The 72,089-nt window shown below is 40.7% G+C and overlaps 3 protein-coding genes across 3 annotated transcripts; all 3 read right to left on the bottom strand.

Moving 5' to 3' along the window:
• Nucleotides 1-14,435: 14,435 nt before the first annotated feature.
• On the bottom strand, nucleotides 14,436-21,236 carry LOC310830824 (vomeronasal type-2 receptor 26-like; the record flags this gene model as incomplete). The annotated part of the gene is made up of 6 exons (XM_083710659.1): nucleotides 14,436-15,334; nucleotides 15,551-15,677; nucleotides 16,135-16,362; nucleotides 16,632-17,489; nucleotides 19,003-19,294; nucleotides 21,022-21,236. 6 exons carry the CDS (start codon nucleotides 21,234-21,236, stop codon nucleotides 14,436-14,438), a joined length of 2,619 nt encoding a protein of 872 aa, XP_083566785.1.
• A 14,706-nt stretch (nucleotides 21,237-35,942) lies between these two features.
• Nucleotides 35,943-45,029, bottom strand: LOC310830825 (vomeronasal type-2 receptor 26-like; the record flags this gene model as incomplete). Its single annotated transcript, XM_083710660.1, has 5 exons — nucleotides 35,943-36,841; nucleotides 37,189-37,315; nucleotides 38,073-38,300; nucleotides 42,252-42,993; nucleotides 44,674-45,029. 5 exons carry the CDS (start codon nucleotides 45,027-45,029, stop codon nucleotides 35,943-35,945), a joined length of 2,352 nt encoding a protein of 783 aa, XP_083566786.1.
• Nucleotides 45,030-50,393: 5,364 nt separating this feature from the next.
• LOC310830826 (vomeronasal type-2 receptor 26-like) lies at nucleotides 50,394-60,141 on the bottom strand (the record flags this gene model as incomplete). The annotated part of the gene is made up of 7 exons (XM_083710661.1): nucleotides 50,394-51,295; nucleotides 53,691-53,817; nucleotides 55,108-55,335; nucleotides 57,800-58,517; nucleotides 59,174-59,449; nucleotides 59,843-59,956; nucleotides 60,134-60,141. The coding sequence occupies 7 exons, from the start codon at nucleotides 60,139-60,141 to the stop codon at nucleotides 50,394-50,396; spliced, it is 2,373 nt and encodes a 790-aa protein (XP_083566787.1).
• Nucleotides 60,142-72,089: the final 11,948 nt, after the last annotated feature.

Below are 72,089 nucleotides of genomic sequence, written 5' to 3' on the forward strand. Positions count from 1 at the left end.
GAGCAGCTGATTAAACAATTTGAATCTATAGCCCTGTAGTGATTAAATATCACGTAAACTCCCTCGTATTTCTAAACACATTATTGCTTACCCTTCTGGTCTGAAATCTTCCCTTCTGGACAGGGGATGCAATCATAGCAACAAAATGGCTCCCCTTCTTTTGCTTTCTTGCTTGAACCAGGACTGCACTGCTCACTGCATAGAGAAATAGGCCTTGCCTAATCCATGAAGGAAAAAGGAGAATATAGATCTTGGAGTCATTATGGGGATGGCTAATTTTAAATTATCTTATTTCAAACTGAACCTTTAGGCACCACATAAAAGTGGTGATACAGGCTGACCTTGTCTAGAATGCACTCATTGTGAGGAAGGAACCATGTGCCCTTCCTCAAAGTGGGACAGTGAGGAGGATGAGGTGAGGGTGGACATTTAATGCTGAAGGCTGTTTTCATAAACAGAAGGCTGGTCATTTATATTAGCTGCATTGTAGGAAATAACAGTTTACGGCTCCCCTGTATCCAGCAGCTGAAACAATGTTCTAATTGTGCCTTATGATAGCAGCAATGCCACAGTCAAGGAGTGTGGTCATGTCCATTTTGTTCCATTTGAATTATTTAACTCCGGTCTCATTGCCAGTATTCAATATTCAATCAATATTCAATCAATTATAGGAATAAATATTTTTAAAGAAACATGCTATTGTGATGGTATGGTGTCAGGATGCTGTCGTCAGCTCCCAAATGGTTACCCAGGAAAGTATAAAGACAAGGAAAGGTTTCTTACAGTCCTTTCTTTATTTCACACTTTTCAGAGAGAGGCTATAGAACCCAGCCTCTTGGAGAACGGTGTTGTCCCGAGTGAATCTCCACCCTCACTTTTTCTCTTTCCAACTTCCCCATCCATCAACATAATCACCTCCTCTACAGGTGCTCCTATGTGCCCTCTGTCTTTGAGTTCCTTGCTGTCATACTTTTAAGGCTCACCAGGTTCTGGGAGATGGAGGGTCTGATATGATTTCTAATGACAAGGTGTCAGCCAAGTGTTGGTCCAGCTCTCCCATGATTTCCCAACTATCCCCCTCATCTGTCTCTGAGCTGTGACCTTCCTCAAATGCCTGTTGTAAATACAGTATATGCCATCTACCTCTTCTTCCTCCCTAGAAGAGCCAGGATGGGAAGATGGATTCCACCATTCCTCCTTTGCCCATTACCTGACACTATAGCCTCCCCTCATCAGTCAAAGTCCCCAAAATAGTGAGGTTACTGGATCAGTGAATTACAAAGTCTTAAGGGCTGTTTTGTTACAGGCAAGCAGGAAATAAAGTTTCCCACTTGTTGAGAGGGAATAGGACTCCTGTCTGGTGATGCTAGCTAGATTGCTCACTTCCCTGACTCTCGCTCTGCAGACTTCAAGCAGCTGACAGAAATCATTGCATAAAGAAAATGGTGCAGTATTCTGAGCGTACTCACTGAAATTAGTGTGCGTGTTTGCATTCCCATGTGCATGATATCTGAGGCCAGGTGAGGGGTAAATTAGTCATAATATACAGGGCGTGGGTATTAGGTTGAACTAGCCCCCCCCCCCGTCCCTGGGATCATGTCACAGCCATGCTGGGAACCAAATGCCGCTTCCTTGAATACCAAATAAGTGCAGACTAACTATTTATTTCAATCAATAATGAATATTTTACACATATTCAATGCAAAAAAGCATATTCTTTGTTCACCCAACAACTTAACAATACATAAAATCAAAGACCTCCTGAAGACGAATTTCATGAAGTGTACTTTGTATAATCAGTTCCCAAATTGTCCATAAATTCCATACTCAACACTGAGCAGAGAAACTGTTAAAATCAGGACTAAAATAGCTACAATCTGATTGTACCTGGTTAAACCACTTGTGCCAAGTTATAGCATCCTCATGGATGGTGAACATTTTCCCTGAAGAAGTCTGGGGATCCATTCTCCCAACTTCAACTTTATGAAAGGATTGGTTTTGTGAAGCAATCCAGTTAATAACATCAAGCCCAGCTTCCAACTCCCCCTTTTGGTTGAAGGAAACTGTGTCTCCCGCACTATTATTAAATGACACTCCTCTGAGGAAATGATGAAACTAGATTTTGAAAAGAGAGAAAAGAGAGGTTCATGTCAGTTTTACAGATGAAGACAATGCTAACTCTATCCCACAAGGACCAGAACCATCAGAGAGATAGTTTACTGCACTATTTTAACATCAATTTATGGCAAACAGCGAAATGAGCGCCACAACCCCAGAGTCGGTCAACACTGGACCTAAAGGTCAGGGGTCCCTTTACCTTTACCTTTATGGCACTCAGTCTCAAGGGAAATCTGGCTACATTACCTGCCACAGCTGATAAACCTGAGATGTCAGCTTCATATTGTCTTCCAGTAATCTTGAATTGAGTCTGGATGAGAACATGGCATGGACAGCATGTGCCATGGTATAAACAGCATTGTATATACAGTAGCTATGGCCCGTCATTCTCATTTCAAAAAAAGGTGTAGGAAGCATTTCCAGGTTCTCCTCTCCAGTGCAAATATTCTGATCCATAACATCTGTGACTGTACTAGGGAAGACACAAGCAAAGGCCTGTTGCCAGAAGTCCTTGATGAAATAATCACCATTTGTGGTGGAGGGACTTATGTGTTCAAGAAATTTGTGAAATTCTGGTAGAGCATTAGAGTGAATTGTGAAAGACAGAGCCCCATGGATTATTTCTGTATCCCAAGTCCTTTGATAAACTGCAGAAGTCAGCTCCATCTGGGCTGTCATTATCCACACTTTACCTCTTGCATCCTCCCCCATCTCTTCTTCTTCTGATAAATATGGAAACCATCTAAGAAATATCATTGAGTAAGATTCTCCATAGACGACTATCACATTGGCATTGCTACCCATTACTTTATCATGTATTTTTGCACCCTCTTGTACCAAGTCTTTAGCTTCGGTGATGAAAGATACTTTGGGGATTCTTTCTATGAAGGCAAAACAGATACCACTGGAGGAAAACATTGGAACCACTCTCTGCACAAATTGTTCTGCATTCTCAAGTTCCATCATAAGGAGCCCAATCCATGTCCACCTGAAATGCAGAAGTAAGGAGAGAATCCCCTCATACTGAAGCGCTTCCTGGGGGACCATTTGGTAGAAGGAGAGGCCTGGAGTTTTATCATGCATGATGGGAGCAGGACCATATGTGAGCTTCGTGGAAGAGGGTGCAGAAATGGAACAGAATGAATAGGTATTCTTTAATGGAGATATTCAGTCAGTTTTTCTTCAATGTTTTTAAATGTACACCAGCACAGTCATCCAAAATGCAGAACTATGAGAACTACCTTACCCTACAAGTGCTTACTTGACGGCTATGATTGGCATACTTGGCACTCCCACTGGTGCTTCATAATATATTTTCTGCATTTATAAGACGAACTTGATTGGTTAGTTTGGTAGTCTCTACACTTTGTAACTCCCTGCTTGTTTAAATCAAATGGTTGGCTTCACTATCGTCTTTATAATTGCTGGTTTTTTTGTTTAGATTAGCCCACTCAGATACTTAGAAAGCTGAGGTAATTTTAATTTGCTGCTGTATTTTAACTTTTATATGTTTTAAGCTATGGTGGAGATTCTTTTCTTGATTTTTTTAATTTTCTCTTCTCTTAACTGTTTTTATGATATTCTTTACCATCAAGTGTTTTTTTAAAAATAATAAATAAATTATCATGGCTCATGGAGTTGGGCTCCTATGGTTCAATTAACAAATGAAAAATATTCTTTTAAAAAATGAAACATGTTTCTTGTGTTCTACTTTGTTATGAATGGATGTCCTCAAATTGAAATTGAGCCGGAGCAGTGTAAATATGAGTATTGATAATGGAGATGAAAGAGGATGTCATGTTTCAGAAAAACAGTCTCACTGTGTTTCAACCCCGACATCCTACTTTCCTGTGTCATTATTATTTTTTCATTTTCCAGATTTTGTTATAACATCTGCTTGTATTTGCAGAAGTGTTAATGCCATTTGGGATGTTTATCACTGCCCAAATGGCATTAACAGTTTTTTTTCTGGATCAGGGAGATTCATGCAGGATCTATGCGGATCCTTTTCTATTGCACCTCAAATCCTTTAAATATATGCATTCCCTTCATATAGGCACCCTCCTGCCTGCATCTCTGCAAAGACAATGGAGAGAACATCAAATTTAAGTGGTGCAAACTAGTAGGCATGCAATGCTACTTGTTTGATAATTTTAGCATAGTCTCCCTAATTATTAATAAAATGTTCCTTAGATGGGGTCAATGCTCCATAACTTTCCACTCCCCTTCTGAGAAGTGCACTCCAAGATCTGCCTCCCATACCATTTTCAATTCTCACCTGACCTCCATCATAAAATCAACCATATTATAAGTTTCTGAGGCAATGACCTTTGTGTCCCTGGTGTCTTTCATATATATCTGCCCAAAGATTTGTGGCTGATTTAATATATTTCTCAATAATTATCTTCTATGAAGATTAACAAAGCTGGAACTCTGTTAAATCACCTTATTCTCTGCTCTGAGTTAATGCATCTAAACTTCTCTTGGGGAGTGACTGGCTTCATTCAAGCTGATCCTGAATTCTCTATAAGCTCAGATAACGAAACACATAAAGGTAAGAAAAGGTAAAAGAACATCATGCATGTTTGTGTGTGAGAGAATGTTATTTTGTTTTTTCTTTTTTTGTATAAACAGATTCAGGATTTTTTATTTAAGGTTATGCTTTTCTTCACAACACCACTTTCCATATTTTAACCTTTAAGCCACAAAGTGAAATATGGTTGGCCATACAAACATTAAGGGAAAACCCCCTTAAACCCATTGTACTCAGCACAGAGACTGATATACCTGTGGAATTTTGTAGATATCCAAGACTGTTGCTGCATGAAGAGAGGTTAGGGGGTCAAGTCCCCCAATGACACCTATCAAATCATTCTGAGTGTCACATTTGTAGTTCGGGACGAATCTGTCTGGGTTGGACGTAAGGAGCAGTGTGGCATGATAAGTCCCCCTTGCAATGAAATAGCTGTCAAAGATGTGGAAGCCCAAGGTTGTATTGGATAAGATCTGAGGGTTGCCATTGATCTCTTTTACTGCAAATGCCAAGGCAAGGATGTGCTGGTAATTCTTAGTTACTACGCTGGAATGAGAATTGCAATATGCATCAGAAAGATATCCTACATTGTGTAAATTATAATTACAGATTTTTCACCAATGCAGTAGTAGTAGTAATAATATTTGCCCATCTGACTGGGTTGCCCCTTGCACTCTGGTGGCTTATCCTTTGCCAATTACCAATTTGATGCAGAAGGTACCGTAGTTTCAAATTACTCATGACCCAGAAAATTTTCACATAATAATCAGAGGCGTTCTGTTAAAGGTACAACAACATAGCTTTACTCAATGTGATACAAAGTCTACGTCTGGCCTCAAATAAGCTTTTAAACCTACAGTCACACATCTGGGAATAAGTCTTATTTTACTCAATTTCACTGTTGGATTGTGCTGTAAACCATTATTTGTAATGTAGTGCACAAGGGCAGGAGATAGCATTATTACATTCGAGTCCATATTTGCAAATTGTTTTTCCAAAATTGTGGTTATTGTCAGGGAACTGCCATCGGAGCCAGAGGCGGAGGGAAGGCTCCAGAGCGATGCCAGAGAGGGTCTTAGAGTGTCTATAGCTTCAAAAGCTAATATGTATGTTCATTCAGTCTGTAAAGAGGCATGCTGCCCTGAATAATAAATATTGCTGGTGGAAAGCAGTAGTTCTAAACTCTCATTGTTATATTTAGTAAATGGCATCTTTCAATTTCTTTCTTATTCAAATTCCACAGGGAGTTTGAGAGGCAGCAGAATTAATTATTGTCATTTTTTGATGTCAGGTTTTCACTGTGGAATAGCAGAAGGGAGCTTGTTTGTCACGTCTGAACATATCTCCCCTAATCAGTTGAGTATTGAAATAAGAGCAAATAATCAGATGTACAACACCATGTTTTGGAGTTAGAAAACACATAGTCAGAGACGAAACACAGCTTTCAGAGGCTGAGCACGCTGAGAGCCAAGGAGCGGAGATAAGCCTGGAATGTGAAAAGGGGGAAAGGGCAGCCAAGCTGCAGTAGAAAACTAATCCCTGAGTACAAAGAGCAGGAGGGGGGGGGGAATCCAAGGGGAAAACACAAACTGTCAGTTCAAATTTGGGCTCAGAAGCAGGGGCACCGGAAATAGCCTGTCCAAAAACGCGTAGGCTCGCGAGAATATGCGAGAAGCGGGGAAAAGAAAGAAAATGAAAGTGGGGGTTTCGTTGCTGGGGGAGGAAGAGGCGGAGCTCAGACATGCCAACGGCAAACTTGGGAGAAGATGCTGAGGACTGAGCTCTGCAGTGATTTACGTGTTTAAGCAATAAATCTGAGATAACTACTTCCGGAGTTGTCTTGCTTCTGTGGGAGAGACCGAAGCCATTACACACATGAACATGTCTTAGGAGGACCACACTGAATATTCATACTGAACTTCATTAACTCATTCTGGGAGATATCAAATGTCCTCTCATTGATTACAAATGGGGACAAACCATTGGTGGGAGGAATTATCAGTCAGGGTGGGGTGTAGGGAAGCTTCACTTACCTATAACAAATACATGTCTATCCTCCAATCAGCAACTCAGTTGCCTTCAAAAACCCAACTGCTGAGTCTTTTGAAACTAGACTCAAATGCTTCTGGGAAAGACATTTCCTTAGTATGTTACTAGGGCTGTGTCCATGCTACATAGAATAAGAAGCTTATATGCTGCGGAATACAGAAATAGTGTTTTGTTTTGTGTGTGTTTTTTAAAAAATGTGAATAAGTTTAGTTTGAACTTGCAGGACCTTCAATCAGCAAGTGGAAAATGTCTGGCTTGATCTCACAAACATGACATTAACCAAGCCCTTTCTTCTCATAGAAATATTAGTTGCAGTATGGTGATTGTGGAGATTTCTAGGGCTGCACATCAAAGTCAGCAGAAGACTGAATACAATCAGACCTATTCAGGGGAATCTGAGCTTCCCATGAGTCCCTTGAAGATAGCTCCTTATTTCCCTTGGGTGGGTCGCACAGAGTGATCTGGCACTATCAGTGTACTGTGTGTTGAATGGGAAGTCTACAATGGTATGTCCCCTAAAGGGAACACAGTAGTGAAGAAGTTCCGAGCAGGATTGAATCCACTACTCACAGCAGGGCAGATTATTGTGAAGCAGTACCCTGCAGGATTCAATCCTCTTGCTCTTGGCTTGGAGAGGGGAAGAAAACATAAATTCTCTTTACACCTCATGACTTTTAAATTAGAGTTTTGAAAGGACTATTGGTTGATTATATTTCCATCCTGCATGTTTCCCCAACTGAGCCCCAATTAAACCTTAGCTCTGCATTATTACAGCTGTTGGTAATTAAGTAGGGGCTGTGTTGACCTTGGACTACTAGTATCCACAAGAAAGTATTCAAGAAAAATTAAAATTACTGTATTTTAAACATCTTTTCCATGAATTTATATTTCAGTATTTCATACCACATTTGTGGTACTACTCTAAGGCAGTGGTTTTCAACCAGTGTGCCATGGCACCTTGGGGTACCTTGAATGATGGTCAGGGAGGGTTCCCTCCCTTCTTTGATGCCCTCATGCATCTGCCTCCCAATGGCTTGTGTGGCTGTTTGTTGCTTCAGCCATGGCTACAAGCTCCTCAGGCGAATGGTGCCTCTGGGGCTGGCCAGGAGGTGATGTTTGCCTAGAGGTGAGGCGGCCTTGGAGTAGAAAAGCAAATGGTTGAGGGATCCCAGCCAGCCAGTCTGCTAGCCCTTGCTGTTGGGAAGGGACAGACAAGTGGGAGGCTGGGCAGGCATGCACCACACTGGCTTTTCTTGTGTTTGCTGTGTGAAAGGCCTATCTGGCAGTTGAAGGGGAACCCTTCCACCATGCAGGCTCAGTGGCATCTGCTGTTGTCACTGCTGCCTCCCAAGGTGAGTAAGCTGCTGTCCTCATGTTCACCTTTGACCAGTCTCTGTCGGTCCACTAAGGCTGGGGGCATCTTCTTCCAAGGCCCCTGTGGGATGTTAGGAGGAGTCACCTCTCTTGGGGGGTGGCTCATGGACCAGGGCTAGTTGCAGCTGCTCCCTGAAGGACTCTCAAGGAGAGATGAGGAGCCTGAGGGAACACTCCACAAGAGAGGGTGTTCAGAATTGGGTGGTGGCCTGCCAGCTCTGCAGCTTTTGAGGCTTGGAGCGTGTTCTCCCACAGGAGAGCCACGGAAATTATGTAGTTGATCATGGAAGCCATGGACTCAAAAAGATTGAAAACCTCTCATCTAAGATGCCTTATTTTTTAAAAAAGAAACAATTAAGCAATACATTACATTACAGTTAACCAATGTAGTACATAAAGTAATTTCAGGTTACTCATGACCTGGAGCATTATTCAGCGTATGAGCAAAAACATTCTGTTAAGGTGTATCAATATAGAATCCCTCAAAACTGTACAAAGTCTGGGCTTCAAGAAGGTGGCATTACCTTAGTCACTCAGTTTGGGAGTAAGCCTTATTGAACTCAATGGCAGTGTTGGATTATGCTTTAAGTGATTACATAAATATTTGAAAAGTAGCACATCAAACCAGAATATTTCATTATGAGATTAAAGTCCAAACTTCATATATTACTTTTCTAAAGTTGTGTTGTGATTTTTTTAATATAATTTTTTTTAAATGTTGTAACCCACCCTGGGACCTTACAGTGAATGCTAGGTAATGAAATACATGATGATATATTGATGATGATGATGATGTAACCATCTCTGCTCAGTTTACTGACCCAAAGGCCAAATTTTGCATATTGCTTTTCTAAAGTTGAAAGCACCATCCCTGTATTGGCCAAAAGAAAGGTAAACAAAAATGCTTGACATACGGTATTTCCTAGAGGGGTGAATGGATTTAGCTCAGATACCCATTTTTTGGCCAAAAGAAAATTCAACAAAATTGCTTGACCTAAAAAAAAGAAAAGAAAAGCGAGAAATTGATATCAATTTAAAACTGAGATTCTGAGGGTTTTCATTGATCTCTTTCACGGCAAATGCCAAAGCCATGATGTGATGGTAATTATTAATTATTACACTAGAACAAGAGTTGCATTCCACATCACACACATTTCCCATGTTTTGTAAAATGATCACCAATGCATCATTATATATATATATATATATATATATATACATATATATATATATATATATTGCAGTATTGCCAATTTTTCCATAACCCTTAGCCTAAATTCCTAAATTGCCCTAAGCAGAAAGGAAGTATATTTGTACTTAATAATAGGTACTGTGCTTCTCAGTATGGTAGGGTATATGGGCTGATAAGGGAGTGGTAAGACCTCTGGTGGGGAACAGGTCATGCTGCTTCAGGGATAGTTTGTCCACCTTTAGCTCCCACCCTGCCCTCAGTTCACCATGCCAACCTGACCACATCCCAGGAAATCTCTTTGCAGCTAAACCAGGTGAGTGTAGTCAATGGGTCTCAAACCCTCAGCAGCTTCCCACTGAGATGATACTGAAATTGGAGATTTAAATTAGTTACCATGTGTGCAAAACTACAACACTCACCTGCATAGATAGCAGCTGCCTAGTTGGAATAAGGCATCTCTAGCATATCTACCTAGGTCCACAGAGTCATAATGCTTTGTCCATGCTCTAGAGAACAGGGAACCTCCTCCCTGGTCCTGGCACACCCTTCCCCATACCTTTATTTCCCTGAAGCTTTCTTCAATAGTCAAACCCCAAAGCCACCATTATGAGGATGCCGGTATTAGACTGTTCACAAAAAGTAGGTAAATCCCTTACATAAGTTCTTCAAACAATGCTGGTGGAGGTTCTTCAGTGAAGGATAATTGTTTGGAGATTATGAAGATCTGGGAAGCTAGGCCACCAAGGATGAGGTCTCCTGACTGGTGATACTTGTGAAGCGGAGGGTGTGGATCATGGACATGACACTTCACAATGTGAGTCTTGCATGTCATTTCAGGAAGCAGTGCCAGCAGCAACACCACAAATGCCACCATCCTGAGTGTATGGAGAAATCTCCACAAGACTTATTATATTGTGTTACCACTGACACCTCCCTTAATAGTTTCAAAGGCAGGTATTGAATACTTGTCAGTCTGAAATAAACCTTAAACCTGAAGAATAAGATTTTGTTAGTCCTGAGCCATATTTTGAACATGGCACTTATATAAAATACTTCACTGTCTCCACTACAAAAAATTGTAGGTGGTTTTGCATGTGGCAGAATTAATTACAGTCTACTTTATAATAACAAAGGAAAATAATTGCAAAGTCAAGGTTGGAGTTTCCCCTGAGGAACTGTAGAAGCTTTCAAAAAATTATGTTTGTCACACCTGGACATGAGTTTTCCTTTGCTTCATTTTCTGCCTAGTAATTTTGATCTGATGTGCAGCTCAGAGCTTAGCTTTCCATTAGTTTCTTGCCCTTCCTGAATGGTCCAATTGAGTTTTGGTCTTTATTTATTTCTCTCTTTTTTACTTTACAAAGTTGTTATTGTACTTCACCAGACCCTAACCTATTATACAGTATTTGTAAGAATGGATTCCAAATATAATTGAGTTTGTCTGTGGCAAGTCTGTGTTTATATGCAAGTTGTTCACATGTTTTGAGTTTGTAAAAGTCTTCCATCCAATTGTATGGATTTTTATTTTTCCAATTCATCAGTATCAGTCTTTTTGCTGTGGTAAGAGCATGGAGAGTCCACTCATATTGTCCTTTTGTAAGGTTTCATATGCTGGGTATATAATTCAAAAGGATATTTTGCTCTGTAAATGTAAGGTTGTTCCGTACGGTTCTGTTGATAGTTTCAGTTACCTTCTGCCAACAATCTCTCAGTATAAAGGTAAAGGTAAAGGTACCCCTGCCCGTACGGACCAGTCTTGACAGACTCTGGGGTTGTGCGCCCATCTCACTCAAGAGGCCAGGGGCCAGCGCTGTCCGGAGACACTTCCGGGTCACTTGGCCAGCGTGACATCGCTGCTCTGGCGAGCCAGAGCCGCACACGGAAACGCCGTTTACCTTCCCGCTGGTAAGCGGTCCCTATTTATCTACATCTCATTTATTTATTTATTTATCTCTCATTTATTTATTTATTTATCTCTCAGTATAGGACAATGAAAAAACGTATGTTTTAGAGAAGCATTATCCCTATTGCATCTTCAACAGTTAGATACCCTAGATAGCCCTTTTTTAGACAAACATAATAGTTCCAGTATATTCTAAATGTTATTTTTTGTTGTATGAGCCTCAATTTAAGGTCCCAAGATGCCCTTGTTATAGCACATAAAACAGTTTCCCACTGTGTGGTCCAAACAGAGATCTCTAATTCTTTATTCCATTCCTCCCTCAATACCTGTATATCAAATTGGTTTGCTAGTAACAAAGATTTATATATGTTGATGGTTGGGGTTTTTTTGTTGCACAAGAATTAATCAGCTACTTCAATATCTCTGTGGTCTCTGAGGCTGTAGAAGCTGCTGATCCATAGATGGTGGTTGGCAAGTGTTTTATCTGGAGATATTGGCGGTGAGCATTTGCGTGCCAAGACCCCATGCCCCTCAATTGCCTATTGATTAATAAACACAGAGATGCAAATATTTAGGTTAATAGGCTAAAACAGGCCACAACTTTATTGGTTACAGATGGGAGTGGTTGGGCTTAGGGTGAAGCCAGGCAGTATCTTGACTCCCACCTGTCTGCAGGGAGTCCAGCTACGGGTAAGCTACTAATAGAGGGAGCCCAATGACTTACACCAAATAGGGACACCACAAGGGATCCCGGTTGGGGTCATGGCATGGCCGTAGCCCATGCCTGGGCTTCAGACAAGATCCTATTAACAGATTGCCCTTATAGAGGTGGGGCAGGCGGAGGATACAACCTCTCCTCCATTAAACAAAGGCTTACTCAATGCCTAACCTTACAAAGTTGTGGTAGGCGAAAACCAAATGGCAGCTGCTAATTCGCTAAGTGGAAGAATTCCTTCCGGCCCCAACAATAAGGTGGCCGACATTTGTCCATAGCTTAAAAAAAGGACGGGTGGGTTGGGAGATCCAATGAGGAGGTGAGAGAGGGAAGCCCCCTGGCAGTGCTGCAGTTTAAAACACCCATGGCCATGCCCTTCTCCAGCATTGATTGGCCAGGTGGGTGTGACGTGGCCGGGGGTTGACATGAGGGGGCATCATTCCCCTGCCCCTGAGCCAGATCACCACAAGTGCCCTGATGCCCAGCCGTAACACCACCCACCGTGAAAGTTGAGTGGTCTTGCATGCCAAGGGCCTATGCCCTGCAGTTCCCTATTGTCTCTAAACTCACACTGACATGAGTATTTAGGTTAATGAGCTAAAACAGACCACAATTTAATTGGTTACAGATGTAAGTGGTTTGACTACTTCAATATCTCTGGGGTCTCTGAGGCTGTAAAAGCTGCTGGTCCATAGATGGTGGTTAGTAAGTGTTTTATCTGGAGATATTTAGAGAAGGAATCAGCTCAACACTATTCAACCATGCTTATATTACTATTATTCCAAACAACAACAATATTTATTACGGCCATAGGCCCATACAGGTAAAAACAACACATAAATAGCAGCTTGTGCACATGGGGGAAAAAAAACAGTCGCTAAAACACCACAGTAACAATAAAATACTATAAAATGGAATGGCATACTACGCCTTAGTTAGCTTGTAGTGCTCCTTGGCGTCACTTTTGGGTAAGGACAGCGACCAGGAACCTAGCCACATTCAGGGTCGTATGGGTATCCTTATCCTGCAAAATTTGAGCAAGGTGGAATTTTGGTGGGGTACCCTCTAGTTTCTGTATGATTGATCCCAACAAATTTGCCCGTGGCACATTGAACAGGGGGCAAGTGAACATGATGTGCTGGAGCGACTCCGGCGTCTCCTTATCACATTCGCACGTGGCGGGGGCTTGGCCCTTTGAGAATCTATGTCTCAGGACGTTGGAGGAAAAAACGTTGAACCTCGCTTTGGTGAAGGCCAGTCTATGGGCAACAGTCGAGAGGGAGGAGAGGTATGATGGAACGCAGTAAGTTAAAGTGATACCAATGTTCTGGGGCGAACAAACACCTCCCCCCAGCATATAATTTCGCTGTAGATCGATGTCATCCAGTCTTTGGCGGATCAGTCTTTGAGCAGTAATTTGGTCTAATTTTAGGGAATCTGAAGGAGAGATTCCATAGCTCAGGAGTTTGGCATGAATTCTACTAGTCCAAAGGCTAGCGAATTCATCTCGCCATAAGCACTGGACAAGGTAGTGGTTTGGTAATCTATGCCACAATGATAACCAATAATTGAAGACTTGCTTCCACAGGCAAGTTTCTAAGGATGCGATCTTCAGTTCTAGTCACATGGCTGCGTTGCTTATGCACAGGGGGAGCACTAGGAGCCGTCGCAGGAATTGATTTTGCAGTGTCTCAAGAGGAGCAAGATCTGTCATCACGGCCCAAAGCGGGGCAGCATAAGCTAGCACGGCAACCACTTTTGCCTTGAACACCTTTAGGGCCGAGGGAACATGCAAAGCTCCATCCGAAAAAAAGAATCGGAGGAGCGCATATGACAAAGTTTTGGCCTTGTTAAGTAGGTGTTGAATTTGAGCTTTCCACCCCAAGTTGTGTTGAAAAATAACTCCTAGGTATTGAAATTTTAGGACTTGCTCTATTTTTGCTCCACCAAGCTATTATTCCAAAGCCCAGCAAGGAGTTTTGGTCTTTCTTTAAATATTTTTTTTTAAAAAAATGTGCATATGTATATTAAAAATGCTATTCTGTGCGCATTTTAAAAATCAAAATAATGTGAAAACAGGACAGAACGAATGCATGGAGTGTATTTCCATCCATAAAAAATGAAAAAGACCCCAGGAATACAAAACCATGGTCTTCAGCATGAAAAGAAACAGACCTTTCAAATCCTATTTAGTCGGAAAATGTGGGATACTGACCTCCAGGAGAAAAGATGGCTGGCTTGTTCTCGATTGCCAACTCTTCGTTGGCAGATTATTATGAGGTGATTAATGATAGCAAAGATGTAAGTTTTGCTTATTATGGTCTTCCTTGAAGATAGGGAGATCAAGAGATTAACCTCAAATATTCTGGGGGGAAAACTTTTCTTCTCAGTGGAAACAAGAAGTTTTGGGATGTGCAGAACATCTTAGTGCAAGCAACCACCATCATGCTAGACACGGGAATTATAAAACTATGACGAAGAGCTATGTAGGAGAACAGTTCCAAATATGCAGCACACAAACTATAGCCAAACATGCAGATACTTAAATGCTTCAATAACCTCTTTTTATTAGTTGTTCCCTCTTGTTCAGCTCAGGCCTCAACAAAAGAATGTAACATTTTGGGGAAAATATGCAACCCAACAAACCAGCACTGGAGGCTAAAATAGAAAAACTCTCCACAGCAACCATGTATTTTCCCTTCGAGCTCAGATAAGCTGGAATAAATGACACCCAAACACTGCAGAAGACCAACATGCTGAAAGTGATGAACTTGGCTTCATTGAAACTGTCAGGTAACTTCCTGGCAAGGAAAGCTACAGTGAAACTGATAGTGGCCAGCAAGCCCATGTAGCCCAAGACACAATAAAACATAGGTACAGATCCTTCGTTACATTCTAGTACAATTTCTTCAGTAAGTGATTTTGTGTCAATGTCTGGGAAAGGGGGAGTAGTAGCCAGCCACACAGTACAAATGGCTGCTTGAATAAAGGAGCAGGAGAAAACAATGGTGCTGGCCAACTTCTTCCCCACCCACTTCTGCATCCTTGATCCTGGTTTGTTGGCCATGAAAGCCAGAACCACAGTGGTGGTTTTTGCCAGCACACAAGAAACAGCCACTGAGAAGATGATGCCAAAAGCAATCTGTCGAAGACACACCACCTTCTTAGGCTGTCCAATGAATAGCAAAACACAAAGGAAGCAGAGCAGAAGGGAGGTGAGGAGAGTGTAGGTGAGGTCCCTATTATTTGCTTTGACAATGGGAGTGTTATGGTGCTTCATAAATGTCCCTAGCACCAGAGCGGTGGTGAAAGCAAAGGAAAGAGCGCAACAGGCCAAGCCTATCCCCAAAGGTTCTTCATAAGACAAGAAGATGTCAATCTTGTGAAGACAGAAATTCTGTTCTTTGTTTGGATAGCTTTGCTCCATGCATTTGTAGCAATCTCTCATGTCTGAAACGAAAGTTATTGACTTCCTCTCACAAAATCTGAACAGTACATATTGCCAAGGAAGGAAGGATGCAAGAATTGGGGGTGAAGTGAGGCACCCGTGGGAGCAGCTACCTAATATTTTGTGGCAAACTCCCTCTCAGTACTGGCTCATGTAGACCAGTCTATCATTGCCCACTACTCCGCTGGGAAAATACTGCTGAGTCATTCATTTCTTACCTTTCTGGTCTGAAATCTTCCCTTGAGGACATGGGATGCAGTCATAGCAACAAAATGACTTCCCCTCCTTCACTTTCTTGCTAGAGCCAGGATTGCAGCTTTCACTGCACACAGAAATAGGCCTCACCTAATTCATGAAGGATACAGTACAAGAAATATTTTGTGCTGAATCCATAAATCAAAAAGAACAGAGTGAGAATGAGGAGCTTGGAATCCTTATACTGGGGCCTTTTTTAATGTTACTATAGTGATGTTTTCCGACATTTTTCTACACCATCATATTGGTAATGGTTGACTTGTTTCTTGTTTTCTTTTAAATTATCCACTGTTGTTATTTTTTCACAGCAAGGCAGAATTGATTGAAATTCCTCAGTCAATAATATCAAAAGGGCAGAACCTTTGGAAGATAATTTAATATAGTATTTTATATATTTCTGTGGGTTTTTTTAACCTTCTCAATTAACACACTCTATTTTAGAGCAGTCATTCATTGTCCACTAAAAATCATTTTACATATCAGAACATAGTGTCAGTGCTCATTCAAACCTGGAAGTCAATCTAAATTCCATACAATTATATTCTACCTGGTTAAACCAGTTATGCCATGTCACAGCATCTTCATTGATATTGAATAGTTGGTCGGAAGAAGCCTGGGGATCCACTGTCCCAACCTTCATCCCCTGAAAGGATTGGTTGGAGAAAATAATCCAGTTGATAATATCAAATCCAGCAACAAGCACCCCATTCTTGTCAAAAGAAATCATGTCCCCAGCACTGTTGTTAAATGAAATGCTTCTCAGAAAATGATGCAGCTAGAATGGAAAGAAAAGAAAAGGCAAGAGTTTAGAACATTCTTTAGTGGTATCATTCAGACTAAATTCAATACCATCAGTTCAATGATGGCATGGGTGGGGTTTGAGTGGAGGAAGATAGATCAACAAAATTGCATCAGTCTTCACAGATAAAGGCAGAAAAAACTATTTTCCATTTCATGGTAAGAGGAAGGGAGATGTAAATGCCAAGATGAAAAAGGTTATCTGGGGTCTTTCTTAACACACAGGATAAAATATCAACCCATTACCTGCCACAAATCTTGAATCTGAACTGTCCAACTTCCTCTATCCACCATTGCCCTCTTTTTAAGTCGAGATGAAGACACAGTTTGTAGAGCATGTGCCATGACATATACAGCATTATAGATACTGTAGCTGTGGCCAGTCATGCCCATTTCAAAATAAGTGCCAGGAAGGCTCTCCAGCTTTTCATCCCCTGTGCAAATGTTCCCTTGCACCTCATCAACAGTGGTATTTTGGAATACACAGTCAAAGGCCTGTTCCCAGAAGTGCCTGATAAAACCATCACCTTTCGTGCTGGAAGGGCTTCTGCTCTCAAGGAAAGTTTTAAATCCTGATAGATTATTGGAGTGAAATGTGAAGGACAGAGCACCATGCAGCATTTGTGTCTCCCAAGTCCTCTGATAGACAAATGAGACAAGCTCCATCTGGGCTGTCATTATCCATACTTTGCCTTTAGGTTTTTTAGACACATCTAGATTTGACAAATATGGCAACCATCTCAAAAAAACTAAAGTGTAGGATTCTCCAGAAACCACAAATACATTTGTTTGAGAGTCCATGATTTTATCATGTATTGTTGCGCCATCTTCCATCATGCTTCCCATTTCAGTGACAAAGGATAACATGGGTAATCTCTCTATGAAGGCAAAACAGATGCCATTCTGGGAGAACACTGGAAGCACACTTTGCAGAAATCTTTCTCCACTGTCATTATCCATCACAATTATCCCAATCCATGTCCACCAGAAATGCAGAAGCAAAGAGAGAATCCCTTCATACTGAAGGGCTTCCTCAGGGACCAGCTGGTAGAACAAAAGGCCTGAGGCTTTGTCATGCCTCACTGGAGCAGGACCATATATTAACTAAAGAGAGATATGGAATGGAGGGGTGTGTGATGATAATAGTAACAACAATATTGAGAAATATGAATGTCCAAAGTTTAGCACATACACTATTCAAGCAGAAATTACAACAACCTGGCAAGCAAGTGAATGTTGTTATTTTCATGCTGCAAAGAGGGGCCTTATACTGATCAAATGGTGGCTAGCTTATATCCACCTTGCAGAGGGAAGCTGGGGAGAACTGGCTGAGGGACCATTCTTGTCTCCCACATTTAACCACAAACTTGTTTTAAACACAATACAACACAATTGTCAATATAAATTAAGTTTGTTTGCTTATTGCCCATTCATTTCTTGGTTCTATTTAAGGTGCTCAAGCTAATATTTAAAGCCATAAATGTCTTAGACCCCAAATATTATAAAAACTGCCTCCTTCCCTACAGACCCACTTGGGTATTAAGATTGGCAGTGTGGTCCATCTTGCTTGTTCTACCATCTCAAAAACCTGGGACTGGTGGCATGGGAAAGGACATTCTCTTTGGAAGCCCCTAAGTTGTGGGTCTCCCTCCCCACAGAGGTGCACCTGGCAAATTCAGTATGTAGTTTACACTGAGAGCTGAAGACACATCATTTTACCCTGGCTTTTGACACCTGATATCTGTATTTTCACGACCTAGCTTCTTCCCATTACATATCAGATAGGTGGCATCACTGTTATCTGTTTGGCACCTACTGGAAATTTTCCATTTTCAATAAGTCTTTTAAGTGGAGATGTTTATCCCTATCTTTATCCATGTTGGGTTTTAAATTGTTTTTATCCATGTAATGATTTTAGTTTCCTTTTTATATGTGGAACTTGTATACATGATTTGATTGTTGAATATTTTTATTGTTAGATGACTTTGAGATGTTTCATAGGAAAAGATTAATAAGTGGAAATAAATAAATAGATAGTAATAAACACAATACCTAAATAATGTATAAGTACTTTAAACAGCACACGTTTCTCACCACCTAGCCTTACCTGTATTCAAGTTACTCAAGTATGGAGCTTCTTGCTCAGTTCAATGAAAATCAGGATCTACATACTTTTGAAAATGGGTCACCTTCCTACATGTGGTCCAGTCTAGAATAAGAACATACATATATGGCTCCCCTCCTATCCTGGCACAATAATGTGTATAACAGATGGCAAAAAGGAGAATGAATTAGAACACTGAATTTCACTCATCCAAATTTAGCCAGATGATGGAGATCTGTTCTTCTTTTTAATCTGCACAAGTACCCAGAAGAATATTTTCATGAATCTCAGCTCAGCCTTTTATGAATTCCCATTTATGAACAACCAAACAAAAAATGAAGAAACCCTAATGGCTGTTTCTCCTGATCTGGACATGAAAGGTACAGAAAAGATCACAGTCTACCTCATTACCTTCATTTTACACATTTATGTCACTAAACAATGAAATGGAATCTGGAAGGATAAAGCAGGTATGAAAGATGTTCAAAACTGCATGTTTCACACACACACTACCTGTGGAATTTTATATTGATCCAAGATTGTTGCCACATGAAGAGAGACTGGAGAGTCCAACCCGCCAATAACTGCTATCAGGTCATCCTGATTGCCACATTTGTAGTTGGGGGAAAATCTGTTTGGTGTGGATAACAGGAGCATTGTGGCATGATAGGTCCACTTTCCACTGAAATAGCTGTCATAGATCTGGAAGCCCAAGGTAACATTGGGTAAGAGGTGGAGGTTTTCATTGATCTCCTTGACTGCGAATGCCAAGGCTAGGATGTGTTGGTAATGCTTCGGCACTACACTAGAACAAGAATTACATTCTGTTAACCTTTTAAAAAATACCACAACTATGTTACGTGTAAGCTTCTTTAAATGTTGTTATTTTATTTTAGTATTTACACAACTTCTTTCTTTATGGCACACTCTTCCACTGTCTCCAGAGATGGCAAATGTCAACACAATACATTCCTTGATGTAATCTTTGGCATAACATGGTCTACAAAAAGGTGAAGCTACCTGAGTGATAATCTTCAGGAAATGATATTGTCTATACCTATATGTGCAGAGATGACAGAACTAAACAGCATCAGTGTTCATCTTCAGAACTGTATGCTAGCCTTTATTGTACAGTTTTATGTTTTATAGCTGTAACCTACTTTGCTGTATATTTTTATGACACAGTGGTATATAAACTTTTTTATAACTAAATAAAAAAAAAAACCATGGCACAGCCTGACTTTTCTTCGAAATGACATTTTCTTGGTAATGACCTTCAAAATTTAAAGTGTTATATAAAAACATATAATCTAAACACAATAAGACGTGCTATTTAGTATTTAACTCTAACAAATATACAGTGGTACCTTGGGTTACATACGCTTCAGGTTACAGACTCCGCTAACCCAGAAATATTACCTCGGGTTAGAAACTTTGCTTCAGGATCAGAACAGAAATCATGCAGCGGCGCGGTGGCAGCAGCAGGAGGCCCCATTAGCTAAAGTGGTGCTTCAGGTTAACAACAGTTTCAGGTTAAGAACAGACCTCCAGAACGAATTAAGTACTTAACCCGAGGTACCACTGTACATTTATTCCACTTATATTTTTATTCTAAATTAAATGTCTTTGGTACAGAGTGCCTTATAAAGATATTCTGAACAAATCACAGATGTAGAAAAGAATGAAATCACCCCAAACAAGGGGAAAATGAGCTTTTTTTGTTTGCTTGCTTATCATCAGGAATCAGATTTGAAGGAAGATAGTGGCGACTCTCAGGTGAACAATTTCTACATAATACTTTCCTAGTCACATCTGAAAACAAGCAACACTCCCTTGATATTTTGAAAGATGGCAATTGGGGTACCAAAATTATGAATGAATAAATAAAGATGAGTAAAGCAACATCTGCTGTATTTTAAAGAAGGAGGGGAGCAGAAATTGGGCTTTAACCTGAGTTTTTGCCATCTGTGAGATGAAATCAGAAACATTCATGAAGTATAGTGTAATCAATGACTTCTTATAATGATAGATATATAACCCGTAGCTGGGAATCATGAGCAGGATGTTCCATAAGTACAGCAGGTTAAGAAAAGCAGTTCTGAATCGGACCACAGGTCCATCTTTTCCAGTACCCTGTGCTGACAGGGGCCAGATTGATTCCTACTGTTCTATTGTGCTCATCTCCTACTTGTGGTCTTCCAATTGAAATGGTATTATAATTGGGAATTAGCTTTTAAATAATATACCAGGTGTGCAAGACCATCAGATTCACCTGCATAGATAGCAGGAGACAGAGATATAAGCTTCATTGGTTACAGATGCCTGGTTGAAATAAGACACAAAACATCCCTAGCATTTCTAATTAGGTCCACAGTGTGTGTGTTTTCTCTCTCTAGAAAACAAGGAGCTTCCTCCCTGCCCCTGGAACAACCTTCCTCAGACCTGAAGCTTTTTCCACAGTCCTAACCCATAAGTCATCATAATGAAATGCAGATCTAAGACTGATTTAAAAAATGAAGGGAAATCCCTTACATAAGTTCTTCAACCAATGCTGGTGGGGGTTCTTCAGTAAAGGATAATTCTTTGGAGACGATGAAGTTGTGAGAAGCTATGCCACCAAGAATGAGCTCCCCTGACTGGTGATACTTGTGAAGCGGAGGGTGTGGATCATGGACATGACACTTCACAATGTGAGCCTTGCATATGTGAGGAAGTTGTGCCAGCAGCAACATCACAAAGGTCACCATCCTGATTGTAAGGACAAACCTTCACTAGACTTACTTTATCATGTTTTCACTGACAACTCCATCATTTCAATGGCTGATCTGAATACTTGTCTGTCTGCAGTACACCATAAACCTCAAGAATAAATACTGTTATTTCTGAACAGGACTTTTTTCAGCCAGAACTCACCATGTGGGCGCTGTTGGCATTATAAAAGAACAAGGGAGGTGTTCAGGGTAGGTTCCAGGACCTCTTTTTTAGTAAAATAGCACTGGTCCCGAGACATATTTTTTAACATGGCACATAGATAACATCCTTTGCAGTCTCCAGCACTAATAATTGCAAGTGGTTTAACATGTGTCAGAGTTAATTACAGTCTATTTTATAATAACAAAGGAAAATAATTACAAAGTCATGGTTGAAGTTTTCCCTGTGGAATTACAGAAGATTTCAGATAATCATGTTTGTCACACCTGGGCAGAAGTTTTCCTTTGTTCAGTTTTCTGCCAAGGAATTTTGATCTTATGAGCAGCTCACAGGATAGTTTTCCATTAGGGTTTGTTTTTTGTTTACTTCCTGAATGGCCGAATGGATTTATCTGCCTTTTAAAAAACTTTTCAAAATACTTTAAAGAATGGGTATTTGGACACACACACGCACACACACACACACACACACACACACATATAAATGCTATTTTTGTCTATTTTCCTATCATTGTAATGCAGAAACCAGAGAGAACAGACCCATGGACTTTATGTCATCAAGAATAAAAAATGAAATGGGCCCCAGAAATACAGAACAATGATCTACAGCAGCAAAAGAGTGTCTGTCTCTCTCTCTGTGTGTGTGTGTGTTTCTATCTATATCATCTATATCTATATCTATATCTATATCTATTTCACTTTGTTGGATAACGTGGGATACTATGTGTACCAGCAGGCAGCAAGAAGGGACGGACAAATATATTAGCAAGGAGTGGAGGGCAAGAATAAAGGGAACATCAACATGAGCTAGTTGAGAAAAGAGACAACAACACATGGTGTCAGACCTGACTGTGAGGGTAGGGGTGGAAGAGAAATTTTAATATTAGCCTACCTAATTTGCAGTTCTCAAAGCAATATGTGAACTAAAATTTTGTAATCCTTGGAAATTTTCATGAAATATAGTTATCCGGTAGCAAAGGTTCAGTGAGGACAATTAATCACTTTAACGGGGAATTGTGTAGTCTCCAGTCTTGTATTCAACGCTGTGGGACTCATTGGCAGTGTGGGTAGCACCTTTGAGGTCAACCCCTCGAGTTGTGGGGCCCTGGGAAGGGGTGAAGCAAGAAGGCCTTAATCCTCATCTGAGAGATAAAGACTTAAGGGAATGGGGAGATGAAACACAACCGGACACCCTTGTCAAACTGGGTACATCCACAATTTGTTACAAGTAGATTTTTAAAAAAATAAACTTTATTGAAAATATTACAATGATTACCAAGCAAAAAGTGTTGCCTTCCAAGACAAATACTTGTGCAGATGATAAGTTTTCTATGCAATCATCCAAATGGCATCAAAACAAACTGGGGAAATTATTTGCATTACAAATTTAGCTCATGAGTAGTTAACATTCCACACAATTGTCATCTACTGCAGATTCAATCAAACAAAAGTAGCCCAGTTTGAGCAAACATGTCCCTTGCCTATTTCCTTGTATGATCACAATATGTTTTATGGTTATAATCCAGAGGGTGATGTTCTGCCATTCATGTATAAACGAACTTCCAAAGCGCGTTGTATATCCGCAGCTAAACCAAATTATAAACATATGAACAGAAGAGTAGCTAAAGGGGAACCAGAGGGCAAAATGAAATATGTTGCAAGTCAGTTTGCTTTTAAGCAAAATTTTGTTTCATTTCTCTACCCTAGAGATCATTCTCTTTTCTTCTAACTAGGCAGCACTTGTAAAACAATAAGGAAGCTCTATGTAGGAGCTGCAAGGGAAGCTCGCATAACAGTTCTGTGGTTTTTTTACACATTCAAATATTCAGCACACAGACTATAGCAAAACACGCAGGTAGGTAAATGTTTCAGTAACCCCTTCTTGTTAGCTGTTCCCTCTTGTTCAGCTCAGGCCTCAACAAAAGAATGTAACATTTTGGGGAAAATATGCAACCCAACAAACCAGCACTGGAGGCTAAAATAGAAAAACTCTCCACAGCAACCATGTATTTTCCTTTCGAGCTCAGATAAGCTGGAATAAATGACACCCAAACACTGCAGAAGACCAACATGCTGAAAGTGATGAACTTGGCTTCATTGAAACTGTCAGGTAACTTCCTGGCAAGGAAAGCTACAGTGAAACTGATAGTGGCCAGCAAGCCCATGTAGCCCAAGACACAATAAAACATAGGTACAGATCCTTCGTTACATTCTAGTACAATTTCTTCAGTAAGTGATTTTGTGTCAATGTCTGGGAAAGGGGGAGTAGTAGCCAGCCACACAGTACAAATGGCTGCTTGAATAAAGGAACAAGAGAAAACAATGGTGCTGGCCAACCTCTTCCCCACCCACTTCTGCATCCTTGATCCTGGTTTGTTGGCCATGAAAGCCAGAACCACAGTGATGGTTTTTGCCAGCACACAAGAAACAGCCACTGAGAAGATGATGCCAAAAGCAATCTGTCGAAGACACACCACCTTCTTAGGCTTTCCAATAAATAGCAAAACACAAAGGAAGCAGAGCAGAAGGGAAGTGAGGAGTGTGTAAGTGAGGTTCCTGTTATTTGCTTTGACAATGGGAGTGTTGTGGTGCTTCATAAATGTTCCTAGCACCAGAGCGGTGGTGAAAGCAAAGGAAAGAGCGCAACAGGCCAAGCCTATCCCCAAAGGTTCTTCATAAGACAAGAAGATGTCAATCTTGTGAAGACAGAAATTCTGTTCTTTGTTTGGATAGCTTTGCTCCATGCATTTGTAACAATCATTCATGTCTGAAACGAAAAGTTATTGACTTCCTCTCACAAAATTTGAACAGTACATATTGCCGAGGAAGGGAGGATGCAAGAATTGGGGGTGAAGTGAGGCACCCTTGGGAGCAGCTACCTAATATTTTGTGGCAAACTCCCTCTCAGTACTGGCTCATGTAGACCAGTCTATCATTGCGCACTACTCCGCTGGGAATATACTGCTGAGTCATTCATTTCTTACCTTTCTGGTCTGAAATCTTCCCTTGAGGACATGGGATGCAGTCATAGCAGCAAAATGACTTCCCCTCCTTCACTTTCTTGCTAGAGCCAGGATTGCAGCTTTCACTGCACACAGAAATAGGCCTCACCTAATTCATGAAGGATACAGTACAAGAAATATTTTGTGCTGAATCCATAAATCAAAAAGAACAAAGTGAGAATGAGGAGCTTGGAATCCTTATACTGGGGCCTTTTTTAATGTTACTATAGTGATGTTTCCCCACATTTTTCTACACCATCATATTGGTAATGGTTGACTTGTTTCTTGTTTTCTTTTAAATTATCCACTGTTAGTATTTTATCACAGCAAGGCGGAATTGATTGAAATTCATCAGTCAATAATATCAAAAGGGCAGAACCTTTGGAGGATGTGGACAGGCTGCTTGGACGAGTGAAGCCAACCACCTGTCTCCTGGATCCTTGCCCATCCTGGCTTATAAAAGCTAGCCAGGAAGGACTGGGCGATGGGCTTCGTGGGGTGGTGAATGCTTCCCTCCGTGAGGGAGCCTTCCCAGACCCGCTGAAAGAGGCGGTTATTAAACCGCTTCTTAAAAAAACATCTTTAGATGCGGCCACGATGGCCAATTATCGCCCAGTCTCAAACCTTCCATTCTTGGGCAAGGTGATTTAGCGAGTGGTTGCTGAACAATTCCAGGCACGCCTGGAAGAAGCAGACCATTTGGATCCCTTCCAGTCGGGATTCAGGCCTCATCATGGGACTGAAACTGCCCTGGTCGCACTGGTTGATGATCTCCGGCGGGCTAGGGACAAAGGTGAGAGCTGTTTCCTAGTTCTGCTGGATCTCTCAGCGGCTTTTGATACCATCGACCATAACATCCTTCTGGACCGTCTTGAGGGGCTGGGAGCTGGGGGCACTGTCATACAGTGGTTCCGCTCCTTCCTCCTGGGCCGTGTTCAGAAAGTGGTGATGGGGGATGAGTGTTCAGACCCCTGGCCGCTCACTTGTGGGGTGCCTCAGGGTTCTGTCCTCTCCCGCATGCTTTTCAACATTTACATGCAGCCACTGGGAGAGATCATCAGGAGGTTTGGGCTGGGTGTTCATCAGTATGCAGATGATACCCAGCTCTACCTCTCTTTTAAATCAGAACCAGTGAAGGCGGTGAAGGTCCTGTGTGAGTGTCTGGAAGCGGTTGGAGGATGGATGGCGGCTAACAGATTGAGGTTGAATCCTGACAAGACAGAAGTACTGTTTTGGGGGGACAGGAGGCGGGCAGGTGTGGAGGATTCCCTGGTCCTGAATGGGGTAACTGTGCCCCTGAAGGACCAGGTGCGCAGCCTGGGAGTCATTTTGGACTCACAGCTGTCCATGGAGGCACAGGTCAAATCTGTATCCAGGGCAGCTGTGTACCAGCTCCATCTGGTACGTAGGCTGAGACCCTATCTGCCTGCAGACTGTCTCACCAGAGTGGTACATGCTCTGGTTATCTCCCACTTGGACTACTGCAATGCGCTCTACGTGGGGCTACCTTTGAAGGTGACCCAGAAACTACAACTAATCCAGAATGCGGCAGCTAGACTGGTGACTGGGAGCGGCCGCCGAGACCATATAACACCAGTCTTGAAAGACCTACATTGGCTCCCAGTACGTTTCCGAGCACAATTCAAAGTGTTGGTGCTGACCTTTAAAGCCCTAAACGGCCTCGGTCCAGTATATCTGAAGGAGCGTCTCCTCCCCCATCGTTCTGCCCAGACACTGAGGTCCAGCTCCAAGGGCCTTCTGGCGGTTCCCTCACTGCGAGAGGCCAAGTTACAGGGAACCTGGCAGAGGGCCTTCTCGGTAGTGGCGCCCGCCCTGTGGAATGCCCTCCCATCAGATGTCAAAGCGATAAACATCTACCTGACATTCAGAAGACATCTGAAGGCAGCCCTGTTCAGGGAAGTTTTTAATATGTGACATTTCAGTGTATCTTTTATCTTTGTTGGAAGCCGCCCAGAGTGGCTGGGGAAACCCAACCAGATGGGCGGGGTACAAATAATAAATTATTATTATTATTATTATTATTATTATTATTATTATTATTATTAAATTTAATATAGTATTTTATATATTTCTGTGGGTTTTTTTAACCTTCTCAATTAACAATACTCTCTTTTAGAGCAGTCATTCATTGTCCACTAAAAATCATTTTACATATCAGAACACAGTGTCAGTGCTCATTCAAACCTGGAAGTCAATCTAAATTCCATACAATTATTTTCTACCTGGTTAAACCATGTATGCCATGTCACAGCATCTTCATTGATGGTGAATAGTTGGTCGGAAGAAGCCTGGGGATCCACTGTCCCAACCTTCATCCCCTGAAAGGATTGGTTGGAGAAAATAATCCAGTTGATAATATCAAATCCAGCAACAAGCACCCCATTCTTGTCAAAAGAAATCATTTCCCCAGCACTGTTGTTAAATGAAATGCTTCTCAGAAAATGATGCAACTAGAATGGAAAGAAAAGAAAAGAAAAGAAAAGAAAAGAAAAGGCAAGAGTTTAGAACATTAGTGGGATCATTCAGACTAAATTCAATACCATCAGTTCAATGATGGCATGGGTGGGTTTTGAGTGGAGGAAGACAGGTCAACAAAAATGCATCAGTCTTCACAGATAAAGGGAGAAAAAACTATTTTCCATTTCATGGTAAGAGGAAGGGAGATGTAAATGCCAAGATGAAAAAGGTTATCTGGGGTCTTTCTTAACACACAGGATAAAATATCAACCCATTACCTGCCACAAATCTTGAATCTGAACTGTCCAACTTCCTCTATCCACCATTGCCCTCTTTTTAAGTCGAGATGAAGACACAGTTTGTAGAGCATGTGCCATGACATAGACAGCATTATAGATACTGTAGCTGTGGCCAGTCATGCCCATTTCAAAATAAGTGCCAGGAAGGCTCTCCAGCTTTTCATCCCCTGTGCAAATGTTCCCTTGCACCTCGTCAACAGTGGTATTTTGGAATACACAGTCAAAGGCCTGTTCCCAGAAGTGCCTGATAAAACCGTCACCTTTCGTGCTGGAAGGGCTTCTGCTCTCAAGGAAAGTTTTAAATCCTGATAGATTATTGGAGTGAAATGTGAAGGACAGAGCACCATGCAGCATTTGTGTCTCCCAAGTCCTCTGATAGACAAATGATACAAGCTCCATCTGGGCTGTCATTATCCATACTTTGCCTTTAGGTTTTTTAGACACATCTAGATTTGACAAATATGGCAACCATCTCAAAAAAACTAAAGTGTAGGATTCTCCAGAAACCACAAATACATTTGTTGCAGTGTACATGATTTTATCATGTACTCTTGCCCCATCTACCATCATGCTTTCCATTTCAGTGACGAAGGATAACATGGGGCATCTCTCTATGAAGGCAAAACAGATGCCTCTCTGGGACAACATTGGAAGCACACTTTGCAGAAATCTTTCTCCACTGTCATTATCCATCACAATTATCCCAATCCATATCCACCTGAAATGCAGAAGCAAAGAGAGAATCCCTTCATACTGAAGGGCTTCCTCAGGGACCAGCTGGTAGAACAAAAGGCCTGAGGCTTTGTCATGCCTCACTGGAGCAGGACCATATATTAACTAAAGAGAGATATGGAATGGAGGGGTGTGTGATGATAATAGTAACAACAATATTGAGAAATATGAATGTCCAAAGTTTAGCACATACACTATTCAAGCAGAAATTACAACAACCTGGCAAGCAAGTGAATGTTGTTATTTTCATGCTACAAGGAGGGGCCTTATACTAATCAAATGGTGGCTAGCATGTCTACCTTGCAGAAGGAAGCTGGGGAGAACTGGCTGAGGGAAAAACTGCACTGTGGAGTCCTTGTCTCACACCTTTAACCAAAAACTTGTTTTAAACACAATACAACACAATTGTCAATATAAAGTAAGTTTGTTTGCTATTGCCCATTCATTTAATGGTTCCATTTAAGGTGCTCAAGCTAATATTTAAAGCCATAAGTGACTTAGACCCTAAATATTATAAAGACTGCTTCCTTCCCTACAGCCCCACTTAGGTATTAAGATTGGCAGTGTGGTCCATCTTGCTTGTTCTACCATCTCAAAAACTTGGGACTGGTGGCATGGGAAAGGACATTCTCTTTGGTAGCCCCTAAGTTGTGGGGCTCCCTTCCCATAGAGGTGCACCTGGCAAATTCAGTATGTAGTTTACACTGAGAGCTGAAGACACATCATTTTACACCTGATATGTGTATTTTCATGACCTAGCTTCTTCCCATTACATATCAGATAGGTGGTATCACTGTTATCTGTTTGGCACCTACTGGAAACTTTCGATTTTCAATCAGTCTTTTAAGTGGAGATGTTTATCCCTATCTTTATCCATGTTGGGTTTTAAATTGTTTTTATGCATGTAATGATTTTAGATTTCTTTTTATATGTGGAACTTACATACATGATTTAATTGTTGAATATTTTTATTGTTAGATGACTTTGAGATGTTTCATAGGAAAGAAAGAGGTGGCTTCGCCCTGCCAGATCTGAAATTATATTACGAAGCATCATGCCTCTGTTGGATAAAGGAATGGATCAAATTAGAGAATGGAGAGCTGTTAGATTTAGAAGGATTTGATAACAGATTTGGTTGGCATGCTTATCTATGGTATGAGAAGAAAAAAATTCACAAAGGTTTCGAAAACCACATCTTCAGAAGATCAATGATAGAGGTGTGGGAGAGGTATAAAAATTTGTTGGAACCTAGACTCCCCCATTGGATTTCACCATTAGAAGTGATGAGTGTGGGGGGGAAATCAATATGAGGGGGAGGTGGATAACATATGGAGAATTGGTAATAAGAGAGGGGGGAAATGGAAAATGAAAACTTATGAAGAGGTGAAAGAATCTGTTTATGACTGGTTACATTACTATCAGATCAATGAAATGTTTAAAAAAGATTGTAAAATGTGTGGGTATGAAGGTAAAGAATCAAAATTTCAAGTGGAGGTATTGAATAATGAGTATAAAAATCTGTCTAAAATGTATAAAATGTTGCTGGAGTGGCATACAATAGATGAAGAGGTAAAAGCAGTAATGATACATTGGGCAAGAGATTTTGGTTATAATATACAGTATGATGATTGGATGAAATTATGGAATGAAAGGATAAAATTCACGGCATGTACTGCGTTGAAAGAAAATGTAATGAAAATGGTTTACAGATGGTATATAACGCCAGTTAAACTGGCTAAAATGTATAAAACATGCAATAAGTGTTGGAAATGTAAAGAAAAAGAAGGTACTTTCTATCATATGTGGTGGGAGTGTAAAAGGGTGAAAGACTTCTGGGAAATGATATACAATGAACTGAAAAAGATGTTGAAATATACGTTCATTAAAAAACCAGAGGCCTTTCTATTAGGAATGGTAGGAAATGAAATTAATAAGAGAGACTGTAAACTGTTTCAATATGCAGCAACTGCCGCAAGGATACTTCTGGCCCAAAGATGGAAACAGGAAGAAATTCCAACAGTGGAAGAATGGAGAAGGAAATTGACTGAATATGCAGAATTGGATAAATTGACTGGGAAGATTTGATACCAGAAAGACCAAAAGTTTATTGAGGACTGGGGGAAATTTACAGAATATCTGAAAAATATATGTGATGTACAGACAATGCTTGTTGGTTTTGAAGAGACTCTGTGAGATAGTAAGAAATACTGCAAAAAAAGAGAGTAAGAGGAAAAGGAGTTGGGAAAGGCAATATTATGTTTAGAAATGTTAACAAATAGAAATTTTATGAAAGATTGACAGAGAAACTGAGGGAAGTCAAAAAAATGAAGAATGAGTGCAAAATAATTTGTTGACTGTATAAAATTGTTTGGAAAACGAATAAAAATTATTTTTTAAAAAAGAGATGTTTCATAGGAAAAGATTAATAAGAGGAAATAAATAAGTAGATAGTAATAATCACAATACCTAAATAATGTATAAGTACTTTAAACAGCACACATTTCTCACCACCTAGCCTTACCTGTATTCGTTACTCAAGTTTGGAGCTTCTTGCTCACTTCAATGAAAATCAGGATCTACAGTGGTACCTGGGGTTAAGAACTTAATTCATTCCGGAGGTCCGTTCTTAACCTGAAACTGTTCTTAACCTGAAGCACAACTTTAGCTAATGGGGCCTCGTGCTGCCACCGCACCGCTGCTACACAATTTCTGTTCTCATCCTGAAGCAAAGTTCTTAACCCGAAGTACTATTTCTGGGTTAGCAGAGTCTGTAACCTGAAGCGTATGTAACCTGAAGCGTCTGTAACCTGAGGTCCCACTGTACATACTTTTGAAAATGGGTCACCTTCCTACATGTGGTCCAGTCTAGAATAAGAACTTCAACATACATATATGGCTCCTATCCTATCCTGGCACAATAATGTGTATAACAAATGGCAAAAAGGAGAATGAATTAAAACACTGAATTTCACTCATCAAAATTTGGCTAGATTGTGTAGATCTGTTTGTTTGATCTGCACGAGTATCCAGAAGAATATTTTCATGAATCTCAGCTCAGCCTTTTATGGATTCCCATTTATGAACAACCAAACAAAAAACGAAGAAACCATAATGGCTGTTTCTCCTGATCTGGACATGAAAGGTACAGAAAAGATCACAGTCTACCTCATTACCTTCATTTTACACATTTATGTCAATAAACAATGAAATGGAATCTGGAAGGATAAAGCAGGTATGAAAGATGTTCAAAACTGCATGTTTCACACACACTACCTGTGGAATTTTATATTGATCCAAGATTGTTGCCACATGAAGAGAGACTGGAGAGTCCAACCCACCAATAACTGCTATCAGGTCATCCTGACTGCCACATTTGTAGTTGGGGGAAAATCTGTTTAGTGTAGATATCAGGAGCATTGTGGCATGATAGGTCCACTTTCCATTGAAATAGCTGTCATAGATGTGGAAGCCCAAGGTAACATTGGGTAAGAGGTGGAGGTCTTCATTGATCTCCTTGACTGCGAATGCCAAGGCTAGGATGTGTTGGTAATGCTTCGGCACTACACTAGAACAAGAATTACATTCTGTTAAGCTTCTAAAAAATACAACTATGTTACGTGTAAGCTTCTTTAAATATTGTTATATATTTTAGTATTTACACAACTTCTTTCTTCATGGCACACTCTTCCACTGTCTCCCAAGATGGCAGGTGTCAACACAATACATTCCTTGATGTAATCTTTGGCATAACATGGTCTACAAAAAGGTGAAGCTACCAGAGTGATAATCTTCAGGAAATGATATTGCCTATACCTATATGTGCAGAGATGACAGAACTAAACAGCATCAGTGTTCATCTTAAGAACTGTATGCTAGCCTTTATTGTACAGTTTTATGTTTTATAGCTGTAACCTACTTTGATGTATATTTTTATGACACAGTGGTATATAAACATTTTTATAACTAAATTTAAAAAAATTGCACAGCATGACTTTTCTTCAAAATGACATTTTCTTGGTAATGACCTTCAAAATTTAAACTGCTACACTAAAACATATAATCTAAACACAATAAGAGGTGCTATTTAGTATTTAACTCTAACAAATATACAGTGGTACCTCGGGTTACATATGGTTCAGGTTACATACGGTTCAGGTTACAGATTCCGCTAACCCAAAAATATTACCTTTCTGGGTAAAGAACTTTGCTTCAGGACGAGAAGAGAAATCGTGCAGCGGAAACACAGCAGCAGTAGAAGGAGGCCCCATTAGCTAAAGTGGTGCTTCAGGTTAAGAACAGTTTCAGGTTAAGAACAGATGAATTAAGTACTTAACCCGAGGTAACACTGTACATTTATTCCAGTTATATTCTTATTCTAAATTAAATGTCTTTGGTACCAAGTGCCTTATGAAGATCTTCTGAACAAATCAGAGATGTAGAAAACAATGAAATCACACCAAACAAGGGGAAAATGAGCTTTTTTTGTTTGCTTGCTTATCATCAGGAATCAGATTTGAAGGAAGATAGTGGCGACTCTCAGGTGAACAATTTCTACATAATACTTTCTTAGTCACATCTGAAAACAAGCAACTCTTCCTTGATATTTTGAAAGATGGCAATTAGGGTACCAAAATTATGAATGAATAAATAAAGATGAGTAAAGTAACACCTGCTGTATTTTATAGAAGGAGGGGAGCAGAAATTGGGCTTTAACCCGAGAATTTGCCATCTGTGAGATGAAATCAGAAACATTCATGAAGTATAGGGTGATCAATGACTTTTTATAATGATAGATATATAACCAGTAGCTGGGAATCATGAGCAGGATGTTCCATAAGTATAGCAGGTTAAGAAAAGCAGTTCTGAATCAGACCACAGGTCCATCTGTTCCAGCACCCTGTGCTCACAGGGGCCAGATTGATTCCTACTGATCTATTGTGCTCATCTCCTACTTGTCGTCTTCCAATTGAAATGGTAGTATAATTGGGAATTAGCTTTTAAATAATATACCAGGTGTGCAAGACTACCACACTCACCTGCAAAGATAGCAGGAGACAGAGATAAAAGCATTGCTGGTTACAGGAGCCTGGTTGAAATAAGACACAAAACATCCCTAGCATATCTAATTAGGTCCACAGTGTGTGTGTGTGTTTGCTCTAGAAAACAAGGAGCTTCCTCCCTGCCCCAGGAACAACCTTCCTCAGACCTGAAGCTTTTTCCACAGTCCTAACCCATAAGTCATCATAATGAAATGCAGATCTAAGACTGATTTTAAAAATGAAGGGAAATTCCTTACATAAGTTCTTCAACCAATGCTGGTGGGGGTTCTTCAGTAAAGGATAATTCTTTGGAGACAATGAAGTTGTGAGAAGCTATGCCACCAAGAATGAGCTCCCCTGACTGGTGATACTTGTGAAGCGGAGGGTGTGGATCATGAACATGACACTTCACAATGTGAGCCTTGCATATGTGAGGAAGTTGTGCCAGCAGCAACATCACAAAGGTCTCCATCCTGATTGTAATGACAAACCTTCACTAGACTTGCTTTATTATGTTTCTACTGACAACTGCATAATTTCAGTGGCTAATCTGAATACTCGTCTCTTTGCAATACACCTGAAACCTGAAGAATAAATGCTGTTATTCCTGAACAGGACTTTTTTTCAGCCAGAACTCACCATATGGGCACTGTTGGCATTATGAAAGAACAAGGGAGGTGTTCAGGGTGCGTTCCAGCACCTCTTTTTTTAGAAAAATAGCACTGGTCTTGAGACATATTTTTTAACATGGCACATAGATAACATCCTTTGCAGTCTCCAGCACTAATAATTGCAAGTGGTTTAACATGTGTCAGAGTTAATTACAGACTACAATAATAAAGGAAAATAATTACAAAGTCAAGGTTGAAGTTTTCCCTGTGGAATTACAGAAGATTTCAGAAAATCATGTTTGTCACACCTGGGCAGAAGTTTTCCTTTGTTCAGTTTTCTGCCAAGGAATTCTGATCTTATGAGCAGCTCACAGGATAGTTTTCCAGTAGGGTTTGTTTTTTTTTTACTTCCTGAATGGCCGAATGGATTTATCTGCCTTTTAAAAATCTTTTCAAAATACTTTAAAGAATGGGTATTTGGACACACACACACACACACACACACACATATGTAAATGCTATTTTTGTCTATTTTCCTATCCTTTTAATGCAGAAATCAGAGAGAACAGACCCATGGCCTGTATGTCATCTATAAAAAATGAAATGGGCCCCAGAAATACTGAACAGCAGCACAAGAAAGTGTGTGTGTGTGTGTGTGTGTGTGTGTGTGTATCAATATGTATATCTATATCATCTATATCTATTTCTATCTCACTTTGTTGGATAATGTTGGATAATGTGGGATACTATGTGTACCAGCACACAGCAAGAAGGGATGGACAAACATATTAGCAAGGAGGGCAGGGCAAGAATAAAGGGAACATCAACATGAGCTAGTTGAGAAAAGAGACAACAACACATGGTGTGAGACCTGACTGTGAGGGTAGGGGTGGAAGAGAGATTTTAATATTAGCCTACCTAATTTGCAGTTCTCAAAGCAACATGTGAACTGAAATTTTGTAATCCTTGGAAATTTTCATGAAATATAGTTCTCCAACAAAATAACATTTCCAAATGTGTATATATTAAACAGAAGTTGTATTAAAATGCATTTATTAATGAAAAATGCACACAGAAATTCAATGTATTAGGGAACATGGGAAGCTGCTTATGCCAAGCGCTATATTTACCATATTGTAGGTTATGTTTTTTCTAGTTTTTATTCCTGTAGCTTGCTATTTCTATTGCATTATTTTGGATCCCAGGCACTTTGTTGTGTGCATGCAACTTAAGACCCTGATTCTGAATTAAAATTTAGAAATCAAAATATTTGGTCCTGACATTGACATACTGTGGTCCTCACATTGAGAAAGCACAACCCATTCTATTTAGAATTCAGGATTCATCTGAAGCAGTTGCACAGCCCTACTGATTTGGCAGGAGGTGTCTTTAGCAGTGGTTGCCATTGAAGTGTTTGATGGGCTACATTGGCAGGTATGTGTGAGACGTTATCCGGTAGCAAAGGTTCAGTGAGGACAATTAATCACTTTAACGGGGAAGTGTATAGTCTCCAGTCTTGTATTCAATGCTGTGGGACTCATTGGCAGCCTGGGTTGCACCTTTGAGGTCAACCCCTCGAGTTGTGGGGCCCTGGGAAGGGGTGAAGCAGGAAGGCCTTAATCCTCACCTGAGAGGTAGAGACTTAAGGGAATGGGTAGATGAAACACAACCTAACACCCTTGTCAAACTGGGAACATCCACAATTTGTTGCAAGTAGGTTTTTTCTTTCAATAAACTTTATTGAAAAGATTAAAATGATTACCAAGCAAAAAGTGTTGTCTTCCAAGACAAATGAGACAAATGTGCAGATGATAAGTTTTCTATGCAATAATCCAAATGACATCAAAACAAACTGGGAAAATCATTACAAATTTAGATCATGAGTAGTTAACATCCCACACAATTGTCATCTACTGCAGACCTGTTAAATTCAATCAAACAAAAGTACCCCAGTTTGAGCAAACATGTCCCTTGCCTATTTCCTTGTGTGATCACGTTATGTTTTATGGTTATAATCCAAAGGGTGATGTTCTGCCATTCATGTACAAACTAACTTCCAAGAGGCGTTGTATATCCACAGCTAAACCAAATTATAAACATATGAACAGGAGAGTAGCTAAAGGGGAACCAGAGGGCAAAATGAGATATGTTGCAAGTCAGTTTGCTTTTAAGCAAAATTTTGTTCCATTCCTCTCCACTACAGATGATTCTCTTTTCTTCTAACTAGGCAGCACTTGTAAAACTATAAGGAAGATCTATGTAGGAGCTACAAGGGAAGCTCACATTACAATTCTGTGGTTTTTTTACAAATTAAAATATCCAGCACGCAAACTATAGCAAAACATGCAGGTACGTAAATGTTTCAGTAACCCCTTCTTGTTAGCTGTTCCCTCTTGTTCAGCTCAGGCCTCAACAAAAGAATGTAACATTTTGGGGAAAATATGCAACCCAACAGCCCAGCATTGGAGGCTAAAATAGAAAAACTCTCCACAGCAACCATGTATTTTCCCTTGGAGCTCAGATAAGCTGGAATAAATGACACCCAAACACTGCAGAAGACCAACATGCTGAAAGTGATGAACTTGGCTTCATTGAAACTGTCAGGTAACTTCCTGGCCAGGAACGCTACAGTGAAACTGATAGTGGCTAGCAAGCCCATGTAGCCCAAGACACAATAAAACATAGGTACATATCCTTCATTGCATTCTAGTACAATTTCTTCAGTAAGTGATTTTGTGTCAATGTCTGGGAAAGGGGGAGTAGTAGCCAGCCACACAGTACAAATGGCTGCTTGAATAAAGGAGCAGGACAAAACAATGGTGTTGGCCAACCTCTTCCCCACCCACTTCTGCTTCCTTGATCCTGGTTTGTTGGCCATGAAAGCCAGAACCACAGTGATGGTTTTTGCCAGCACACAAGAAACAGCCACTGAGAAGATGATGCCAAAAGCAATCTGTCGAAGACACACCACCTTCTTAGGTTGTCCAATGAATAGCAAAACGCAAAGGAAGCAGAGCAGAAGGGAGGTGAGGAGAGTGTAGGTGAGGTCCCTGTTATTTGCTTTGACAATGGGAGTGTTGTGGTGCCTCATAAATGTCCCTAGCACCAGAGCGGTGGTCAAAGCAAAGGAAAGAGCGCAACAGGCCAAGCCTATCCCCAAAGGTTCTTCATAAGACAAGAAGATGACAATCTTGTGAAGACAGAAATCCTGTTCTTTGTTTGGATAGCTTTGCTCCATGCATTTGTAGCAATCACTCATGTCTGAAACGAAAGTTATTGACTTCCTCTCACAAAATCTGAACAGTACATATTGCCGAGGAAGGGAGGATGCAAGAATTGGGGGTGAAGTGAGGCACCCTTGGGAGCAGCTACCTAATATTTTGTGGCAAACTCCCTCTCAGTACTGGCTCATGTAGACCAGTCTATCATTGCCCACTCCTCCCCTGGGAATATACTGCTGAGTCTTCTTTTTTAGGGGATCCAAGTGTGGCTAAGGTGCTTCCATTTTTGTTGGGAGTGGTACTGTACCATAAGCAATATAAACAGTATATTCAATAACAATTCTTTGAAGCAATATAAATGATAGTTCTATATAACTCATTTCTTACCTTTCTTGTCTGAAATCTTCCCTTGAGGACATGGGATGCAATCATAGCAGCAAAATGACTCCCCCTCCTTCACTTTCTTGCTAGAGCCAGGATTGCAGCTTTCACTGCACACAGAAATGGGCCTTACCTAAGTCATAAAGGATACAGTATAGCAATAATCAGTACAATAAGAAATATTTTGTGCTGAATCCATAAAACAAAAAGAACAGAGTGAGAATGAGGAGCTTGGAATCCTTATACTGGGCCCTTTTAAAATGTCACTATAGTGATGTTTTCCCACATATTCTACATCATCATGTTGGTAATGTTTGCCTTGTTTCCTGTCTACTGTACATTATGAACTGATGTTATTTTCTGATAGGAAGGCAGACGGTAACCTGGGTGTCTCTAACCTGATTGTCACTTGAGTGGGAAAGGAAAATGCAAGTTAGATGGGTAGAATACATGTGATTGGTTGAATCCATTTATTTTTGGTTTTTCCAATGTTGCCACAGTAGTATCAGGTGGGGCTATAGAAAAATCCACATTCTGCAATAGTACTGTATGAATGGGTTCAATATAGAGAACTAACTATTGCATTCAGATTAAGGAGATGACACTGTATTATACATATATAATATAGCATGCTAAGAGTTGATTAAAATTCCTCAGTCAATAATATCAAGAGGAAAGAACCTTTGGAAGATAATTTAATATGGCAATTTTATTTTATTTTATTTCTTTGTTTTTTTTTTAACCTTTTCAATTAACACACTCTATTTTAGAGCATTCTTTGTCCACACTCTATTCATTGTCCACTAAAAATCATTTTACATATCAGAACACAGTGTCAGTGATCATTCAAACCTGGAAGTCAACCTAGATTCCATACAATTAGATTCTACCTGGTTAAACCAGGTGTGCCATGTCACAGCATCTTCATTGATGGTGAATAGTTGGTCGGAAGAAGCCTGGGGATCCACTGTCCCAACCTTCATCCCCTGAAAGGATTGGTTGGAGAAAATAATCCAGTTGATAATATCAAATCCAGCAACAAGCACCCCATTCTTGTCAAAAGAAATCATGTCCCCAGCACTGTTGTTAAACGAAATGCTTCTCAGAAAGCGATGAAGCTAGAATAGAAAGAAATGGCAAGAGTGCTTTTTTGTTAATTTTTTTATTGATTTCATATTTTCAAAACAAATTTCCAATATCAATAATAAACATTCCTTTTTCAATTCACCCCTCCCTGTTGACTTTCCTCAGCTTCCATTTCTGGTTTATTACATCAGATGATACATTCTGCTGTTTGTGTATAATACTATATTATCACATTGTTATATTTCTTGTTTTTTGTAGATGAAGTTGTAAATGTTTATTCAAATCCTGCCAATGAGTCCATTATTTTTTGTTTCTGCGAATATATTGTAAAAGTTTCCCATTCTTTTTCAAAGCCCCTATTGTCCTTTTCTTGCAGTTTGTCCGTTAACTTTGCTAACTCTGTGTAGTTCGTCAGTTTTTCTTGCCATTGTTCTTTAGATGGTACTCCATTCCTCCAATTTTGTGCTATTAGAATTCTTGCTGCTGTTGTAGCATACATAAATAATGTTCTTTTTTCTTTCAGCAGCTCTTGTCCTAAAATAACTAACAGAAAAGCTTCTGGTTTTTTAACAAATGTTATTTTAAACATTTTTTTTCCAGTTAATTGTATATCATTTCCCATTTTTAAAAAATAATCTTGCAATCCCACCACATATGATAAAATGTACCTTCCCTTTCTTTACACCTCCAACAGTTCTTTTGTTCTGTTTTATACATTTTTGCCAATTTTACTGGTGTGATATACCATCTGTACATCATTTTCATGTAATTCTCCTTCAACCATATGCAATCCTTAAATTTCAAATTCACTTTCCAAAATCTTATCCAATCCTCAAACTATTTATTATGGGCTACATCCTGTGCCCACTTAATCATTACTGATTTGACTTCTTCATATTTGGTTTCCCATTCCAACAATATATTATACACCTTCTTTAATAGTTTGGAATTATCATCTATAATATTCTTTTGGAATTTAGAAACCATATAAGTAAATCCTTTCTTATTGTCTTCTTTAAAAACTTCATTTAATTGTCTATGTTGCAACCAACTCTGAAGGTTTTCTTTTCTCTCATCATAGTCTTTCAATTTTAACTTTCTTTGTTGTTCTATTAATAAGTCTCTGTATGTTAGCCATGTTTATTTCATTGTTGAAGTTTTAACTGATAATGCTTCAATGGGTGATAACCACCACAAAGTTTTGGGTTCCAGTAATTCTTTGTATTTTTGCCATACCTTTATTAATGATTTACTTATTATATGATTATGGAATCCTTTGTGTACTTTAGCTTTCCCATACCACAGGTATGCATGCCAACCAAATCTGTTACCATGTCCTTCCAACTCTATTGTCTCTCTCTCCCCCCCCCCCCCCAATTTTATCCAATCCTGAATCCAAGTAAGACATGCTGCGTCATAGTAAATTTTAAAATCTGGAAGGGAAAAGCCTCCTCTTTCTTTTAAATCTATAAGTATTTTATGTTTTATCCTTGGCCTTTTCACACTCCAGATAAATTTTGAAATATCTTTTTGCCATTTCTTGAATCAGACATTATTACTTATTATTATTACAATCTGTAGAGATAGACTATGGAAAAACTTATATGAAACGGACATTGATAGATGGCTTTTAAAAATTCTCAGAGAGTTACATACAGATACTACAGTCAAAATCAGAACTGAGCCATCAGGAACTCTTACGGACCCACTGCCATTGGGGAAAGGGGTCAAACAGGGATGTCTGCTAGCCCCATTTCTTTTTAACTTCTATATAAACGACATTGTCCAGTACATGGCAAAGTACAAGTCATCGGCTCCAGCCCTTGAAGGTAAACGTCTGAATATATTGCTATATGCCGATGACATGGCTTTAATGGCACTCACCCGAAGAGGCTTACGCAGCATGCTGGAGGGGATCGCAGCCTACTGTTCCCATAACTCACTAAAGATAAACTATGATAAAACAAAAATTGTGGTGTTCAGTAGAGCTCGCCACGCCTTTAGATGGTCTTTAGACGAACATGTGATTGAACAGTGCCCTTTTGGGGTGTTACATTCCAGGCTACATCTAGTTGGTTAGCCCACTTTAAGGCTGTAACCATCCTAACCCAAAGAACAATTGGTGTCCTGCTTAGTTTCTTCCATACCCGGGGAGGTCAATTGGTGATCCCGGCATTAAGAGCTTTTGTTGGGAAAGCTATTCCCCAGATGTTATATGGGATAGAACTCTGGGGGTGGAACCAGAGGCTGTTGGAATGGCTTGAAATTTTGCAAAATTATTATCTTAAGAGGATTCTAGGCCTTCCTCAAGGAACCCCAGCAGCTTTCTTGAGGGTGAAGGTTGGATTACCTCTGTGTCTGCCAGGGCCCACTTAAGATTCCTACGATTCTACATCAACCTTGCAAACACTTCAAACATCTTATTGGCCAAACAAGCCTTTGTATCTCTTCAAAAGAACACCACTTGGCGTCAAAACCTATCTGAGATCCTGGTTAGATACACCCTACCGGAGTTTAATATTCTCAAACTGTGGAGCCCGGACAAAGTTCGGGAATGGATCCTGGAGAGAGACGCTCTGTTAGATATCACAAAAATACAGAACCCAGGGTCCTCCCACTGGTTTCCCCGACTGAAAACAGTCAAAACCTGCGCCAATTACTTGGCGAATATCACCAATCCCACCCTTCGGAGAGCTTTCACCATGGCCCATTTTCAAACCATTCCTACGGCCTACCTGTCAGGCAGATATGCAAAAATCCCAGTAGAGCAGCGTTTATGTCCTTGTCATATGAGAACCAAAGAGGATCTCACACATTACATGTTGTATTGTCCCATCTATTCGGCCTTCAGGGATGTGATGTTACAAACTATTCCCAAATCAATAGTCAACTCTGAGGACCAAGTAAAGTTTTTACTGGTGGACGCCGATCCACGGATTTCTCACGTGGTAGCAGTCTTTGTGGTGAAGGCTATGAAAACTAGAGCATGGTTCCTGGATGAAAAGGTGAGGTCCCTCCCATTGCTCTCCTAACCTGTTGCTGTATCCTCTTTCCTGAATGGTGGGGTTTTTTTGGGTAGTTTCCTTGCTGGGACAGCATGGCTTGAATTTTAGCTTATTTTTATAATTTTATTGTTTATCTTTTAATAATGTTTTATGGTATTTTGTGTAAAGGCATGGACCTCACAAATTTAATAAACTTGACTCATTATTATTGGTATTGTCTGAAATAGGAACAATATTTTTGGTAGTACATTCATTTTAATTGCTGCAATTCTTCCTAAGAGGGAAAGATTCATCCTATTCCATATTTCTAAATTCCTTTTTATTTCATTCCAAACTTTTTCATAATTACCTTTGTAAATACTGAGGTTCTTTGTCGTCAACCTTGTTCCTAAGTATTTAACCTTTTTGTGGATTTCTATATCTATAGATTCTGATAGCTCCTTCTTTACTCCTTCTTTAAGATTTTTAACTAACAATTAAGTTTTAGTTTTATTGAGTTTAAATCCTGCCACCTGTCCAAACTTCTAAAACATTTCTAATACTCTAGGGAGAGAATTCTTTGGATCCTCTACTGTAATAACCAAATCAGCAAAAGCTTTCAATTTGTGCTCTTTTTTATTATTCTGATTCCTGCCCCTCTTTGTCAGCCCTGATATTTCTGGATAAAACCTCCGAGACCAGAAGTTATATCTGAATCTTGTTTTGGGGTTAATTTTATAAATGCCTTTAAGAAAAGGCAAGAGTTTAGAACATTCTACAGTGGGATCACTCAGACTAAATTCAATACCATCAGTTCAATGATGGCATGGGTAGTTTCTGAGTGGAGGAACACATCAGTGTTCACAGATAAAGGCAGAAAATATGGAACTATTTTCCACCTGATGGTAAGAGGAAGGGAGATGTAAATATGAAGATCTTTGGGGCCTTTCTCAACACACAGGATATAATACAATGTTTGATGAAATATTAGCCCATTACCTGCCACAAGTCTTGAGTCTGAACTGTCCATCTTCCTCCATCCACCATTGCCCTCTTTTTAAGACTAGATGAAGATACAGTTTGTAGAGCATGTGCCATGACATAGACAGCATTATAGATACTGTAGCTGTGGCCAGTCATGCTCATTTCAAAATAAGTTCCAGGGAGGCTCTCTAGCTTTTCATCCCCTGTGCAAATGTTCCCTTGCACCTTGTCAACCAAGATATTTGGGAATACACAGTCAAAGGCCTGTTCCCAGAAGTGCCTGATAAAACTGTCTCCTTTTATGCTGGAAGGGCTTCTGCTCTCAAGGAAAGTTTTAAATCCTGATAGATTATTGGAGTGAAATGAGAAGGACAGAGCACCATGGAGTATCTGTGTATCCCAAGTCCTTTGATAGACCAATGAGACAAGCTCCATCTGGGCTGTCATTACCCATACTTTGCCTTTTGGTTTGATGGAGTCATGTTGCAGGTGTGACAGATATGGCAACCATCTCAAATACATAACAGAGTAAGATTCTCCAGAAGCCACCAATATATTTGTTTGAGAGTCAATGATTTTATCATGTATTCTTGCCCCATCTTCCATCATGCTTCCCATTTCAGTGACAAAGGATAACATGGGGCATCTCTCTATGAAGGCAAAACAGATGCCTCTCTGGGACAACCTTGGAAGCACACTTTGCAGAAATCTTTCTCCACTGTCATTATCCATCACAATTATCCCAATCCACGTCCACCTGAAATGCAGAAGCAAAGAGAGAATCCCTTCATACTGAAGGGCTTCCTCAGGGACCAGCTGGTAGAACAAAAGGCCTGGGACTTTGTCATGCATCACTGGAGCTGGGCCATATATTAGCTAAATGGAGAGATGTGGAATGGAGGGTGAGCTGGTGATGATAATAATAGTAACAACAACATTTATTGTGAAGTTCCAAGTGTCCAGCATTCAGCACAAAATAATGCAAGCTGGCAAGCAAGTGAATATTGTTATTTCCATGCTATAAAGAGAGTTCTGATCGTGATCAAATTTTATGTCCACCTTGCATCAAGAAGCTGGGGATAACTGGCTGAGGGAATAACTGCATTGGGGAGTACTTGTTTCCCTTTAATCACACAATGTTTTAAACCCAATGCAACACAAGCAGTCAGAAGAAAAGAGTGTAAATATAATGTAAGGATGTTTGCATATTGTCATTTCTGAGCATTAAAGCCACAAATAAGTTATACAGTGGTACCTCGGGTTACATACGCTTCAGGTTACAGACTCCACTAACCCAGAAATAAGGCTTCAGGTTAAGAACTTTGCTTCAGGATGAGAACAGAAATCATGCTGTGGCGGCGCGGCAGCAGCAGGAGGCCCCATTAGGTAAAGTGGTGCTTCAGGTTAAGAACAATTTCAGGTTAAGAACGGACCTCAGGCACAAATTGAGTACTTAACCCAAGGTACCACTGTATCTCTAATACATGAAAGACTGCCTCCTTCCCTATACTTTCCTCTTGAGTGTTAAGACTGACAAGAGGGCTCTGAAAAATTGGCAGAGGAGCCCCTCTTGTTATTTCTGCAACCTCAGCAGCTCTGGGACTTATGGCCTGACAAAGTGCATTTTACCTGTATTAAAGTTACTCAAATTCTGAGCTTTTTGCTCAGTCCCGCTAAAATCAGGATCTACTTTTGAAAATTTGGGTACCTTCCTACAGGTGGTCCATTTTAGATTCAGGACTCATGTAGCTCCACTGCCAGATTTATGTATAAGCCAAACAAGCTATAGCTTAGGGCCCTACTTTCTTGGGCCCCCCAAAAAAATTTAAGGGGAAACAACTAGATATACATTTCCAAAATATAAGATAAAAAACAAATACAATAACAGTGTTTTGTTATGTGCAAATGGCTTTAAATACCTATTAGGTCTATAAGTTACCACACATCATATATTCAACACAAAAACCAGCAACAATTTGTTGTTGACAAAGGACAGCTGGGCATATAAAGGGCCCCATTACCTTCAGAAGCTTAGGGCCTCATCAAGCCTAAATCCGGCCTTCTTATCTCACCACAGTAGTGTTTATAACAGATGACCAAATAAAATAGAGTTTGAATTAAAACCTTAAATTGCACTCTTATCCAAACTGACCAGATGCTGTAGATCTATTCTTCTGTTTGAACTACATGAGTACCCAGAAGATTTTTTTCATGAATCTCAGCTCAGCCTTTTCTTTTTCTCATTTATGAACAAACCAACACAAAATGAACAAACCATAATGGCTGTTTCTCTTAGTCTGGACATGACAGGCACAGAAAATATCATAGCTACCTCATTACCTTCATTTTACACAATTATGTCACTCAACAATGAAATGGAATCTGGGAGGATAAAGAAGGTATGAAATAAGTTCAAAATTTCATGCTACACACAAACCTTACCTGTGGAACTTTATATAGATCCAAGATTGTTGCCACATGAAGAGAGATTTGACAGTCCAGTCCACCAATAACTGATATCAAGTTATCCTGATTACCACATTTGTAGTTGGGTATAAATGTATTCAGTCCAGATAAATGTAGCATTGTGGCATGATAGGACCACTTTGCAGTGAAATAGCTGTCATAGATGTGGAAGCCCAAGGTAACATTGGGCAAGAGGTGGAGGTTTTCATTTATCTCCTTTACTGCAAATGCCAAGGCTAGGATGTGCTGGTAGTGCTTCGGCACTACGCTAGAACAAGAGGTATATTCTGCTAAGCTTTGCACAAATATCACAACTGTGTTATGCATAATCTCCTTTCAATGTTATTATTCATTATAGGATTTACACAACTTACTTCTGGAAGCATTCCTTAGCATGACATGGTCTACACAAAGGTGAAACTACCAAACAGCATTAGCCATCATCTTCAAGAAGTGAGGTGATAGTACTAAACAACATCAGTGATCATCATAAGAACATTTTATCTGGCTCTTATTTTATGGTCTTATGTTTATGGCTGTGAATCACTTGATATATTTTTTTTTTCAATGACGTAGTGGTATATATTTTGAGTTTCTTGCATTGCTGGGGTTGGACTACATGAGCCTTGGGGTCCCTTCCAACTCTAAAATTCTAGGGTTCTATGAATTTTTATATATAAATATTTAAATAATAAAACATGACACAGCCCATCCTTTCTTGGTTTGTTATTTCCTTTCCAAACAGCAAGAATCAAATATGAAGAAAGGTGGTGGCGGCTCTCATCTGCTGAACAATTTCTACACAATAATTTCTTAGTCACATTTGAAGATAAGTGTTTCTTGATATTCTGAGGGATGGCTACTAGGGTACCAAAAATGATAAATGAATCAGAACTAACTCTGTTATCAAATGAATAAAGTAACACCCACTGTATCTATTTTTTTAAAAAATCCCAGAAATGGGAAAGTGACTGAGAATGGAAAAAAGTCTAGATGGCATTAGGAAGTGTCACAAACATCACTATACCTGTTAAAAGGGGATGTCTTAAAAACAATGCATATAGACCAGGGGTCAGCAACCTTTTTCAGTTGGGGGTCGGTCCACCGTCCCTCAGACCATGTGGTGGGCCAGAGTATATTAAAAAATAAATGAACGAATTCCTATGCTCCACAAATAACCCAGAGATGCATTTTAAATAAAAGCACACATTCTACTCATGTAAAAACATGCTGATTCCTGGACCGTATGTGGGCTGGATTGAGAAGGTGATTGGGCCACATCCAGCCCATGCACCTTAGTTTGCCTACCCCTGATATAGATGGAAAGATGGAAATGATGATATTGAAACTCATTGCTGTATCTAGAAAACATAGTTCACAGAAAATGTGAAATGTGAAATAAAATGATCTACAAATTGATGACGTCTTTTGCTGTCAGATGGCCCCGTTAAAAGACAGGTTGTGGGTATCAAGGTTACAGAAACCTGCACCTCAGTGCTTGGAGATTTATTGCTGCTAGGAGTAAATTGTACTGGCCTGTAGGGACCTATTGTGAGTATCCAGTTCATCTGTACATTTGTGTGAGAGTCCTGCTGATGAGAAACACCTTTAGTAAATCGAAGAAATATTAAAAGGATGCTGTTATGATCCAAAATACAGTATTTAGGCTGAAATAGAATTCACATATACTTGTCAGTGAGATGCACTTGAGATTCTCAGTAGACATGGGTAGGGTTACACTAAAAACAGAGTTGTGTTGTGAATTTCTAATTCTTCACAGGGTGGGAACTGAATGCACTTGGTATTTTTTGTAACGCTAAATACTCTTTGGAAGTTCCAAGAAGAATGAGTTTGATTATGCCCAGTGCTATTTTTCTAAAAAAAAGAGCTGCCAGAACTCACCATGAACACCTCCCTTGTTCTCTTATACTGGCAATGCCCACTTGAGAGATGTCAGAACTGAGTTCTGGTAAGTTTCGGCTGGAAAAAAGCCCTGATTATTCCCAGATATGATTCAGAATGTATGAGTTGCATCCAGTTACATTATACTTAGGGCAGACCCATTAAAATGAATGGGCACGGTTAATTAACTCCAGTGATTTCAATGAGCGTACTCTGAGTATAACCAAGTTGGCCACAACCCAATGTTTTGGAGCCCTATTTTGTGTTTTAATATTTGCTGTGCTACTGTGTCAAGAAAAAAAGAAAAGAAATTCATGAGTGAAGACAGGGATGAAGATGTATGATGACATAGAATAACCACTGGAAAAAATAGAATGAAAACTGTGATCAAAGCCAGTTGGAAAGAATGCAGGAGGACATGTGAGCAGAACACTCTCTTTTTCAGCAGACAGTTGTGGATGGTAATTTTTAATACCTGCATGGATTACTTGTATCCAGGTACCAGGTAATGTCAGAATACCCTTCATGTGACACAGAAAGCGGTGGACAAATGAACAAGAAACAGCAAGAGAAAGTACACCTCTTTTTCAGCAGCACCCTCAATTGCACCAACATTTTCTTCTGTCCAATCCAATAAGTCACGTCTCCGGATCAGGAACTCTCAAAGTGATTACTTGGGTAACACAAGGGAATGAATGAAGGAAAATAGCAAGGGTGCTACTACAGCTTGTCAATCAGCTACTTAACCACCATATAAGCCCAGACCAACTGGGGACCAGGTTACCTGAAGGAGTGCCTGCCCCCGAACAGACCTTTCAGACCACATAGGTCACATAGGTTACTTGTGGCACTGTATTATACAAAATCAGCCCTGAGTGCTCACTGGAAGGACAGATTGTGAAGCTGAGGCTCCAATACTTTGGCCACCTCATGAGAAGAGAAGACTCCCTGGAAAAGACCTGAATGTTGGGAAAGATTGAGGGCACAAGGAGAAGGGGACGACAGAGGACGAGATGGTTGGACAGTGTTTTCGAAGCTACAAACATGAGTCTGACCAAACTGTGGGAGGCAGTGGAAGACAGGAGTGCCTGGCGTGCTCTGGTCCATGGGGTCACGAAGAGTCGGACACGACTAAATGACTAAACAACAACAACAACAACAACAACAACAATCATACAAAAAAATCATCTGTCATACAAAAGGCACCATCTATTAGTTGCTTCGGATGTCTTGTTATCATTCTGCCTAGGCTCTTCCCAACCCATGAGATTGGATACTGTTAGTTCAGAATTCCTGTTTTTACCTCTTACTGGTTTTATAATGCAGTTTTACTGCCTTTACTATACTGTTTTGTGGAATTAAAAAAATAGCAGGGTGTTAGTTTTTTAAAATAAAAATAAATTAATAATTTTTTTTAGAAATCCTTACGTAAGCTCATCAGATAATACTGGTGGAGGTTCTGTACTGAAGGTTAGTGAACTGGAGACAATGAAGCTCTGGGAAGCAATAACACCAATGATGAGGTCTCCTGACTGATGATACTTGTCAAATGGAGGGTGAGGAAAATGAACCCTGCATTGAATATTATAAGCCTTGCATGCCATGTGAGGAAGCAGAACCAGCACCACCAGCACCAATAGGACCATCCTAGAATCCAAATACAAATCTTCATTTGATAAACTTTTTTATTCTCCCCCCACCCCCCGCATCTGTAGCTGAATATTAAGGCTGCAATCCTATACATACTTTCTTGGGAGTAGGTCTCATTGAACTCAATACGGCTCACCTCTGAGTAGGCATGTATAGGATTGCAGTATAAGAGTCTCTATGGTCACAATTTGATTTGAGCATTCATTCAGTGTACTAATAGTGTAATGATATTAGGTATATTTATATTTCACAGTATTTGCTATTCATTTAGCAAGTGGTCACTAAAACACCTCAGTTTTGTTTTGTTTTTTACAAGCAGCAATATAATTACAGCTCTTTTGATAATTAAAGGAAAGGCAATCACCAGATCCAGGTTTGAAGATTCCCTGTGGAATTGCAGAAGAAAACTTGTTTTTCACAGGTGAACATTTTCTCCCACCCAAGACAGAATGATCCACAGAAAGAGAATGTCATCACAAATTACAGTACTGTGGTATGTGACAGAGAACAGGAACACACTTGTTGCTGATGAAGCATAGGTTAGAAATTGAATAATAATCTCTCTTGCTCAGTTATTGCTCCATTCCAACTCATTGTATGTATTTACATATTTTTAGCAGCTTCATGAAAAAAATCCAATTTAAATTGAATGTCTTTAATACACAGTTTTATGTAAAATCTGAACCATTTAATAATTATAAAATATTTTTCAATACATCCATCCATAAAATTTACATTTTGTCTGCATTTGACGTCAAATATCTGCACTGCAGAAGGTAGGAGTAGCCAACTTTTATGCATTGCCGACTGACCAGACATGGCCAACAGCTAATGCCCATCCAGCTGGCAAGGCGCTGCCCTTCATCAGGGCCTCCTACTGGCCCATTTGAAGACAGTATTTGGGTGGGGATTCCTAGATTCTGCCAGCTGGGGAATTCCCCTAAGGGCTGGCAAGACAATGTGGGCCTTAGCTGCTGTGCACTGTGGACAGAGGTGAGGTTTGCAACTAGAGAAGCCCATTTTTTGTACAGAAGCTGTATCAAAAAATCTGGAGAAGTGCATAATTATACTGAAAACTGTCATGTGATCATCGAATGAAGGGTGGTATAGAAAATTAAGAAATAAAGTAAATAAATAATTGAACCAAGAGTTGAATTTCAATTCACTAGAAAGCTTGAGCATGTTGGCCAACTGTGAGAAGTGGACCAAATAATTTTGTCACCCCCTCTACTGTTCAAGGTTTCTAGCAACCCTCCAATTCCTTTACTCCCCATCACATATATCTGTTTGTAATAGCACAGAGCAGGAAAAAGCTCAAGAGGCATAGTAGCATTTTTAACATACTTTTAACAGAGCATAGCCCTCTCTTGCTTTGATTGTTGGCCACTCAGATTACCTGCTGCTATTCCTGATGGTAGAGAGTAATTATTCTGCGTTGTTTCCAAAACAATACATAATGAAGTTCGACTCAGAGCCCCAGATTTCAATGCCATAGAACATTTGGGTAAGCATTTTTCTACCAAATATCTTTAAGGCAGGTTCAATTAGCTGCCCTCCATTATTGTAGTATAACTTCATCAATGCCCCAATGGTTTTCTGTGTCTTTACTTTAACTGCATCCATATGACACTTCCAAGGGAGGGTTTCATCAAAGAGAACACCCAGGCATCTAAAAGAAAGAGTTTCCTCTATAGCCTGCTGATCCAGGAACCATCTTGTGAACTGCCCTGAGATCTTCGGATGAGATCTCCAAAAGATTTTTGAGACAGAATCAGAGAATAAAGAAAACCACTAAATCATCTAATCAAGGTTGGGAAATTTCTGATCTTAATTACTAAAGAGGGGGTGTTTATTATATCGGTAAAAACCATGGGAGCAAGAATGCAACATTGCTTCATTCCTCATAATGTTTTTAAAGCAGTCATCATTCTCCATTTAAACCTACTCCAACCCTCATTTCTGTGTTGCTGTATACTTCTGGGATGGAAGTTTGCTGTTTTTAAATTACATAGTGTTTCAACAGCTATGAAAATATTCTATATTGAGAGAGAAATGTTCGCAAACCTTAGGGGTCATGGGCACACACGTATGGATTGCAGACTATGATAACTAGCAGTGCACATTATTTGGGCACAACATTCAAGTCTTTCTTTTCATCAACTGTTCCCTGCTGTTCAGCTCAGGCTTCAACATAATTATGTAACACTTTGGAGAAAATATGCAAACCAGCAAACCAGCACTGGAAGCTAAGATAGCAAATATCTCTACAGCCACCATGTATTTTCCCTTGGAGCTCACATAGCTTGGAACAAAGGACAACCAAACACTACAAAACACTAGCAAACTGAATGTGATAAACTTGGCTTCGTTGAAACTGTCTGGCAACTTCCGAGCAAGGAAAGCAACGATGAAACTGAAAATAGCCTGAAAGCCCAAATAGCCCAAGACACAGTAGAACATAGCCACAGACCCCTCATTGCATTCCAGTACAATTTCTTCAGGCGTGGAATTATTGTCAACATCAGGGAATGGTGGAGTGGTTGCCCACCATATAGAACAAATAACTGCTTGGATAAGGGAACAGGGAAAAACAATGAAAGTGTCCAGCTTTCTCCCCGCCCACTTCCTCATCTGGGATCCTGGCTTGGTGGCCATGAAAGCTAGAACCACTGTGATAGTTTTTGCTAGGACACAGGAAACAGCCACTGAGAAGATCATGCCAAAAGCTGCTTGTCGGAGGAGACATGTCACCTTCTGAGGCTGTCCAATGAATAGCAATGCAGAAAGGAAGCAGAGGAGGAGGGAGAGGAGAAGAGTGTAGGTGAGCTGCCGGTTGTTGGCTTTGACAATGGGAGTGTTGTGATGCCTCAAAACCATTCCTAGCACCATAGCCGTAATCAAAGAAAAGGAAAGAGCCAAAGATGCTAAACTGATCCCCAAAGGTTCTTCATAAGACAAGAAGCTTATATCCTTCGGAACACAAGAATCCTTATATTTGTTTGGGTGGTTTTCATCTGTACATTCATGACAGTCATTCATATCTGTGGGAGAATATCTTTTTAACATGCCAGAACTTTTCTACATATTAAAAGGTAAAGGTAAAGGTACCCCTGCCCGTACGTGCCAGTCTTGACAGACTCTGGGGTTGTGCGCCCATCTCACTTAAGAGGCCAGGGGCCAGCGCTGTCTGGAGACACTTCCGGGTCACGTGGCCAGCGTGACAAAGCTGCATCTGGCGAGCCAGAGCCGCACACGGAAACGCCGTTTACCTTCCCGCTGGTAAGCGGTCCCTATTTATCTACTTGCACCCGGAGGTGCTTTCGAACTGCTAGGTTGGCAGGCGCTGGGACCGAGCAGCGGGAGCGCACCCCGCCGCAGGGATTCGAACCGCCGACCTTTCAATTGACAAGTCCTAGGCGCTGAGGCTTTAACCCACAGCGCCACCTGCATCCCTTTCTACATATTAGAATATACATATTAATTTTATTCAACTGCATTCTTAAACCACTTAATCTTTTAGAAGAAACACTATACATACATACATACATAAATAGAAAAACAAATATGAAACCATTATGAAAAGAAGAATGACAAAGAAACAGGTGAATGAAAAAGAAACAGGTGAAACTGTACTACAGAAGTAACAGGGTCCATATTTATAGGGTAAAATACCACATATTCTCTTCAAATTGCAGACTGAATTAAGAATAGAGTTATTGTCAGCGACACACAGGAGTCTGAGGGGGCAGAGCAGGCTGGTGAGGAAGAGGATCATCTGGGGAAGGAGACAGTGTTTTGTTGGGTCCTCTTCCACCTGTAAGGCAGCTGCCAGGGTGGAGGAAGAGGGGAGTCATAAGGAAGAGACCAGGCAGGCAGAGACAGAAGAAAAGGAGGCAGAGGAAGATCTTCAAGAAGGGCTGTAGGAAATCCTGAAGTCATGTGTTCAGCATTCCCCCTGCCCTTCTCCGTGATAGGTCTGGAGGCCAGTTCCCTGCTTGTCAAATGCTCTCCCTAGGAAGACTCACCTGCCACCTTTGTTACATATCTTTAAGCACCAGGCAAAAGCATTCCTCCTCTCCCATGCCTTTGCTAATTAAACAATATATGACCTTTTAAACTGTGGGGTTTTATTCTTTTCATTTGTTACTATGGAATGTATTATTGTGTTTTTATATTGTAAACTGTGCTGTGATCCTTGAATGAAGGGCAGTTTAGAAATTTAATGAAGAAGAAGAAGAAGAAGAAGAAGAAGAAGAAGAAGAAGAAGAAGAAGAAGGCGGCATAGGGGATGGGGTCACACAGTTGCATTAACTGTCTGACACAGAGCACAGGTATGCAGAGGTAGATGGCCTAGACAGCTAGTTAGCAGGAAGTAGTGTTTATATCCTTTGCACCTTAGGAGCTGAGTGCTTTCCTAATAAAGAATTAAAATGTCATTAACTTGTCCACATCAGTCTAGGTTTGTTCAGGATAGTTATGTTAACACCAGACCCTAAATATATTTTGATTCAATCAAATAACTATGATGAAGAGCTGGAGATTAATTTTCATACCCCAAATTGTCAACTTTTTTTGCAGGCTAAGCTTAACTTTGAAAAATGAAAAGGGCTCTTTGCTTAGGCTGTTTACAAGAAGAAGCTTGCAAAGAGCCCTGCTCAGCTTTATGCAAGCCCCTATACTGCAGCCAGACTCATAGAGCTTGAAGTCAGTGCTGACCAGCTAATAGGACATGACATAAGCTTTCTCTTTTTGCTTGGACCAGCTGTGCTACAGAGTTCACCATACGGCATTCCATAGCACAGCTGATCCCAGATAGTTTGCTCTCACCACCAACCAGCTGCTTTTTGGCAACAGTGAGCACCACTTTAAGGTTCCCAATTGTACACTGGCAACACAATTTATTCTGCCCCTTATCTGACATCATATGTTGTATCAGGTATTGAGCAGGTTAATGTCATTTGGGGACAATGGCCTCAACATTACTTGCTTCAAAGAAGAATTCACACGCTCCCACAGCCAAGACTTCAGCTAGATGTGATGCTGCACATGTCATTTGAAATTGCAATATTTCTTTCATTCATGTGAATAATCAGGATCATAATGTGCAAGATGAGTACAGTCAAACCTCGGTTGTCAAACGTAATCCGTTCTGGAAGACCCTTCAACTTCTGAAACATTTGAAACTGAGGATCCAAGGGCAGTCAAAAGTCAATGGAGAAAAAAGGTGGGGAATTTTTTTTCAGCGTTCGCAAGTTGAAACGTATGATAACAGGCGTCTGGGAACTTTAATACCCTGCTATGATCTTAATAAGAACTCCCCCTAGTGTGGAAAGAGATTAAATACTGGTCCACATGGCTAGAAAGATTCCTCACCACTGCTTTATATGTATGTTTTACAGCTGATGCACTCATTGAATGTTGGAGTATATTTCTTACCTTTCTTATTTGAAATCTTTCCTTCAGGACAAGGGATACATTCATAGCAGCAGAACGGTTCCCCTTCCTTCACTTTCTTGCTAAAACCAGGATAGCAGCTCTCACTACATACAGAGCGAGGCTGAACCTAAACCATAAATGAAAGAGGACAATGACTATTTTGAGAATAATGATCTTAGACACTTGAAAGTACTGGGCCTTTACACTGTTTGTGAAGAAGTTTGGGGCTGTTACTCAATGTGTTCTACAACCATGCTAATATTGGACATGTTGGGAATGTTATTAATAGTGCTGTGCCCTGAATTTGTATGTAACCTCAATGCTGAACTGAGCATTGGACAAATAAAGGGTTTGTGAACTGAAGTAGGATCTCTTCAAAGCACCCTCAAGTGAAGCAGAGGCCTCTGAAATGATTCTGCATAGACCTTGTGTCTGCAAAAACTGAAACATTTGTTCTCAAACTTGCTACAATTTCTACCCCCTCCTCCCAAAAAAAGAGCAATTGTGGTGAGGGGGGATTCTGAAGAACACCTGACAGGTTCCGGGTGGGGAGACTCTTTGTGACTGACAGGTCTAATTCCTAATGATTGGTAATACATTTATCATGGCTTTTTCAATCACTGAGCTTTGGAAAAGGGCAGGGTCAGCCCATACATGAGGCAAAACAAGGCCACTGCTTCAGATGTCAGGATCCAAAGGGGCAGCAGACTTGACCTCCAGGAAATGCATAGCACACTGCAGCTGCTGTGCACTATCCATTTGAATCCTAATTATATAAGTTTAGGAATATCAGAAAGGAAAACCAATCAATCAAGCTCCGTTCTCTCAAACGGTAAAGGATGCCCCTTTAGGGGAAAATAAACTGTAGATATGCTTCTGAAATTAAGCATGGTCCATCCCCTCTGAGTGGAATGATATGCCTGCAAATAACAAAGACTTCTGTCAAAGATGAAAAAGACAGTTTTAAATAGTTCATCTATCCCACCCCGCCAAAGAAAACTTCACTTGGGACTGTGTTTTCATTTATAGATATTGCTTTTCCACTTCCTAGTAAGAGCAGTTCCACTGAAATCACTGAACATAATCAAGACTAACCAGACCATTGATATCAGTGAATTGGCTTTGAATATGACTGAGTTGAATAACATCCAATGACTGCAGTTCCACAAATTACAAGAAGAAGGGAAAAGAGGTGCCTATGCAGGTAATCCTCCTCCATTCTCTTGCTAGTGAATATATTGATCAATACATAAACAGTACAGAAGTCTTTGGGGGATTTTCTGCCGTAATAACTGTTTTTACAGATGAAATTCAGTATTTTTCAAGGGTGGACCACTATCAGATGAAATCAGCTTTGCATATCAGGTAAGAGCCCTTAGTAAAATAGTGGTAGACCATCCAAACAGCCATTGCCTACCTGGTTAAATGATCTGGGCCAAGTTATGACCTTCTCATTAATGGTAAACCTTTGACCCTGGGGAGCCAGGGGATCCATCATTCCAACTCTTACTCTATGATAAGAATGGTTGGAGGACTTGACCCAATTGATAACATCAAACCCAGCTGTTAACTCCCCATTCTTGTCAAAAAAAATCTTGTCTCCAGCACTGTTGTTAAATGTGACACCACGTAGAAAGAGATGGAGCTAGATTGAAAAGGACAAGAAAGAAGTTTAGAAAAGCTTGTAATTTGATCTTGGAAACTGAAGAGTGGTAGATAAGTGCTCACTATTTTCGACCTAGAGTTTGCAGGAGGATGCACTACATGAATCAGCAAAATTACAATGATGTATATACTATGGGTGGCAGTGGCGTAGCGTGAGTTGTCAGCACCCGGGGCAAGGCAAGTAATTTGTGCCCCCTAACCCGTGGATTTGCATCCCCTAACCCCCAGATGTTGCGCCCGGTGCGGCCGGCCCCCCTGCACCCCCCATGCTACGCCACTGATGGGTGGGCACAGCCCATGTCCTGTATTTGCCCTTAGCTCAATCCAGGGGACTCAATCAGTTTGGCCCATGCTATCATCATCACCATCATACCCATATGGCTGGAAGATGAGCAGAAGGAAGGACATGTTGCATCTGCTACCCTCACTCTGTGAGCATAGTGGGATCAATTTTGTGGGGTGCTTCTTCCAAAGTGACTTTTCTGCAGGGAAGCCTCTTGCAAAAGAGCATCCTGCATCATGCATGATAAATCCCATTGCTGTTGCATTGAGGCATTGATCCCAGGGGCTGCTGCTTCACAAGTGGTTTTCCTGCAGGGATGTCAGATGCACAGACCCCTCTGAATAGGCCTGATATGGCTCCAGACTCAGCCGACTCCAGCAAGTTTATGGAACAAATCTCTGTGTTGAGCTCCACCTAAAATTGGCACCGAAAGCAGTGCTTTTTTCTGGGGAGATGCAGGGGGACGCATACCCTCTAAATGTTTTGTGAATCTAAGTTGGCCTCATTGAGGGGCAGTATTTCAATATGAGTAAGAAAATGAGAGTACCCCTAAACATTTTTTTTAAAAAAGCACTGACTGAAAGTATATACTAGACATGAGGGAAACTGCAGCCTTTCAGATGTTATACTCCATTTCCCATTATCCTTAACCATTGCCCATACCGGCAGACAGTGAAGGGAGTGAGACTTCAATTGTGTCTGGAGCGTAACAGGTTCCCCATACTGTATATGGTGTTAAAAGTTAGTAAGGTGATAGAGGAAAAACCACAGTTGATGAATATTTCGAGCAGAAGAGTCCAGAGATGGAATCATTTTTGAAGAACAGAAGAATCAACTCTACCCCTCTTCAGATATGATTGACCTAAGAGACAACATAAGGAGAGCACAGCTGCTGAGAGGCAAGGCCAGCACACCCATGAGGTTAGGTGAGGAGATTGCCTCAGGCATCAGGATCCACAGGGCCAACAGATTCAGCCTCCAAGGCAGAGCTTTCCAAACTTTAATGCTGGTGACACACTTTTTATACATGTATCATTTCAGGACACGGTAATTCAGTTTTACTAGCAAACCAGAGGTTTAACTAACCCCTTATAAGAGATAAGGACACATACATAAATTGTAAAAGTGAAATGTATGGGGACACAACATATATCTTGATCTGCCCACTCCCTATCAGGGAGGAGCACAAGGAGCGTTTGTATGACACACCTACATACAGCAGCCAACACATTAATGTGTTGCAACACATAGTTTGGAAAGCTCTGCTGCAAGGAATCCAACACCTGCTACTGCTGCCAAGGTGGTAGCAGCAGCTGCACCATGTTCCTTGCAGGCTAGATTCAATTTTTTTGAGTCAAAGCAGCAAAGGCAATTATGGACATTTCTCTCCCCCTCTCTAATCCCCAGCACATGGGTACAAAATCAATTCTAGTTGCTTATCCAGTTCTCCAGAACATATTTCAAATTGTTTTGGGGGTGATGCACTGCAGAAGGTAAGGAAATCCCCCTCCCTGCGAAAATCCCCTTTCCTGCTCATCCTCCAATAGCAGATCCTGCCAACTAGATCAGCAGTGCTTAGGGGCCCAACTGTCGCCTTCCCCAAACACTGGTGGGTCTCACATTCAGAACACTGAAGAAAGCTTGCAGCTGTTTCATGGCCATTACCTTGACCAATTGATCTGCTTTTAAAATGATGTGGCCATGTTAGAATTCATAATGCTATCGAATGGAATATTATTCCTCACAACAATATTCAAAAGAGTTTGCTTAAAAGAGGAAAAGAATAATATTAAGATTCTTTATTGTTGTGGACTCGTGAAATAGTGGATTATTTTTTTATTTGTTGTTGATTTGCTAATTATAAAATCTAATCAAATATGTTAGATTATGTCAAAGATATTATTTCAAAAAGTGTGTTTTGGTTTTATACATTCAAACTATTTTTTAAAAAAGTTTAGCCTGGGAGTTGATGCCACAATTACTCATAAATTGATCCCAATCCATTCAGTTTTACATTATGATAGCAAACTTGGGTTTACAAGTTGGAGATGGCAATTAGAGAAACATATTCTGTGGTATCATTTCCAGTCAATGTCAAGAGGAATGAAGGTGAAAGTGTGAGCACAAAGAGTGAGTCACAAGGTGATGTTCAGTCTTTTACCTGCCAGCACTGTTGAGTCTGAAGCTTCATTCGTCTTCTATATCTGACTCTGGATGTAGACATAGCATGTAAAGCATGGGCCACAGCGTAGACAGCATTGTAGATGCTATAGCTGTGGCTTGTCATTCTCATTTCAAAAAAAGGTCCAGGAAGGCTCTCCAGCTTCTCCTTCCCAGTACAAATATCTCCCTCCACCTTGCCCCCACCTGTAGGGAATTCACAAACAAAAGCCTGCTGCCAGAAGTCCTTGATAAAGCCATCTCCTGTTACGCTGGAAGGGTTTCTGTCCTTAACAGCCTCGGAAAATCCTGGGAGGTCATTGGAGTGAATTGTAAATAACAGAGAACCATGGATTAGTTCTGTATCCCATGTCTTCTGATAGACAAATGAAGTGAGCTCCACCTGGGCTGTTGCTATCCATACTTTGGGTTTATTTGCCACATGTTCTAATTCTGATAGATAGTCAAACCATCTATAAATTGTCAAAGAATAAGATTCACCATGGATCACTATTACATTGGCATTGCTGTCCATGATTCTGTCGCGTATTTTTGCCCCCCGGACAAACATTTCCAAAATTTCTGTGACTAACGTTGGTCTGGGAATTCTTTCTATGTAGGCCAGACAGATACCACTCTGGGCAAAAAGTGGAACCACACTTTGTACAAATTGTTCTCCATTGTCAGTTTCCATAACACTGACCCCAATCCACATCCACCTGAAATGTAGAAGCAAAGAGAGAATTCCCTCATACTGGAGAGCTTCGTTAGGGACCATCTGGTAGAAGGAAGCACTTGGCACTTTACTATTCATCACTGGAGCAGAGCCATATATAAGCTAAACAATGTTTGGGCAGAGAAGAGAAAGAATTTGAATGACATTGTTTTAACAATACAGTTTTGAATGTTCAAAGCATGACCACATGTTCCTATATGAATCAATTATTTATCACCTATGAATATGCTTGCCTTTAACATTTACTCAGGCATTACTACAAAGTTGAACTGCTGCACCTGCCTCCCATCTGCAGAACTTCCTCCATGAAAGATCCACTTCTTAACTTTTTTTTTGCCTTGGTTCTTGTAAGCTGCTCCTAATAATGTGATTTGTTTTACTCCAATTGTTCTCATGTGTCACTTCTTCCTTTTCATCCAGGTCTAGCTTTTTTAAATTCATAAATCATCAATAATGTATCCTTAGCTTAGATCTCATATTTAAACAAGCTATATGGTCCACCGTTTTTAATTTCCATTTCCAAACAAAATCCTATCCTGTCTCACTCAGAGGGAAAGAAAGAAAGAAAGAAAGAAAGAAAGAAAGAAAGAAAGAAAGAAAGAAAGAAAGAAGGAAGATACCACCTGTGGAATATTATACATATCCAAAACTACTGCCACATGAAGTGAAGTTTGGGAGTCCAGTCCCCCAATAGCTGCTATCAGATTTTTCTCAGTATCACATATGTAGTTGGGGACAAACTTGCTCAAGGCAGATATAAGAAGCATTGTGGCATGGTACGTCCACTTGGCATTGAAATAGCTGTCATAAATAAGGAGCCCCAAAGTGGTATTGGGTAAGATCTGAGGGTTTTCATTTATCTCCTTTACAGCAAATGCCCAGGCCAGAATGTGCTGGTAATGCTTAGGCACCACGCTAGAAAGAAAGTGGTATTTTGAATCAGAAACATAGGCCACACTTTGTAAAATTATCACCACACAACTTCCATGAGTATCATGCATTACTTTATTGATACAAAAACATTTCTTGACAAAATCCACATCATGGAGCTTTCTAGGCATAATTAGAGAGCTAAACAACATCAGATGATCATATTCATAAATTGAAATAACCTGCACTTGCTTAAGTTAGGTACTTGTTGAAAGTAGGATGTACTTAAGCAATGGATAAGGATCAAAACCATTTGAAGATATTATTTCATACAGTCATATACATGTATGCTAATGCTTATAACATTCTTATTATACACTAAATAACCATTTATCAAAAAGAATTTTAATTTTAATGTTAAATATTTTATGTCCTTACTTTATCTCATCATATGATGGTGGTGGTGGTTCTTCATGGAAGGCTATTGGACTGGAGATGATGAAGCTGTGAGAGGCAATGCCACCAATGATGAGGTCTCCTTCCTGATGATAACTGTGAAGTGGAATGTGTGAGTTGTGGACATTGCATTTAACAATCTGTGGCTTGCATATTGCATGAGGAAGTCCTGTCATCAGCAAGACTAATAATAAAATCATTCTTGATACAAACCTTCTATTTACACAGAAATGCCCTAATTTCATATAAACTGACTAAAATGGCCTGACTTACTTGGCCATTTAGTCACCTAATGTGTGTGAACTGTGGAGTGCAAATGAAAAGTATTGTTTGGTTGATCCTTGCTTTTTCTAGTCCCTAATTCCAGCTCTGACAACTGAAAGGTATATTTGTACCATCATTCACAAATGTCTGATTGGTTTTAGTACTGATCACTGTAACATAACAAAGGTTTTTGACAATCATATGAAATAATTACACTTTTTAAAACCTCTATTCAGATGTGACAAACATGTTTTCTCTAGAGAATTTCCAGTTTTGAATGGTGATTACCTTCCCTTTGGACAAACATATTTGTCACATCTGAACAGATGTTTTTAATTCTACTTAGCTGAATAAGGGGGAAAATTTAGGACAGCAAGGGAAGGAAATCAAAAATTCAAGGCTTTGTTCTGGAGTCAGACAGGAAATAAAAGTGTTTGGTCATAGAAATTACTTACTGGTATCTATGAGCTAGAGAATATAAATATGTGGGAGGAAAAATATATATGTGCCTCTAGGGATAAACAGATTTGTCAGTTTTGGTTAATCTCTGTTTTTTAGTTTTACCATTTTTAATTCAGTTCTGCACATTTCTGAAGCAATTTTTTTAAAATCCTCATGAAAATTCAACAGCATTGTAGTGCAAATTTATCCTAATGAACAAGTTCTAAATACACTTTTGACTAATATAAACATTTTGCAAACACTTCTCCTGTAAGGCTTGGGTCTCTCCCACACACACGAGATGACTCCAGCAGTTAATTAATTAGGATCTATTGGTTCAACAAAAAGCGGGAGTTCCGGGTTGGTGCGACTGGCTAATGGCGGATTCCCTCCGAGCTCCGGAGGGAATCGGCTTAGCAGGGGATTGGGTCTTGCCGTGCCGGCGACACGGGGACCCTTAAAAACCACGGGTACGGAGCCCGTGGACATGGTGACTCGGCGGGCACCATAAGCGCCCTCCCGACTCGTGAAGGAGCCTTTTTAAAGGCTACGGATCGGGTGCCAGGGAGTGGCGTGGTGCTGTGAGTCCTTCGCTTCCCCTGCCGAGCGAAGCCGCAAGCCATTCTTCGGTCAGCGCTATTAAATTTGGACTTAAAAGCAAGAGCAACAACCCGTGAGTAATTTGAAAATTGGATTACAATATATTTGGTTTTGGATTCGGCACGAGCGGGGGAGCTGAAAAAAAAGGAAGTCCGTCTCCCCCCTATTGTAAACAGCTCAAAGCAAGGACCTGTCAACTAAGGTTGCGGGAAGAGTTGCTGGGACTGGATAAAGATACAAATTCCACGGATTTAAAAGGATTTAAAAGGACTAAGCTAATGTGCTGGAGGATTGGAGTCTACTTTATTTGAATTAAATACCATTCTTCTCAAGCCCGGGAGTAACCCGAGTCAAGAGCCTGCTGAGGACATATAGAAACCTTTGACAGCTGTCAAACTAGCTGTCAAAGTTGGAAGAATTGAAAGTTGAAACTTTAACCGGTTATATCGTTACAAAATATTGAAAACAAAGAAAGATTGTTACAACTAAATCTGACTTTTGGGTCGGAGGGGAAAAGAACATTAAGTAACCAGAATCCCTCTAGAGGGGATCCTTGGACATTACAAGAATGGAACTAAAACAGGGAATACAGGAAATACGTGCTGACTTGAAAAAGCTGATCTCTCTCGTGGGAAAGTTGTTAGAGATGAATGAGAAAGGCCTTGTTTTGTCTATGAGCCCCTCAAACCTGAAGTTATCTGAAGATATACCAATTGAATTGGAAAAAGACTCGTTGTTCAAAACACAGGCAGCTGGACAAGAAAAAGAACCAAAGATTGAGGAGGAGAAGATATCTGCCAAGCAGGAGGAGCTGAAAGAAGGGACGGCTGAGATGCTACAGAAGAGAAAAGAGAACTGGAGATTTGCTAAGAAGAATCTTAAATTGACCAAGGTGAAAGTCGGACTAGTGGGGACATATAGATCTTGGAAACAGTGTTGGAGCACCACGTGTAAACAAGTAGGATTTATTGGAACAATCATGGTCAGCACCGAGAAAAAATATCTTCGACCCTGGGTGTTAAGCAAGAGAGACTTCCGAAGAAACCGGCTGAAAGGGACTGAAAGAGACTTGCGTGCCCTGGACGTAAGATCACCAGGCTAAAAAGATGGACCAAATGGGTTTTGGTTAGGGATGGAAACCGGGGAGGGAAGGGTGGGACCTAACAGTCCGAAGGGGGTCTGTCCTTTTTTTCTTTGTTTGCTTTAGGAGTATAAAAATTATGGGTTTCTTTTTTTTTGTTCTGTTTTATTATTATAAAAATGGGGAATCGGTGGAGGGGAAATAGTGGCAACCTTAGGAAGGGTATATTATTTTGTTTTTTCTCTTTTCCCCCCCTTCTTTTCTATACACAGGGCTAAGGTATATATTTTAATAGATGGCTAAGGTACAACAATGAACTAAAGTTTAATTCTACTATAAAAAAAATCTTAATTAAACTAGGGTTAAGTGATTTTAAACAAACTATGTTTTAGGATATTAAGTGGAAAACCTGCTTGAATAAACAATTGAAGACGGAATACAATGAGGGGAGGCGTGGGGAAGTCTTGAAAATAAGTTATAGAAAATGAGTTTAAAAGGTGGAAACCTTTTTTGTTGTTTTTTGTCTTTTTTTCTCTTTTTTCTCTGGTCTTTTTACCTTTTCCTTACCTCTTTTTTTTTCTTTTCCTGTTCTGTTATTTGTAACCTTTTGAAAAATTTAATAAAGAGTATTATAAAAAAAAATATTGGTTCAACAAAAAGCCACTCCGCTAATTTCAGTCTTCCTCCGATGCCACAGTTGCCAGGACTGATCTCCACTCCCTTCTCCCTCAATAGGAACCCACCTCCTCTTCCTGTAATTTTTGTGCTTCTTGGCTTATCTCGTGATTCTACTCACTCAGGGTGATTGCACACTCTCTATTTCTATGTCTGTGTCACTATCTGGGCCTTGCAGCTGAATTCCTGCTCTCTGTGTCTCTCTGTCTCTCTGTCTCTCTCTCTGTGTGTACAAAGGTCGAATTCCTGTGGCTAACTGCTTCTCCCCCCTCTTCCTCTGTGCCTGCTCTTTCGCTGCTTGTCAGAAAGTCCAGTTCTCTGACATCCCCCTCATTTATTTCATTTTTGTTCATATTGTTTGGTTACTGATACAGAAGGGGGGGCATGTTTTCTTCACCCCTTCTGCCGGTCACCAGAGGGTCCGTGGCGATGACCTCAAGGGTGCCTGGCCCTATATGGACCCCTCAGCCCCCACACCGTTGCACAAGCACCACACTTAACCCCAAGCACCATAAAAAAAACCTGCCTTCTTCCCTTCCCTACGCCAGTTCGTTATTACGGGCGAAATAAGCCCGAACGCCTTATGCCTCCCTCCCGCTCAGTTGTTTCCATTGGTAGACTGTGTGAAGTAGTATTTTTTATCTCATGAATGGGAGCGTTCTACCCAATCAGAACAATGCATTCGCCCCTGCAGAGCTAGCTCAGCTCGAGCTGTTGCACGCCTCATTTAACCTTTAACAAGCTGCTGACGGCTCCCCGCTGGGAGAACAATGGAATCGAAACTTGTAAACCTGTCAAAATCTCGCTACAATGTATCCAGTTATTTCCATGACACCTCCACTGTCCTCCATAATCCCCCAAGCAAGGTATCACGTACACTCAGGAAGACCCTAATCCCGTCAAATCACTCTGCAAGCCTTTCCTCCGGGCAGTGCCAGGTGGCAGACTATGCATACCTGGACTATTGTCCTCTCACCACCGGTACTCAGGATGTACTTATCTGTGCATATCTCCAGCTCTGCATATTCCCCCCTCCCTCCTCCATATGTTAATCCTGTGTAACCCAGCCCTTTCTTAATGTATTCATGATGCAACCGTGATGTATTGATGATGATTTTGCACTGTATTCTGGGACATGGAGGGAAGTTTTAAAAGTTCATGTCACCCCATCCTCGGGGTTCAATCTTGCCTTGAACCTGTTGCGCAACAAACATGGATCTTCTGCATCTTGCTCCTGCCTCCGGCTGCATTCATTTTCTCCACAGGGACCCGCAGACTTAGTCCAACGAACTGGGTGGCAGAGCAGTCTCGCACCCAGATTTTACCGTGACAGGTGGTAAAAATAAAATAATTATTTTTTATGGTCTCAGAAATTCAGAAAGAGCAAATCACATGCCCTTGTACAAGGAAAGAAAGCACAAGCCATGTCAAATCACTCCCCCAACAGTTGAGCACATTTTCATTTTCTAAAAATGTATGATCAGTAAGCCAAGAGCCAAAAGGCAGGTGCTTTGAACAGAGATGAAAAAGCATCCAAAAGTGGTTAGAAAGTGGTTAGGGAAGCCCCAAACCTCAAGTGAATGTTACAAAGTGAGCCCCAAATGAGATCCTAACCCTATCAAAAGGCCTCATAAGTGAGAAGGCAGTTTTTAGGTCTCACTGTCTAGAACAAGCCAACCAAAAGTAAATTACACATAGTAGATGGAGTTAACTGTTTACTAGAAAAAACAGGTTCTGCACAGGAGTGCCAGGCCTAATAAACACAGCAACTCTTCTTTGGTAGACCTTGGCTCTGTGAAGGAGTGGAGACTGAAGCTCCCTGCCTCCCCACAGCTGTCTAAGGCCCTCCTCTCTCTTTTTTTCAAGCAATCAGAGATTGTGCCTGCATACCTGTCTTTGCTCCACCCTTTTCATGCTTCTTTTGGTTCTGGGAGACAAAGGTGGAGAGGAGTTATCATAGCAGGGAGAGGGAGGCACCTATGCCTCTTTTCTGCCTCCTATCCTACTGACTGCTTTCTGCCTCAAACTCCTCCTTGTCAGGTCTGTAGGCTCTTCCACACATGACAAGCTCTCTGGTTATTTTCTTACTTAGATTTATCAGCAATTAGCAAGCTTTGTACACGGAGCCTCGCTACATTACTCATCACTCTCACTACCAGTTGCCGAAACTAATCTCTTCGGACCGAAACGTGATCTCCACCCTTTCCTCTTCCTTTTCCCCATGAGTCGCTTTTCCATTAAGCGACTTCAGTGTCTGCTTCTGGGAGACTCAACCCCCCCCCCCTGCAATATCTTCTCCTCTGTCTGCTCTGTCTGTGTCATTATCAGAACTGGTAAATTGCCTTTCTGTGTGTTGTGACTCCTTCCCCCACCCCTTGGAATTCCTCACTGCCTGCCAGCTCTGTCCTTTCTTCCTCCCCTTCTGAATCCTCTCTGTCAAAAGAGGAACATCTCTGACACTCCTACTCACTAAATTCTGTTATCAATAATAATAATAATAATAATAATAATAATTTATATTCCGCCCTCCCCAGCTGAAGCTGGGCTCAGGGCGGCTAACAACAATCAAAATAATCCAACGATTCTAAAAACATTTCATTATAAAAATTAATTAAAATCAAATTGATGGCAACCAATAAGCAAAATTCTGTGCAGATTGCCAGAGGAGGGGGGTCAGGCTGCGCCCTGACCAAAGGCCTGGTGGAACAGCTCTGTCTTGCAGGCCCTGCGGAAAGATGTCAAGTCCCGCAGGGCCCTAGTCTCTTGTGACAGAGCGTTCCACCAGATTGGAGCCGCGGCCGAAAAGGCCCTGGCTCTGGTTGAGGCCAGCCTAACCTCTCTGTGGCCTGGGATCTTCAAGATGTTTTTATTTACAGACCGTAAGTTCCTCTGTGGGACATATCAGGAGAGGCGATCCCGTAGGTACGAGGGTCCTAAGCCGTATAGGGCTTTAAAGGTTAAAACCAGCACCTTAAACCTGATCATGTACTCCACCGGGAGCCAGTGCAGCTGGTATAGTACCGGATGAATGTGATCTCGCAGCAAAGACCCCATAAGGAGTCTCGCCGTGGCATTCTGCACCCGCTGGAGTTTCTGGGTCAGTCTCAAGGGTAGCCCCATGTAGAGCGAGTTACAATAATCCAGTCTGGAGGTGACCGTCGCATGGATCACAGTGGCTATGTCAGGGCGAGAGAGATAAGGAGCCAACTGCTTAGCTTGGCGGAGATGAAAAAATGCTGCCTTTGTTATAGCTGTAATCTGCGCTTCCATAGAGAGGGAGGTATTGAAGATTACACCCAAACTCTTAACAGATGATGCTGGCACTAATTGCACCCCCGCAAGAGATGGGAGTTGCCCCCTCAATCCCAAATCGCCCCGTCCCAGCCAGAGGACCTCTGTCTTCGAAGGATTTAACTTCAACCGGCTCCCACGTAACCATCCAGCCACAGCTTCCAGACATCTGGTCAGTGTGTCTGGGGCCGAGTCAGGATGGCCATCCATCAATAGATAGAGTTGGGTGTCATCGGCATACTGATGGCAACCCAGGCCAAAACTCCGGACAAGGTGGGCGAGGGGGCGCATAAAGATGTTAAAAAGCATCGGGGAGAGAATCGCACCCTGAGGCACTCCACACACCAAGGAGTGGCACGATGACAATTCCCCCCCAAGCGCCACCCTCTGTCCCCGACCAGAGAGAAACGAGCACAGCCATTGAAGGACTGTGCCCTGAATCCCCACGTCGGCAAGGTGGTGGTCCAGGAGTTCATGATCGACCATGTCGAAGGCTGCTGACAGGTCTAGAAGAATCAGCAGCCCCGACCCGCCTTGATCCAGCTGCCTGCAGAGATCATCTGTTAGGGCGACCAGAGCTGTCTCGGTCCCATGACCAGCGCGGAAGCCGGACTGGAATGGATCCAGAGCTATTCAGCTTCCAATGCCTCCCCCCCCAGTCTTCTACTTCTCCCTCTACTGTCTGTCAAAAGAGGAACAAAAGTGCATACCTAGAACAAACTCAGTTGATCTCTAAGGTGCTACTAGACAATTTTTAATTTTTAAAAAATGTTTTAATTTTTTGAAAATTATTTTGACCTTGTCAGACCAACACAGCTACCTACCTGAATCTTTCTTCATATCAACTGTTGCCTACTGCTCAGCTCAAGCTTCAACAGAATTCCATAACACTCTGGAGAAAATACAGAACCCAGCATGACAACACTGGAAGACAAGATGGAAAATATCTGCACAGCCACTAGGTACAGTATTTTCCCTTGGAGCTCATATAGCTTAGAACAAAGGACAACCAAATACTACCAAACACTGATAAGCTGAATGTGGTAAATTCGGCTTCCTTGAAACTTTCTGGCAACTTCTGAGCAAGGGAAGTAACTGTGAAACTGATAATGGCCTGAAAGGCCAAATAGTCCAAGGCATGGCAGAACATAGCCACAGACCCCTCATTGAATTGCAGTACAATTTCTTCAGCCATGAAATCCTTGTCAATATCAGGGAATGGTGGAGTGGTTGCCCACCATATTGAACAAATAACTGCTTGGATAAGGGAACAGAGAAGAATAATGAACGTGGCCAGCTTTCACCCCACTGTGATGGTTTTGGCTAGGACATGGGAAACAGCCACTGATAAGATGGTGCCAAAAAAGCTTGTTGGAGAAGATATGCTACCCACTGAGGGTGGCCAATGAATAGCAATGCACAAAGACAATTACTATTTCTCTGTAATTTGGAAGTATTCCCACCTAGGGACACCTCTATGATGTATGGTATTTTCTTTTTAATGACCTCATACATGTTAGTGATGGCCTCATAGAAAATCAACTGCAGGTATCCTTCTGAAATTAGGTAGGATTCATCCCGTAAGTAGGGTGTGATACACTTGAGAATTTAATACAATTCTTCTAAAATTATAAAAATTGTAAGCTGTTCATTTTAAACAAATGAACAAACTCACAGAGCTTTTTCTTTGTAACTTGACAAAGTTTATGCACACTGGAGATATAGTAAGCTTTCTGTGTAAATATTGAAAATTCTGAATTAATAGCTGCTGCATTTTCATACATATAGATACTGTATTTCTACATAGGACTTTTTGTACATCTTCCTCCAACATCTGATTAGATCATACAAAATTAATGCCTCATTGGCATGTCCCATTCCACTTCTGACCCTAACTGAAGCATATTCGGCTTTACAGAATAGTACCAATTTGACATGGGAGGATTCAGAACTAACTAAACCCAAATCCAGACGTGATAGAATACCACTCTAAGGTTCCTCAATAGGCTGTTTTTATGGGCAGATGGGGTTACATCAAGTGACAAACAAAAACAAATCACTTTGTAGGTGCAGCTCAAGCTGTTCCTGCAGAAGAAGATTCTTCACATTGCTAGCCGGAATTGATGGATAGCAGCAGGCTTCAGTAAGTTCCTACAAGCAAGTTCATTTTAGCCAAGTCACACTCTTCTTGAATTCTTATTATTTTCTTTAAAATATTATGAATGTCTGTATAATTTAAAATACTACCAGACCGCAGACTATAATAAAATGCATGCCATCATATCTTCATTTAAACCTACTCTGATCCTCATTTCTGTGTTGCTGTATAGCTTTTGAATGTGTCTGACTTAAAAATACTCTCTGTACATACGTAAGTCTGTATCACTTCTGTATATACTTCTGTATACCTTCTGTATATACTTTTAAAAAGTTGATTCTGAGTTTCACATGTATTTCAAACTAGTAGTGACTGGAGAATTTTGAGCAAAATATATATCGAACAGCTCCAGAAAGGGAAACATATCAGAAAGGTGTGTGCACAAATACACAAATGCATCCAGACCACAGACTGTAACAAAAAGCATGTATCTTATCTTCTTACCAGCTGTCCCCTGTTGTTTAGCTCAGGCCTCAACAAAATGATATAACATTTGGGTGCAAAGATGCAACCCAGCAACCCAGAACTGGAAGCTAAAATAGAAAAAACCTCCACAGCTACCATGTATTTGCCCTTGGAGCTCAGATAAGCTGGAATGAAGGATAGCCACACACTGCAGAAGACCAACATGCTGAAAGTAATGAACTTGGCTTCATTGAAACTGTCCGGTAACCTCCTAGCAAAGAAAGCCACAACAAAACTGACAATAGCCAAGAAGCCAAGATAGCCCAAGACACAAGAAAATAAAATGACAGATCCCTCATTACATTCTAATATAATTTCTGTAGTCACTGAGTGCATGTCCACATCTGGGAATGGGGCAGAGGTTGCCAGCCACACACTGCAAATGCCTGCTTGCATGAGGGAACAGGATGCAACAATGGAGTTGGCAAGGCTTTTCCCCACGCATTTTCTCATCCTGCTTCCTGGCTTTGTGACCATAAATGCCAGAACCACCATGATAGTTTTTGCCAGCACAGAAGAAACAGCCACTGAGAAGATGATGCTGAAAGCAGTTTGTCGGAGAAGACATGTCACTGGTTCAGGATGGCCAATGAAAAGCAAGGCAAAAATGAAGCAAAGCAGAAGGGAAATCAGGAGAATGTATGTGAGGTTCCGATTGTTGGCTTTGACGATGGGAGTGTTGTGGTGCTTCAGAATTATTCCCAGCACCAGAGCTGTTATCAATGCAAAGGAAAGTGCAAAGAGGCTTAAGCTGATCCCCAGAGGTTCTTTATAAGATAAGAATGTTCTAGCTTTGGGTATGCAAAAATTATGCTTGATGTTTGGATAGGTTGTGTCCATGCAGTCATAACAGTCATGCATATCTGAAAAGCAAAGATAATTTATTTTTATTAAATTTACATACGGCCTTTCATCCAAAGATCACAGGATGGGGTACATACAAATACAAAATATATAACATACCGGTAATTCATTCAAAGGGCCTTAGATTCTTTAATCAGAGAAAAGCCTGATTGAAAAGGAATGTTGTTTTTTTAAAATGAATATTTATTAGCATTTTCAAAAACCACACAAAAACAAAAATAAACAAAAAATAACAAAAATACAAAAATACAAAACTTAAAAAACAATTAAAAACACATAAAATTTCAATTACTTATTTTCTTTTAACTTGTTTCTCAGACCTCCTCACACCTCCCCTTCTTGTATTCCAATTTAAGTTATCAGCTCAGCAAGTCCTTAACTTATTTCTCCACTTTAACTTAATAATTTATTCTAACATGTTGTTATTTTACTTTTCTTCTTTCTTCCATTTCCTCAATTTATTTTTGCAAACCTTATTTTCATTTAATTTAGACAATCTCAAAAACCAGTTTTAACTTACCCAAATTTACACATCAATACTTATACCTCATTATTTATTCTTAAACATTTTTCCTAAAGTCGACCAAAATTTCCCTTCCTCGACTTTCCCAATTTCTGTACAAATTGTATCAGCCCTCCCTTATTTTCAACAAATTGTAACAAATATAACCAGCAGAAGCAACAAAAACAGGGTTCTCTTTTCCTGTCTTGACAGCTAACTTGACAGCTGTCAAACTCTTCAGTATTTCATCAACAGGCTCTCTCACAGGACGCTCCCGGGTCCAGGGGGGTGGGGTGAAACTTCAGCTCCAAAAATTAATCTTTTATCCTCCAGTAAGAATTCTTGTAAAGTCAAACCGTGAAGTTAAAGTCTTTTACAAAAAAGAAAAAGAAAAAGATTCTCTCGACCTTAGCTAGCAGGTCCTTTGCTTTAAGTTATTTACAAAGAAGGGGGGGCGGACTTCCTTTTTAACCCTTCCCCGCTCGTTCCTAATTCAGCAAAATTTTCCTTCAAAGTTCCAATTTCCGTACTACTCACGGGTTGTTGCTTTAGAGTCCAATTGTTCAAAGGAAAAAGTCAGCGCTCTCTGACAATGGCTTGTGGCTTCACTCTGCAGAAGAAGCAGTACTCTCAGCACCGCGCCGTCCCCCGTCCCCATTCCGAAGCCTCTAAAAAGGCTCCTTCGCAGATTGGGGGGGCGCAAATGGTGCCCGCCGCGTCACCACGCTCACAAGCTTCTGCGCCTGTGATTTTTAAGGGTCCCCGCGTCGTCGCAGCGGCAAGACCCGACCCTGCAGAGCCGATTCCCTCCGGAGCTCGGAGGGAATCCACCATTAATCGATGGTGCTAACCCGGAAGTCCTGAAGAGGAATGTTTTCACCTGGGGCCTAAAGATATGTAAAGATGGCACTGTGGGATAACCAGCCTCCTTTAACCAATATGCTTAAGTCTAAGTAACACACAATGGGGTTAGTACTATATATTAGGCTGTCCTGCTATCCTTAGCTAGGTCTTGGTAGGCTTTGCTCGTTGTGACAATTGCTATGAGGAAGGCAAAAAACCCCAGAACAGGCTCAAATTGTTTGAGGGCAAATTCCTTCCTGGCCAAGAATACGATGGAAGACTACTTCACTACAGTCTGCTGCATTTTTGCCCAGTTCAGATTCAATATTGTTGGGCAATCCTGCAAGCCCTTATGGTTGACTGTAGAGGGTTCCAATGGCCAGACACAAGAAAATGGTTTTCAAAGGTGGGGGGAATTGGCTGGGCCACAACCCCTGCCCATCCAGAATGCTGCTGAGTGGCCATTACCTTCAAAACTTTTTGTTTCAGGCTTCTGGTTCCTGTATTGTGCCATGGCAATGGCTCTCTCAACATTGGAGAGAAGAACAGGCTGAAAAAAAGGAGATGGAAGGGGTTAAACCACCCCCTATAAAACTCTCAGGGTATGGGAGGTACTGGCAATCTGCCAGCGCCTCAGTTGCTCACCACGGGGGATGGGCAGGGGGCACTTGGTGCTATGCACTTCACATGATGTTAAACCCCCTTAAATTGCCCCTGGATGTGGAGTTTCTTCTTATAATGGGTTTTAATTGGCATTAAGAAAAAGAGCAGACCATAGGAGATGGACATTATAAGTGTGAACAATCAGCTGCATGGAAATGAGATTTGTGTTGGAGGTGGATGGAGGAGAGGGCATAAGTATATGTCTTACCCTTCTGAGTTGAAATCTTCCTTTCTGGACATGGAATGCAATCATAGCAGCAAAATGGCTCCCCCTCCTTCACTTTCTTGCTATAACCAGGATAACAACTCTCAGTGCATATGGATAAAGGTTGTGCCTAATCCAGAAATGAAAAACGACAAGAAAAAAATGAACTTGGGATCC

The sequence above is a fragment of the Podarcis gaigeae genome (genome assembly GCF_964106915.1).
Source record: "Podarcis gaigeae genome assembly, chromosome: 13".
NCBI classification, from domain to species: domain Eukaryota; kingdom Metazoa; phylum Chordata; class Lepidosauria; order Squamata; family Lacertidae; genus Podarcis; species Podarcis gaigeae.